Below are 71,626 nucleotides of genomic sequence, written 5' to 3'. Positions count from 1 at the left end.
AAAACAAACAAATAAATAAATAGTCAGAAAAGAGACACCTCTCAAACACATACCCGTGAGTGCTTGTTAACCGTCCGCCCGACTTTTGTTCCCGAAGAAGGAAAGAAAGAGGAAACTGAGCAGGCGTTTAATCCGTCCTAACGTGAGCTCCGACCAGCATCCTCTCCGTCCGTCCGGAGCGCGCCCCGCCACACCGGCGGAGCAGCGGGGAGGAAACGTCGGCGCGGTCGGTCTCGATGAAACTACTTTATCCTCCGAGGAATGTGCGCCCTTTTTTTTTTTTTTTGCGGTCGGTTAATCCAACAGAGGAGGAGGGGAACAAAAAGAAATATAGGCTACACAGATGTATAAACGTGCTCAGAAAAATCTGTCTTCCGACTCGAGCAGGCTGGAGATTCTTTAAAGGCGTAACATGGTACTCTCCACAATCTCGCGTTTCCCCCCCCCCCCCAGAGTTGTCCAGTTTAGCCCGGTTGCCACACACAGGCAGCGGGGCTGAACTGCCGTGAAAGCGCCTATCTGTCCAATCGGATTACTCGGAAGGACCACGGTCACATCTGCCTATCGGAGAGCGACAGACCCCACGTGGGGGTGCAGCGATACATGACATCATCCCGCGGATCCACAAGGCATCATCCGTCCGTCCCACCGACAACAACAGCGGCCGATGATCGGATCCACATTGAACACAAACAGCACAAAGTCCACATTCTCGCTTCATTACTCTGCCGCCCCCCCTTTTTTTGATGTTGTTGTTGTTGTTGTTGTTTCCGCAGAAATAAAGTTAATTTTTGGAGGGGTGAGACCACCGCCGGCGGGACTTTGGGAGGGAGGTGGTGGGGACAACAACCACAAAGACGGGAGGTGTAAGAAAATGTGAAAATGTGTTGTTGTGAAACATCTAGTGAGTCAACCAAGACTACAAATGTTGTGGGGGGGGGGGGGGGTTGATCCCCCACACACACATACACACAAACACACACACCTCCACCTCAGCACGCCGTGAAGGACACAATAATGACCAATCGATCGACGTACCGGTACCGGAGACACGGGGGCGACCCGACCAAGCTTTTTGTTTAGGGGGGGTTTATTTACTTATTTATTCTTTAAAGTTTCTCCTGATCCTTGCTCGACACGCCCGGGCCTGCCTGTCAGCGGCGGGGCGCCCGTTGCAGTGCGGGCAGAGAGGAGGTGGCTGCCTTTGTCTGATATGAGCATCAGCCATGTCTGAGCGCTGCACCTCTCCGCCTTGTTTTGAAGCTTTCGACTCTGCCCCACGTGGGAATCCGGCTGCGGCTTTAAGGCCCCTCGTCCAATGGCGGCGCGGTGCACTTACTCCGCGGCCTCCCATTGGCCCGCCGCCGTCGGCTCTGTCATTCACGGAGCGGCGTTGTCAATCAATACCACGCGGGGTCAAGCGCTGACAAATGCCGGTGCTCCTCGGTCCTCCGCCGGTGAATAGAGCCGGAATGGCTGCTTAATTAGCTCCGAATGGCTTTTCTCTCCCGTTCAAACAATCTGTTACCACCACGTGGTAATGAGAGCCCACATTAAACAAAGGAAGAAAGGAAGCATGCAAACAGTTGTAACATTACAACCTGTAGTTTTGCTGCACATATGGACCGATGCAACGAGCACACAAAAGGATCCTGTGTTCCTTTCTCTGCAAATCGACTTGTTTTGTTTTGTTTTAACATAAAACGCCGATCTAATGTTAATTGCGTGTGTGCGGATCTGAACGCATCCACCATTTCAAAAATTAACAGTCTTGTCTTGATGAAGGACACGAAAACCTTTTGAATTAGCTGCGTGTTGTGTGTCAGTTGAGACAGTAAGGCTGTGAAACGGGGAGAAAAGGAAAACGCCATATGCATGAAAAGTGCAGACCAATTATATTATTTTCAGTATTTTAATAAATAACACAGTCGAAGCTGATAAATGAACAGGACTTGTGGAGTCTACAAGTATGACACGCACTCTTACACGATGTTAAACCTAATTATATTCATGCCCTTAAAGCAAATTTAAATCAATGACAAGTCTTTATGTAAGAGTACAGCCTGTACGCCAACAACAAACAGCCTACACATATAGTTTGCTACAATAAGATGATTTGTTGTGTCATGAATGTCATAAAAACTGTGTATTAGAAAGCATTCATATGCTTGAACATTCATACGGTTAGCTGAGCTAACATCAGGTTTAGTCAAGACTCAGCTCAAAGTTGAAGACATTGTGTTTTTGGGACCAAATGTTTTCGGAGTATAGTCCAAAAATTTGAAACAATGTCACTTTAATGAAAAATACTTTATTTTGTTTGGTATTGTCTTTCTTTCTTTGTATATTTCATGTTCATGTTTTGCGTTATTCCTTTCTTTCCCCCCTTTTAAGTGTTGAGATTTTTTGATTATTTGCAGGTTGTCTTATAATAAAACAAAACTCAGGCAAGAAAGTAACTGAACAGGCCAGCCATGTTTTGCCCCGAGTATCACACTAGCTTTTTTTTTTTGAAAATGCTAAGGTTACTTTGCCATGTTAAGGTCTGAGCTTGCCCTGCAGTCGTCTTACCTGTCATTCTTGTCAACCACCTAAGGATGTGGGATAACTGTGTTATTTCCAAAAGTATTGAGGGAGTCTGTGAGAAACTCAAGCACACACAAGAGCTGGCAGGCTAATCTCAGCCAGGCACCCCCTCATGCTTTTCAATAGCGAGTGCTTGGATTAAAGGCAACAAAAGGCCAGGCCATACCCAAGGGAGAGGGGGCCCTCCACCCACTGAGACCCCAACACTGTTTATTTACACGGAAACCCCAGCCTCAGTGAAACTCCCACCCTCAGGCATTACACACAGGCCTGTTTGCAGAGGTGGCTCTAATTCTTCACAGAGCAGGGATTGTCCTCCTCCAGCCACTTTGAACGCAGTTGCAGCTCACTTCCCACATAGCTCTGATGCAGCTAGTGAGCCAATATTTTGCTTCTTCCACAGAACAATTAAGCTCATATTGTCCAAAGTTACCTATTACTCTGCCATACTCTGCATTTTTCTGTGGACAAATGGTGTTAGTCCACTGAGGTATAATGTTGCAGCCGGGAAATAAGGCAAAGATCAATGTTATGGTGGAACTATTTATCCTAAGCCCATATTGGATGTATTTGGAGATAACGCAGCGCTGGCTCATTAATGTGACTTCCAGTTAATAAATGACTTGGGTATTTTTCTCTCTCATGCAGCCTGAGTTTCCTGTCCATGAAGCAGAAAATGAGGGCTGTGTTACTGCAAAGGCTTGAGTTTGTGTTCCAATGACTTACACGTCATTGTGCCACTGTGATATATGGAGATGCATGCAGACTCACAAACTATCCATTCACAAACAAACACATACATGCTCAGCTATCGCAGGCACGTCATTGACAGGCAGGAGGCAGAAACACACACACACACACACACACACACACACACACACACACACACACACACACACACACACACACAAACACAAACACACACATTCCATACAACAAAGGCCCCAGTGTGTGGTGGAAAGATTACTGGTCCTGTATTATCAGGGTGACTCATCAGACAGTGATCAATGCAAACAGGATGAAAGTCCTTATCAAAGGAGAAAAAGTGTCTCAAAACAAAACAAGCAGACTTTTGGGAGGAACCTGGAGTTGTTCTAAGTTCTAAGAGGAGGTGGAGTCAGCTGCTTTATAACAATACACTGAGCTTTACCTGCTAGATGTTGTTTAAGGTGTTTGTGATTTTACTTGAAGAGTCAAGGACCTCAAGAAATTGTAAAACATCCATGCTACTCTTGAGAGTGTTAATTAAAACGATTTCCCAGAGAACTGTTGCTTTGTTCATTCTCACGCATTCTATTGTGGTTTTACATCTGCAGACAACGGGTGAGTGTAGCTCAACTAGCACACAACACAAACAAAAATTCTGAGAATTTAGGCATAACGTATGCTTTCATTCACAGTGTAAAGTGTTGTGGTGGATTGTTAATTTTAATTGTTCCTCTTTATTTGGTACTGGAAAATTTTTTCCCAAACAGTACGAAGGCATTACTGTTTTCCTGCAGGTTGAATTTCATACATATTTCTTGTCACATCAGAAAACTGTCTTGTGTCTCAAAAATAGGCAAAGTGTTCTATGACTTTCCTTTCCACAACATTTTTCCTATTCTTAGTACGAACCACAGTTAAAATTCACAGTTAATTGGATCATGACAGTTAAATTATAATAAACTAAAATTAGAAGCATTCGTCAGAATCATGAGAAATTCTCATGAAAATATATACATGTGCTCTTTTTAATACAATAATGATGTCTTTGCTCTTTCACTTTATATGAGGTGTAAATAATATCAGATTAAAATTCATTTACTGAAAAATAAAGAGCAAATAAAACAACTCACTCAGAGTGTCAACGTACTAATATAAGTAGTATTTATGAACTGTTCGAAAACTAGCTGATAAATGGTACATTTTTATTATCCAGAAAGGTCGCCGGGCAATAAAAAAAATAAGAGTAACAGCAAAACTTTAAACCATTTACTGGCTGTGTTTGTTAACCTTTCCATGCAACTGGAAACCTTGACATCATCGTCTTTCAATTAAAGTCTTAACATTTACTAACGTTTATCTTGACATTTTACTCCTTACATATTCATGCACGCTGCCTCTACACAAACATACAAAAACCTTCAAAATTCTATTTTGTATTCAGCCTGAGTTACACAGCAGATAGGGGAACATTTCCTCCTCATCTCGGCCTCAAACACGAAGTTTCTGTCTTGCTATGTTATTATTGTTCTGTGTCCACTGCACAAAGCTATTCTTATCCACTTCAATTCAACAGCAGCACCAGAGAGGTGATGGAGGCACACAAAAATCCCTCTGAACTTTTTATTATTATTATTTATTTATTTATTTATTTTTAACATAATCAAGAACCAGAGCTTGTTCATCATACCCTCAGCTCAGGAAAGACGTAGCGGCGACATCATTTTTATTTTGACAACAAACTGCAGATTACAGCTGGCTGCAGTCGAGAGGCTCACAGCTAGCCTGCATGCTGAATTATTTCCCACTGACAAGCTACTTCTGGAAGTGGGCCATAATTCAGGACGCTAGCACTATGAAAAGAGTCAACATTAGACTGATCAGTGGATCAAGTGGTCCACATTGAAAAAGCCTTGAGCTGCTCAACAAAGATTTCGTTACTTTAATCCAGTTTTCTAAATGGCTAATGTGATTAAAAAGATTCTTTGGACCTAAACTCAGTTATGGTTCATGATTACATTCACATGGCATGGGAATGACTTCACATGACTGCCTTGAAAGAAAATATGTTGTCAAGGTAACAGCCAATGCATGAAAAGTGCAATTGCTCCTGAGGTCAGAGTCTGGGAATTGTTTGGCTGAGTGTCTCATGAGGGTGACCATTACATTCACTTAAATCAAAGGGATGTCTCAGTGTATGGCAGGGTGAAACCTCAACTGTGAGAATTGGAATGAAGTAGATTAATAGAGGTGCTGAGCTGAATTTATCACGGAGTGTAACCAATGGTAAACACAGCCTTTTAACCAGTGGAAAGTGAGCTCTGTGGTATCTTAGCGATGTCCTTAAAGGACTGCAGACCTCAGTCTTCATATACTAAATTTCACCACTTCTGTCCCACTGAGAAGCATTTCATATTCCCTGGCACAGAGTAATATAGCTCTACTCCTCCATGCCAAATTGACTCCACAAGTACTCCCATACCTGCTGACTGAAACATGCTTGCTGAAAATGATTCCTTCACCAGCAGCCAGCATTTCTGCTTGCTCTGGAGGGGTACTTGATTCCATTATTAAGTTGAAAAAGAGACGGAGCGAGTGGCTGGTGTGGAGAAAGAAAGCTCGACTGGGTAGAGGAGAATAATGGAGAGCTGAGGAAGTTATCAGGGCAGGGGAGAGTAGGCCTGCCGTCTGACAGCAGATCACAGAGCTCCTCCAACTGGAACCCCTGCTCATGAGCCTGCCAGAGTAGAGCCCAGCAGTCGACCAGGATGATGAGCTCTGCTGTACAGGTCAGGTCAGAACAGACACCCCTATGTACTGCAGCATATATCAACTCCAAGTCTACACTACAGAACATCACTTCATCCTCAGCATTGCAGGGATAGAAGGATTCAAATGCTACTATTCAAGTACAATTTACTCCGCAATGTGTGTTAGTATCTTCACTTACTAACTTAATTTCTAGGCCCCTGTTTTACATAAAACCATGCTGATGAGCCCAATCAAGTACAACACATTAAGCCAGTTGTTCTCAAAAAGGGACATGCCCTTCATACATCTCAGATTGCTTAATGTGTTCTTCCCAAAATAAACCACTTTTATTGAAATTAGCTAACCAACTCCCCCTCATAGCCAATAGAGCCAAAATACTGGTTATGTATTAATGTGTCAGTTCTCATGCTATGTACTCTTCCTGCCCACAGGTTGGGTTAATTGAAAACTTGAAATGCAACAAGCACAGTGACACAGCAGTTAGCACTGTTGACCCACCATAAGAAAGTCGCAGATTCGGTTGCAGATTGTGAGCTGGGATTGTCTCCAGCACCCCCTACAACCTGGAAATGAATAAAAAGAGGAATGAAAAAAGATGGTAATGGTATATGAACATGTCAGACTGGTGAGCCCTCCCTGGTGTACCTCACCTCTGCCCAAGTTTGGCTAGGATTGGCTCCAGCTATGAAGAGAAGCAGTGTGGATAATGGATGGGAGTATTTGTATAAAGGATCTGAATACTTAATAACTGTATTTAGATAATTAAAATGTAAAATTATGAATCAAATCATTATCAATAAAATATACTTAGAGTATGAAATGTATTGCACAGTGCCATATAACATTAGAATTAGTGGTGCATTAAGCTGTCTGAGCTGGAGATAGCATTGGAGTAATTGCTATAACATTTCCCTCTGAAATGTTGAGGAATTGATATTTAAAATAGATACAAGTTAAGTCAAATAAATGTACTTACATTACATTCCTCCATTATTCACAGTTCACATGTTTTCATGTCATCAAGTCATTCCATTTAATAAGTAAAGTGATTGATTTCATAGGGTCTCCAGTATAATGCTACCATTGTTGTTGTTTTTTTTTTTGTCCCCTAAACAAGGAAACAGAAGGGTTAAAGAATTATGGAGACAGAAGCCCTATGAGAGAAAGCAAGACCAAATCAACAAATTAATGCTTGTCCTATGAGAGGCTAAGCCTCTTATTTTTATTTCAAATGAGGATAGAAAATTGACTTCCTTATTAAATCTAATTATTAGCCGGTGCCCTCCAAAAGTCTTCTGAAATTGCCTGGAGCGGCCAGGTTATTAGCATAAACACCACCACTGGCAAGCTTAAAACAAATGGTATATTTAGTCAGAGTTAATGGGATTAAAGTGTGCTAGATTCAGGAGCAGTTCTACTAACAGTGAGCATCACATCTTCATTATGGATGCCCTGACTTCTCCATTTCCACTCTTGTTTGCATTTCATTCCACTCTGCTGCCTCCCACTCCTCTCAGTTATTCAACAGATTGTGTTCAATCTTGATCCAAAAATCCCAGACAATCATAAATAATAAAGGATTACACCAATCTCTGAAAAGCTGGTGGCTTGCCAGTGGCAATGCACACACAGAGAAATAATTGTTGGCCATCTGTGCACCAGATTGGTAAGAGAAAGGGTAAACACAGAGCACAGTGTACCTGCTGAAGCCTTCTCCCCTTCCCTGCCTCTCCGCTTAGCCAGGGAACATGAAAGGCTTTGATGACACACACTCCAAAAGATTTTTTGATTAGGGAGGTTTCAGAACCACAGACTGACAAACCGTGCCTGTCAGGCGTCTAACAAGGCTTGGGGTTATCTCTCTATCAGGAGCCAAACAGTGCTGAAACCGCTGCGCAGTGCCAGCCAAATAGAGTTAGGACAGAGGATAATTGACCATGCAAATGATCGCATTTACATGTCACATACACAGCTCTCCAGAAAAGAAAGTAAAGTCACAAATACTTACCCTGTACAGCCTCATAAATCACTCCTCCGTGGGCTGAGATTGGATTTAGTGGCCTAGTTTTACTTCACTATTACACTGCCAGAACCACTGTTAGGGATACATATACTTACACAGAGCATCACGGATCCTTATTAGGGAAAATTGATCAGGTTTGTGGGGGTCAGTCAATGCATTTTGATGCGAGCTGTAAAGTTAATAGTGGTATGCTTTAGATTTATGGGTCAGAGAATGAATCGATATGAGATGGGCTTCACACGTGATGGATTTCCACTATCTATTCAACTGCCTGATTGACTCCAATTTGCTGTCTCATGATTAAGACTCCTCTGATATGAACCATCACATTTACTGTTTGTATAATAACTGCCAAATGCCGGGATTTCCACCTGGAACACACACCAGACCGCATCGCAGCTGTTTCCATGTTTTAATGGGAAACTAAAACAAAAGCCCGTGTTTTGCATGCTTCCCCCACTCCACAGTCTGTGCGGGGAGTGAAAAATGACCTTACGGCTGGCTATCCATCCCAACTGGAGGACCCTCATTATTGCATGAGATTTATATATGTATATGAGAGACAGATATATAGAGATAAATAGCACTGGATTCTGGAGCATGGAGGAGAAAAAAGAGGGCAGAGTCATAATGAGCTGTGTTTATGTGCAGCGTTGCCTGGCCTGTTGACAGCAGTTAATGAAGTTAGTGGGGGGATCTGCTGGCACTAATTAAACTCACTGTCATTAGCAGTGCTGGAAGGAGGAGGTGCTGCAGCAGGAATGGGAGGAGCAGAATCAAGCAGATCCATCAGAGCAGCACACAAACACAGGTTGTATGTGACAATGGAGGTTAGATATAACTCTGTAGCACACCGGGAACTCCTGACTTTGCATTTACGTTTCATACGATGAGATAAGCCCTCCTGGAAGGTGACTTAGTTAAAAACAGTGGCTACTTTTATTTAAAGTAAAAGAAGACAAACATTTCTACTGCGATATGAAGATATGAGGTCTAAAGTCAACAGCTTATATGAAACAGCAGATGCTGGAAATTTTACACCTAACTGAATCTACAGTGTGGACTGGCTCCTGTAGAAGCCACAGCTTTGACATCTGGAAATGCTGCAGTCACCACTGAACTGTTAGAAAGTGGGGGAGAGCTCGATTGACTGTCAGAGTCTGAGTGGAGCTCAGTGTGTGCCATCTCAACCACAGCTCCATCGTTGCCTGTAATCCAGCTCACCACCAAAGCCACCGCTGTTGGCTGCCTGCGCAGACCAAGCCTCACTGTTTGTTTATGCAGCATGTAGACCCGGCCATTAAAAGTGGGAAGCCTGTCAAAAATAAAAAGAGACTTTTCATGTTTGAGGGCTGCAATTGTGGCTCTTGTGTGATGTTTTTCCTCCACACTGACCCCTTGCTTTGAGGTCGGGAAGCTGCTTAACCCTGGGCAGTGGAGCCAGCCGATTGGCTCGGCTAAACACTGTATTTTTGAATGTGGTGGCGTAGTGGGTGCCTCCGGCAGAGGCACTGTGGTTGCGTGCAGTAGTATGGCTGTGTAACCAAGACAGCCAACATATCATTATAGTGACTCTTCAGGCAAAGAAGTCAAAGATCCTTCATAAATGTGCACATCATTTTCCTCATTATGTCCTAGTTACCTTCCCTCATGTTCCCAAAACCTCGCTACAAGGAACGTTAGCATGCAACAAACTGGGCAAAGAATATACATACTACTGAATTAAATGAAAGGTGTAACAAAATTATTGAGCCGAAAATACTCCAGTGTTAATAGATCTCAACCCCCCATATACAGAAGCTGCTTACAAATGATTCAAGCTGTTTAAAATAGCTATTCCCAGCTCACGGCAATTCAAATACTAAACCAGCACAGGGAGAATGTGGAAATTTGCTATGTAGTTAACTTGCGACAGCCACCAATTAGGTTTACGATTTGGGCGCCTTTGGGCCACTGTCGCCAGGCCTCAGTCTCGTTCTGATGTCATTACACAAATCTGCTACAGTCTGACAGAGAAACAGGGCTGTAGGACAGAGGGGGAGAAGGAGAAGCAAAGTTGTCCCGGCTCCTCTCCTCTGATAGTAGCAGATAAGCCAGCCTTGGGGCCTCTTATCTCATCTGTGGATCCTGTGTAAATGTAAGTTTTAGTCTGGCAGATTACATCAGAAGAGCCTGCTGGGGACAGAGGATGGCCGCCGGAGGACCGTGATGACTACTCTCATGTGACAAATGTATCCTCTCCACCCTTCGTGGACTAACAAAGTGGGGCCATGGTATGCTGTGGAAGACGGCTCCTCTCAGCCAGTTAAAGTGAGTCCCCAGAGGAAGTGGAATTAAAACTGTCAACTTCCATTTAGTCCAAAACATTCACCCCTTAGCATTTGTTTTTCCTGTCAGCTGCATACTGTGCGCGCTGATAGTGATATTAGTGGACACCATGCTTCACTTTGGATAAACAGCTGTGCGGAGGTGTGGCTTCTGATAGGAGAAGAACGGACCAGCTGACGTGGGACAGGCCCTCTGTGGTCCAGAGGTGCCACGGGACTGTGAGTGGTTCATTTTAGGATACATAAACACATCCTCCCTGTTTGTCTAAATGTCTATCGGTCTACTGTATGTACAGTACATTCCAGCTAGACAGATAGACAGGCCACATCTGGGGAGCAGCCAATAGAGGTCCATCCCCCCTCCCCCTTCTTCCCTCTCTGCTCCCTGTTTCTGTCATCCCACCCAGAGAGGGGAAGTGGTGAGGTTGGAGTGGTTGGCCAGACAGGGCCAGCTGTGTGACCACAGACCTCTGAGTGTGTGGAGAGAGGAAGGGAGGGAAGGAGGGAGGGATCCACAGGCCTTATTACAGACCCAACTACCACAGGGCCTCACAAACAGCTACTTTACAGCCAGCAGCAGTAACACTGCTGGATTTGTGCTGTGACAGCGTGAAAGTGAATGTCTGTGTGTTACTATCAATCACAGGTATAGCTAGTGTATAATATCTATCATGCACACTTAACTGCATGGCCGGGGTTAGGGTTCTACATGGAGAGAGAAAAATAAACTTCAACTTTGCTTCTCATAGACAAACAGAGTAAGTCGCTGAAATGACAAACATGCTGAAATGACGCAGATGTTAAATAAATGTGAACGTTTTGGGCGGAATGTGTTTTGCCAGAGTCTACTGCCAGCTCATATCAGCTGACGGCTACTGTTGCTGACTGCACAGTCAGCTGGATCACAGGACAGAAGGTCTCAAAGTGATGATGTCACCGTTTTGCCTTGGTCCCCAGGGCAGTGATTTATGAGCTAATCTGGGTCTGTCTCCCCAGATTCCAGGTCTTTGTCTCCCTGGGGAGTTGCTAATGGGACAGCGAGATGGAGCCACCATGCAGCAGAAATCTTCTCAGCTCACAGGACCTGACATCCATCTTCATGATCACAAACACAAAAGGGAAAAAAAAAAACAGTTTTAACTTCATTTTGCAGCATACACACATGTACACATACTCTTGCAGGCATGCACACTTGCTCAGAAGCAAATACAGAATAAATTGAGTATTGCATATATAACCTTGGCTATTTGCAATTTGTCATGCAGCCTATGAAAGATAATTGAGGCAACCTCCCAGTATGCAAATAGAATGATAATCAGCCAGGACCACTCTACCAAACACATATGCACTGAAAAAAAAAAAAAAAAACAGTTAGATTGTTAGCAATTTCTAATAGAGGACACCTATTGACCCATTTTCTCTTGGAAAGCAATTTGTCCCTCCAAAATAAAACTAATAGGTGGCAAGATGAATGGATTAGAGTGGGCTAGGCTGGGTGCACCATGCCACGAGGCACTAAATCACCAGATTATTAGTTTTATGAGCCAAGCCCATGAGAGAATAATTGCTAATGTTCCCAGAGTAACCAAGGGAAATAAAGGTAATGGAGCAATTTATAAATTCTGATTGGTATACATAGGGAACTTCCAGCCCATCTCCTTTGTTATTTTAATGCTCCCAATAAAATACGCCTCAAGCCACACAAACACAGGGCAAGCTATCAAAATCAATACAATCACAGAACTGCGAGTGCTGCTTCTGCTCCTTCGTTATTTTTAGTGCAATGCAGCTTGACTTGCAGTTATAAATCTAAATAATGTAGAAAGAAAAAAAGAAAAAAAGAATCCAACATCACCTTGCATTTCTTAACTTCATTCAGCCTGTCTGGGAGATGTGACGAGAATAACCTCCCCTCTACACGTGTACACACACACACACACACACACACACAGTTTCACAGATACAGTGGAAAGAGAAGCTGCCAACGTGGGCAGGTGCCCTGTTCAGATGAATGCCTGTCCCTCACTCATCCTGTTTCTGTAGCCACACAACTTTCCATCATGCAGGCCCAAATCCCTAATTTCCACCTCTTCACAGCTCTCTGATGTTTAAATTGTAAGTTGCACTTAGCCCAAACGTGGTCTGAAATGTTCTGCAGATGTAGAACCTTCTCATGTGGTTTATGAAAGCAGAGATTTATCTGGTTAGACAGGGCTCGTTGCTTTGCAGCCACAGTCTGACTCCCTCATATTCGGGCCGAGGTGGGTGGTCTCGGTGTCCTCTTGTGCTCACTTCTGGGGAGGATAAACAGCATGACTCCTGCAACAATCAACTCCTGTTATATTTTAAACAAACCACCCAATTATAATTTCATTACATTGGAAAAAAGCCAGTTTGCTGTTTAACTTAGACATGCAGCTATTGCCTCTATGGAAATGTGATCCACTGCTGGATTGGATTATACATCGGAGTGAAGGTGAGAAATGGTAAAACAGATTACATGGTGGAAACAATACAGCTATATGGAGGCACAGAGTCGTATCATCTCCCCATCCGGAGCTGCTTGTCTGTTGGTGCATCTGTGGTAGATTTGCTCTACTGGAGTGTTTGCAGCCGAGCACGGATGATGTCTTATCATATGCAGACACATTATAAATACAAACACACACACACACTCACACACCTCTACTTGACCTTTCATCAGTTTAGCAACAGCAGCTATGACAGCTCACAAACTCTTCTTGCAACTGAAAATCTCATTGTATACTTTCCACCCACTTCTCGTTTTCTTTTTTTTGTGGTGGAACTGTGCTGCTCACTTATGTTTTCACTTCCTTGTCTTACAGGTATGGAGAAACACTGAACTGCAACAAAACTTTCTGTTCAGACTTGTTGACTTAAGGTGAGCATCCTTTTTTTGGATTAAGCCTTCATTCCTAAGAGGGTGATTCAGTGGAGACAATTCGCAGCTGTCCTCGGGCCAATATGTATAAATTCTCGCACATATCTGCACTTTGTCATCCCATCTGTACTCCTGCAATCCCACAGAGAGGGTGTTTTTAGGTCATTTCGTTTGTTCATCATCACCTCACATTTCCTGTTATGAAATCGCATGACACTCAGCACAGCGTAAAACAGATCTTAAACTGTGGGAGTGGAAAATACATAGGAAGGAAGTTCATCTCAAAGTGTGAAGGCTCAAATGCAGCGTTTTTTTTCGAAAGCATTTTATTTCAGCTTCACAGTGTCATTTGAATTGGAGCAGGTTGTAAAGTAATTCACTATCAACCTCAAATGTCAATTTAATTCCACACACAGCTTTCAAGAACCACTGACAGCAGGACGCAACCTCAGACATGGAAATTGATTTTCCAAGGGATTGATTCCTCCCTGGATCTTGTGCCACAGAGAAAGAAACAGTAATGGCACATTCAGTGATCCCACAATTTCTATACGATGTGGTTAGGTTTTATCCAAATGCGACAAGGCCTGTAATAAATCTTGTCTTCTTTCCATCAGCTTGCCAGCAGCTGTGAGCCGTCAAGGGAAGCCACCCCAAGGAAAATGTTATTCGGGCTTGTTAGTGTTTGAAGTCCCAGCTAGCTGGTCTACAGAAGCTGCTGCCTGCGGTTTATGGCTTGTAGGTTTGCTGAAGATATGGAGTCTCACTTTCCAAGTCAGGATGTCTCGCAGCCATTGAAGCCACAACTGTAGCTGTGAGATAACGCAGGCACGTTGAGAAGAAAGAGCTTTAGAGCAGACGTGTGGTCTTGACTCAATGAGTGACAACACTACATTGTGTGTGTGTGTGTGTGTGTGTGTGTGTGCACGTGCATACATGGACCTTAGTTCATGTTGTTTTTCCACATCCGCCCACTGATGCAGTGCTGTAACCGCTGGCTGAAACATTATTGCTTCCTCTTCTTTCTACTCGCTTTCATTCAAAACATGCTGATTTTCGAGTTCATACACTTGCCAGGTACTTGTATTGCAAACATATTTTTTTTCTCCATTTCCCCATAACAAAATAATAATAATAATGATAATAATAACAAAGCAGTGCTGGCAAACGGGATATAGCTTTTTTACTTTCACAATGAATATAAAGAAGGATGAATGAGTAAATATTCATTTTCCACTACTAGACAACTAAGCTTCACATCTGCTTTTATTTCTGTAATTCAATAATGTCTCACAGTGTTTATATGTCAACCACGACAGGTCAAAGGTCAGACAGCCACACTGTGTACCAGGGTTGATATTATTTCTATGATCCCTCATTGTTGCACAGTTGGGACTAATCCCCTCACAGTCACAATGAGGGCCCTCAGAGGCTATGTATGATCAAACAAATGGCTAGCGCTTAACACTTTACAGGCCAAAGCACTTCAACTGCACAATACAATTGAAAAGAGGGCAGGAGGGAAGAGGAGGCAGGGCAGAGGCAGCTGGGAGAAAGTATGCACTGTGAGAGTGACAAGGGAGGATGTGAAAATGTCTCCCATGTACTACAATGAATAAACCATTAGAGCTTAAGTGAAGGACATGCAGATACTAATTTAATATGCTTGGTTGATTCTATTACACCATGAAGATAAGGTTAGGCAGAAAGGTCAAGAGGGCAATGCGATGCTTCATCTGATTCAATGGTTGTTTTCTCCCAAATCTGTCTCGCCCACCTTCACACTCAGACACACAAACAGACTGACACACACAGGCACATGACCTGGGGGTCAGCTGTCGTGGCTGCTGCTCCTGTTTGTCCCTTAGGGACAGCAGGCGGACAGGCTATTGATCAGCCAGACTATTATCAGAGCTGAAGCTGTTTATCATGCTGTCTGCCCTCAGGAGGGAGCCTCTGTCTCTAATGGACCTTGGTACGGCACTCCTCTGCACCTGTCCTTGTCACCCCCACACCTTAAGCACCATTGATCCCAGCGTCACCCGTCCTTGTCCCACTGGTGCCCTGCTCTCTGGGAGAGGCCGACTCCTCCCCTCTCTTCTCTGTCCTTTTAGAAATTACCCTGGTAACTTGGAAACAATGATGGACATGTCATCATACTCTGGCCTATGATATATTCATACCACTCATACTCAGACTCATAACTTTTCTTCTCCTATCTTAAAGGGCCTCTCCACCTCTGTCACTTTCATAAAGGGGATTGTGGAGAATCATTAAAAATGTAAGGATAGAAAATGAAGAAGCACAGGCAAAGCTATGTTTACTTTATGGCCCACGTAAGGATCAAGATTAAAAAACCAGCTGAGATTTTGCTCCAGATCATCATGTGAGAACAACACATGATGAGCAGGACTTTTCACGACCACTTAGTTGACGTGGATGTGTGAAATCTTTGGACTGTCCCTTTAATTTGGCCTGTTGACAAAGAAAGAGCATCTTTCTTCATGGTTTTTAATAAAGCTGGACTTGCATTTGTTATGGACAGTTGGGTCACCAACTCACAGTATGTGGTAACTTGATGGGTTAAAACCGTGTCGAGCCACATGCTTTGAGGCAGTGGTCAATATCAGTTATGCTTAGAGCAGAGCTGTTACACTGGCCTATTAAAAAAGAGGCTATAAATGTCTACTACCAAATGCTGGGGCCATAAACAAGCTAGTGGACAGTTGTTATTCAGAGGTCTCGCCGAGCCGCTCAGTCATGTGAGGCGGCTGGCCGAGGGAAACAAAGTGATGAGGATTTAATGATATCCAGCTTTGTGGCTATTGATAGCAGAGTCAATGGGCTGCTCTGTGGGTGTCTCTCTGATACACAGCAGATTAGCAGCTCTGTGCCAGATGAAAACGTTGGAGATCAATAGGACACAGGGGAGAATCAATAATCGTCCCACTGCTCTGTGACTTTCATTCTGTGGATTGCTCTGGTCCTCTATGGCCTGCCATGCTGTCACCGTGCCATTAACTGCATTCATAAAACATGCATCGCATATCTGTCGCAGGCATCATATGTTAATCTCTGCTGCTAATGAATATGAATGCTCTGTTCGGAAGTCGGGTCTCTCTCTCATTACTTCGCTTTACACTTCGCTGAGCCCAGAGAGCTTGCCTTGGATGCAATGTAAATCACTGCGTTATTGAAGTAAAATGCATGACTATCATACCAAAACACAGTGCAGGTGAGAACAAAACACGCTCACTTTGCAGTCGCTCAAAATGCTTTGACACCAATAGCCTTGTAAAAAAGGAATGAGTGGGCTAATTGCAGCATCATCACTGTGCCCAGGATGAGGAAATAACAGAGAATATTCAGTCATGTCCTAAATACTATAATCAGCGTTACCTGGCTTGTCGCGCTTCATTATAGTCCAGAGATCTTAGATTAATTAGTATTATTGTGCACAGTGAGTGAGAGAATTGGACAGTAATTACATTAACCTTCGGGATCACACCTTGTCTTTTTACAAGATGTGTCTGAGCTAAAAAAGATTGCTACTGCATAGATGATTACTCTTATCCTTGACAGTGTCTGCCTTCCAAATTGATCCAATTAGCCATTCAGGGCTAATTTAATTACTTGGAGCTGCTATAGCCTCTCTATCTTTCTGTCCTTGCCACTAGGATAATCATAACTCTGAACACTGGAACAGATTACCTTTAACATGCATGAAGAAAGCAAATTTAATCTGATATGCCAAAACATGAATTAATAGTGGCTCTTACGGCATCTGAATATGACCAAAAAACACCTGTCTTTGTCCTGAATTGTCATGTATTAACATGCTGTGTGGTGAATGCATTCTTCAGCCCTGACGGACTCAGGCAGGACCAGATAACCAGTCTAGCCATGTAACAGTAACCACTCTCACAAATGTCTGACTTGGTAAACTCAATCACGTAAAAAACGAAGTATGCTCCATTTTAGACGCTAATTAAGATGGGAGTTAGCTGGTATGAAAGACCTTTCCCTGCTCATATGATTAGCATGCATGAGGTAGACTTGTAGTTGATATAGGTGAAACCATCTCAATGCACACAGGGTAATGTCATCTGCTTCATTTTCAACACAGCAGGAGAACGCTGAGTACATACCAATCTTCTCTACTCCGGGGACAACATGAGGTTTGAGAAATGAGAGGTGGAAGCCACCGCGTTGCCAGCCACATCCATAATTGGCAGACTGAACAAGATGAGAATGAACTACTGGCTTGGCTCGTCTTTGTTGTAATTAAGATGAAATTCAGCAATCATTTAAACTCACAAATGGAGGTTTGACAGGGGGCCAAGAGCCCACTGAAAAGCCATTGGCTTGCAGTTTAGGTTTTTGTCTGTCTCTGCAGAATGGAGGAGCCAGTATTTACATTTCACCAATCAGCATTCAGGATTGGACAGAGTAAAGGTCAAGCTATAATATATGAGAGAAACCCGAAAACATGTTCGCTGTAATTGAATTTGAAATGAGATGCAGGAAAAGATAAGCATTTGCACAAATGTAAGACAAGAGCGATGGGCTCCATGCAGCGGGTTCCATCATCTGTTGAACAGTGTGCATTTAGTCTGAGAAAGGCGACATAAAGCTCCACAGGAACGAAAATCTGCTGAATATCTTGGAGAGAGTTTCATCCTAAATTTGCTGCCATTCCATCTCCTCATCTCTCTGAGGCTTCCATTCATAAGCATGACATATTAGATTCAGGCCAAGTTTGGGAGCTAATGAGTTGAAAAAGATCCAGAGACTTGGTGTTCACAATAGCCAGTGGGAGCTACATTAAAGACCGTGTGCTCGCTGCTCTGCTCATCCTGCAGGGGCTCTCTTCAATGCCTGTGTGTGAATCTCACTTGGTCGTGAGCGCAGTGTATGAACAGAGCTTAAATCGGGGAATTGTTCGGGGAGAGTTCTTTTAATCTGTGATTATAACACCAGATCAATGAGGATTCCTGCTTTGAGCCATGTCAATGATAAAAAGGAGGATTTACATTAAATATTCATAGCCCAGCTTTCCCAGCGGATTCACCACCACAGACAACCACAGACTTTTATTCTATATAGAGCAGATGGAAAACAAAAACCACCAAGTGAATTCTCTGTAAAGACCAAGCTGTTCTAAATTGGGTCTTATGTAAGGAAAGTTGCAAACTGCAGTAATTATCTACAAAGTGTTGCTTTATGTAACTTTAAACTGAAAAATGGTTTTCTCACCATGCTCCCCCTGCAACAAGCATTTGTACGGCAAGCCAACAACATGCTAAACATGGACACACAAAAGCATTATACAGTCAATGAAAGCAATCTCCTGAGACAGACTCAGCACTGTCATCACAAAATGTTTGGTCTCCCACAATTCCCTCCACAGAACTGAGCCGTAACTTAACAGTGGACACAGTCTTTTAAGTGCAACAGCAAAATGAATAATTCATCATCACAAAGTGAAACAATAAGAAAGGTTTAGCGATCCGAGCAGTAGATTTCTCCTGCTAGTCCATCATGTACTTTCAACAGATTGCTGAGGCATTTCAGCTAAACAAAAGATTATGTTTTTTGTTTTTTTTTTTAATGGATTTCTTTCATATTCACTATTTATTAAAAGACCAAACAACACCTTTGCAAATTATCTATACTCTTTTCCTGATACTCACACAAACAGACGTTACATGGAGTTGACTTAGGGACACATTCGGGTGCAAGCAGATCTTACACAGCAAGACTTAACGCGCACATTTATAACAAAATAGGACTCAAAGAGTCAATACAAACTCATAGCAAAACAAACCAGTTTAATCTTTTTTAATGTTTGATGGTATTTGCTTGAAAGCGAAGCCACAAGTATATCATTATCTGTCTAATTAAGCTGCCAAAAAACAAGCACTGTGCTAGAGCACCTCTGAAACAGTGAGTGCAGCATTCATTAGCATGTGCTATAAGCTTATTAATCATCTAACAGCCAATTAGCACACTGTTACCATTTGCAGTGGGTGTGTAAATAAATTCCTGGGTTAATTTCTTCCTCTGATAATAAAGGGAACATTATGAAAATGAGCCCTGTGACTATGTAAATGATCTATGTCGTTAATTGCATAGCAGCGATAGATGTTTGCCATGAACCGGGCTGGTGATGCAACAAATATTTCCCGGGCTGTTAGAGAAATTAAACGGGTAGCTACTGATTCCCTGGAGGAATCCACATGCTGCAATAATGACATTTACCCAGCCCTCTGGCACACTGATAATGACAATGTCGCTGCTTGGCAGAAGGCCAGTGGGAGGTGAGGGCGATCGTGTGGGGCTGGCAATCATCTCTGACAAAGACAGCATAGACACACACATACACACAAGTATGCACAAACGCACTGGGCATACTGGCAGTGAAACGTCGGGCTTTAAGGACTAAATCCGCTCTTGTATCGCCCACTGGTAATTAATAATAATTGCTTTCTAATAAAGGTCATGCCATTAGCAAATTACCTCTCTACTGAAATGCAACCACAGCACAACATGCTGTTATTGGAAATAGAATCTAATGGGATTCACTTGACCAAAGTAAACACACTCTCACACACACACACACACACACACACAGACACACACTGAATTCATTGAAAACAAGCGATGACCACTCACCGCAAATGGAATTAGATGCATAATGCATTATGGCTGTCAAAATAATGTCATCACTTCCAGAGAGGCCGAGCTGATGCTGAATTACCGTGTAGCTTTGACAGCATGAAGCAGAACTAAGGGGGGATTTCATTGTTGAGGTTTTACTGACAAGTAAGAGCAGTGAGAGATGTTTGGATTTTAGAGGTACAAAAACCAAGGTGGACTCTGATTCCTTTTGCTTTAACTCTCCCCCAATGTTCAGGTCTTGTGATAAATGTTTCAAGCTGGTCTTAATCATGCATGTGACAGAGGAGGAAATGGAGGCCAGTGCAGACAGACAGGATGAATGGAGCATTTACTTCGGTTGGCTTCCCTAAAACAGCCGTCCATGCAATACTGCCCCCATACTGCTGACAATGTCTGGCTACTGACTGTGCAGCGCAGACCCTTCAAATACACTCAGCATGGCTGACTGGAACTGGTTAGGCCACTCTAATGAACAACAAAGCAATATGAGATGATCCCCAATAAAAGTATGTCAACTTGTTGCCATCTTGTACTTTTGCTGCTATACAAAGATGAGACTGCTTGGTATTATCAAAGGACGTCATTTGTGCCATGGTTATTTTGTCATATTTTGTAAGTAAATGTTCTGAGTCAGCGTTTATTAATCAGCTACTTAGCCTTGAATTCCCAGTGCAGTCAATTCCTCCCTCCTTCTCCCGCCCAATCAATTAACACACGGGTAATACCAAGCCTATTACAGCCAGGCAAAACCTTCCCAGCCCTGTCATCCACAGTTGGAACAATTGCTTAATATAACACCAGACTCAAAGGAGCACTTACCGGGGCCCAGTCTTCTGGAATCAATAACAACAGGCAGGCTATATTGTTTCAAACAAGGAAACAGTGGGGGATGAGAGTGTGAGAGAGGAGAGGGATGGGAGGTGGGTCAATACAAGTGGTTGGGTTTAAGAGACGCTGGCTCAGCCATAAAAAACACACACACACACACACACAAAAAAAAAAAAAAAACAACCACACATTGTGCCCTAAAGTGCCGCTGTTCTCTGACATGGATATAAGCACCATTTCCTGGGCAGAGGGGAGGGCAGAGGCTCTCTGTGTTGTTGAGGTCTGAGAAAAGATGTGGCCTCTCACCAGGCCCCTCTGCGACTATGAGAAAAGTCATGAGGTTTAACCTCTGAGCAGCAGCACAACAGCTAAAGGGCAGCAGCCTGGAGGGAGAAACTGTGCGAACGTCTATAGCTTTTGTCATCAGCACAGTGGGACACCGCCAGGGAGTGGAAGCCACCGTGGCATTTAGGGTCAGGGAAGATTTCATTTTCTTGATGATAATTCTTCAGGAGCTGTCCATCAAAGCTGATGAAAATTCAAATTGCGCTACAAGCAGATGATTAGAAAGGCATTTGCCGTCCACATAACACAAATGTCACCGCCTCAATAGCATAACAATGACAGGGCAGAGCCACCCAGCCAAGCTAATCGAGAGCATTTTTCTAGTAAGTGAAGCTGTCGCCTCTCTAGGGGCTGTCAATGTCAGAGCTGCATGGATCGCATCATTTCCTGTGCCAGCAGGGTGAGCTGGCTGGGGACACCACAATCTATTGATCTGTCTGTAATCACACCAGCAGTTTGGGCCTCAGAAAAACTTCATCCTGAAGTACTTAGCTTTAAGGACAGGATCCAATTTCTTTGAACAGTGCAGGAGAGGACTGAAGGAAGGAAGGAGAGAGATAAGGTGTCAGTGATCTTTACTACAGGCCTGAAACAGAAGAGCAGACAGATATCGACAACGTGTTGTCTATGATCAGCACTGGAGGCCCGAATCTGCCCTGTATGACCCTGTGGAACTTTGTGAGACCTCATCACAACAGGTATCCGGTAACGTACCCTTACAGTTGGTACAGCCAGTGAAGCAAAGGACTCATTGCCTCATGCTAAAACGTGTGATTTAAAAAAAAAAAAAAAAAAAAAACATCTGGGGAATGTAACATCCCATTCCTGAAGTTCTGAGTCTGTGGTTTTCGTATAGAGAAGATTGGTGTTTTCTGAGTGTGGACTCTTAGATTTCAATTAGAAAGAAATAGACAAAGACCTTCTGATGATGGAAATTTGAATCACTGTCTATTTTGGGAGCAGAAGAGATGGATTTGACTAACCGTGAATGGGTGAATGATCACACCTGCATCTCTAGACGGAGACAGCAAACCTTGACAGAGAGAAAAAGGGTCAAGTGAGAAAACGGGTGAAGAGGAGGTGTGAACTGCAGCATCCCCCATGGAGGCGTGTGATGATTTCTGATCTTTATCTCACTTCCCTTTGAGCCAAACTCTTTTGCATTGACTGAAAAAAATGGATGTGCTACAGAGGATATTGTTTTACATTAACTATAAATTCACTTTTAATTTACAGCAAGAAATAATGCTTTAAAAGCAGCAGCGAAAAAAAAAAAAAAAAGTTATAGAGGTTGAATAGATAGAACATGCAATTTCTATAATAATACGTCTTTTCAGAAACCCACAAGATCCAACAGGATCTTTTGTGTTTAATTCAAGATGAATTTGACTGAATACTTAGCCAGCTGCTTCAACATATTGGCGTGGAAGCAATGTGCAGAGGGCTATTTGGCTGCTGACAGACGGAGCAGAGAAAGCTGTCTGCTGCTGTATGGCTTCTATCAAGCAGCACACCATGACTTCCTCCAGCTTACAGCACGCTACCTGCATACGTCCCCCCAGTTGCCATGGTAATAGAGGCTGGCGTAAGTAGTGACAGGCCAACCACAGACTTCAGAGCGGCTCTTAAGCAGGAACATCAGACGTCTGCTGGAGGAGGTTATTTATTAAGCCTGTGTTCAAAGTCCATCTGAACCATAACAAGCCTATAAGCATGCAGCAGATCAAATACATTAAACTGGTTGAGAAAGCCCTCTCCCTCTTCATTACGGTGTTCATATTACATTCCACCATGCATGAAAGGCTGAATGAAAGGACAAACAATAATCTGAATAAAAGACACTGGAGTGGGCTAAAAAATTAAGCTCACAATCTTACTTGGAGTATATCATGTTTACGCACAGAGTGAACCATAATTTGCTCCCAAATAAACGACTTCTCCAGTGTTAAGATCTCAGGAGACCCTTTTGGTTTATTCAGCGAATGGCATTTGCAGCATGCATGGCATATTAGCCTTTTACAAATGTCTTGTCAGACCTGCCACCAGGCTGTACATAGAGCCTCTTCTCCGCCGCGCCTTTCCCTGAATAATAACCTTCAACTAACCTTTAAACCACAGTGAATAATTTCAATCCTATTTTCATATCAATGGCTGAGTCAAGCCAGGCAATTATCTTTTATCCGTATACTTTGCTGTCAGTGGGGAGAGTAATAAAGTTTTCCCTTGTGAAGAGCTTGAGAACGAACAAAAAGGAAGGAGCCAAAAAAGCAGAGCAAGATACTGGAGATGATATCTAAAGACATTAATGCAGTGATGAATTATTCAGTAATGACAACAAGATCTGTCAAAAAAAAAAAAAAAAGCTCTGCTAACATCTGCACTGTGTTCTGAGGGGGCTGAGCAGAGCAGGGCATTGACGCCAGAACGCATCTGAAGATAAACATGACAAATTGGCAGATCATCTGTTCAATTAGGATAGCAGAGCAGGTGTGCCGGTGAGGCGCCTGTGCCACAGGATGACACAGTTACCAAGCCAAACCAGAGGCATGATGGGAAATACCTTGTTTGTGTGACAGTGATTTAGAGCGATGCACCAGAAGGATACCCCAAGAATAAAAAAAAAAAAAAAAAAAAAGGATATTCCCCCTGGTGCTCATTAAAATTCATCCGCAGACAGCAGCCTGCCCCACTCCCCTCCTCCGTTTCATCGCTTCATCCTTCTGTTTTGGCTCAACTGCCTGACTGGACCTTCCAGGATCATTTCTTATTAATCCATAAAACATAGTGCACTGGTGATTGGATTGAAGGGAGCACTGAAGCAGCAAAACATGAGATATGGGTGGGTGGGGGGGATCACACATTTCGGCAAGCAAGCAAGCAGGCAGGCAGGCAGGCAGTTTGTGGTGTGGGGGTGGAGGGGGTGGTGAGGGGTAGAAAGGGAATAAGTGGTGAACAGGGAATGGGCTGTGTGTGTGTGAGAGATGATGTTAGAGGGGGAGGAGAATCATCGGGGCAAAGGAGGGTGGGAAGGTATGCAGGGGGGCCATGTTTTGAAATATTAATCTGCGGTTCTGGCCATGGGCTAGTGCACAGAAATGAAAAAAAAAAGGGGGGGGGGGGGGCCTTTGAAGCGGGGGAATGTTCCCTGAATTCATCAAGAGCAGGGGCTGCAGAGACGGCCATGTTGGTGGAGAGCAACTGGGGCAGGTGCAATGTGCTTCTCCCTCACATCTGAGAGCCCTCCTCTACATTCTGCTCCTCACAGCTTATTGGTGCAGCCTGTATTTAGAGCGCTCCCTTTTCCCAGCTCTGACACAAATGAGATGAGTGTGGTACAGTCTCTTAATCCCTGGTGCCTTGTAAAGCCTTTGAAAGGAATACTTACTGCAGCATAAACTATCGTTCGCAGTCTTCAAGCAAGCACATGAGGCTCTTTGCTCTGAGTGAGAGACAGGGTTGTGTGTGCAGCGTCTGCCGGCTGTTGCATCATCAGATTTACGTGGAGGGGAAATGTGTATAACAAGATATCACAGGCTCTTATTGAACCTTAATGACCTGCTGAAACCCTGTTGAGGGACAAAAGGATTCAGCCCTCTGCAGTGACTGCACTCGTGTGCCCATTTTACCCACGGTCCACGTTACTTATGGCTCCACGTAGCTGAGCGGCCAGCCAGTCGCATCACCTCTCAGCCATCTCTCAGTGGTATCACACATGATCTCGCATCACGCACACCACTCCCCTATTCTCCACGCACAGCCGCACAAGCGCCATAAGCACAATACACACGGAGAAGCATGAAGGCATCTGCACAGAAAAAGTGGCAAAAAGTTAAGGCTCATTAAACATGAAAGAAAAAACTCATTTAGGTGGATAACTTAATATGCAGTCCTCGAATTTGCCACAGCAAACAGATCTGCTATGAAGACAATACATTAAAACACTTTGAAAAATCACATTGGGAAAAGTCATCATCATTAAAGCATACTCGGGCTAAGTATCTTAGATGAATTATGCTCCCTGCATCAAAAGACAGCAGGAATAACATTGAGACTGTGTCCTTTTCTCTTCTATTTTCTGGCAGCACCCTGCTGGGAAACTTGAAATTACCCTCTGTCTAGCTATTCTCCACTAATAATAATGATAAAGTTTTTTCTTCCTAATTATGCAAAGAACTCTCAATTAGCATAACTCGTCCTCTGTGTCAGTACAAACAGTAGAACACCCTGCGGGCCCATGATGGTTTCATTTTCAGCCTGTTGTTTGGGAGGTTTTTTTTTTTTTTTACTCCTCTCTCTCTTTTTTTCCCCGAGTCTCCTCTAGTGGGTTAATGAAGATATATGTTAATAAAGATTGCTGTGGTGGTGGTGCAGGTGTAAAAAAGCTGCTGCAGGAGGCGGTGCTGTGTTTAGTATGCTGCCCTCTGCAGGCCTCTCAGAGGGCTCGCAGGGCTGTGAGAGCCAGGCCTGGAGCCTCAGAGGAGAGGCAGTGACACACTCCCTCTCACACAGCCTGCAGCAAAGATTAAAGATGTATGTTTAGGGCAGATCAAATAGAATGCAGAATCTACAGGCCTACAGAGAGAAAACAACACATTAAAAAAGATTTTAAATAAAACCGTACATACTGTATGCCCGGGGCTTTGTCTGAGCCTGGAGTCTGGTGGCCGATAACGTCCATCAAAAGAAACGGGCATCGAGCAAACCAAAGCCAGTGGTTGTGATTGGTGCATTTTAAGGACAATGCCGACCCGAGGGGAAATCATGAAAGGAGCTACAAACAAATGATGGCTAGTGTTTGATTGTCCTCGTGTAAATGAGTGTATAATGAGAGTGCGCTGCAGAGCCACTCAGAGATCGCAATCAGTCTTTACAGACACGCAGTGTGACGCCCGGGACTCAAAGGTACTGTACATAGTTGGTGTTGTTGTAGTTGTTTTTTTGTTTTTTTTTTCAAGCACAGGCGTGTGAGAGAGAAATGCGGCATTAAAAGCTGGGGGAACACAGGCAGGGCAGTGTGTACTATGTACTACTGAGTGCTGATGAAAGTGCCTGTAAGTCCTTAAGGGTTTGGCAGTAAACACTACAAACAGACAATCCCTAGAGAGCCCCATCACCTCCCTCCTCCTCCTGTCTCTGAGGAAGTGCTCTCTGAGAGGGAACGCCATTAAGGCCACAGCGAGGGCAGAGACACGGCATTTCTTTGAAAAAGTTAAACCAGATGTCAGTAACCCTCGAATAGATCCACCAGGTCTGCTGACTTGTGCTCTATCAAGTATCCTCCACACTGGAAAAAGTCACAGCTGAAGGTGTGAAGTGGACATCCATCCACCACATGACACAGTGATATCCAATCAGCTAGCGGGGCTTTGACACATCAGCAGTACTCCTGAGGGCCTGTGTCGACTCAAGTGTCCACATTCCTGCACAGTGGGCGCTCAGCCGGACCAGGAACACACACACGCACACAAACTGACACAGGCATGTACAACGAGCAGGGTGGAGCACTGTTTCCTGTGAGAAGTGGAGATGAAAGGTCACATTATGGTGTCAGATTAGACATGGCTTTGAGTCTGGTCCTCTCGGTGCTCGGTCAGACACATTAGAAGGACATGTTTTCCCATCGCTTCATTTGACGTGTGCTTGTGAGCCTCATGAAATCCTCTCCCCTCCTTACATCCCACTTCCACCGCCTCAGGCGCTCACAGGAAAAGAGAGGCGAGAGTGAGAAAGAGAAAGCGTGAGTGTGTGTGTGTGTGTGTGTGTGTGTGTGTGTGCATGTGTGTAAGAGAAAGAGAGAGAGGATTTCACGAATGCCTTCATCATTTAAACGGCTGTGCTGTCGCTGGAGTGCAGCATGAATAATTCATTGAGACTGCTCCTTCTTCAAACAGACAAATAGAACAGGATTACGCCTCCACAAAGCAAACGGTAAACACCACAATCAAAACAACAGAATTAATTAGGTAATTAGGGAGACAAAATAAATGTGAAATAATGATAAACTCTTCTGAGACCGCAGCTGTAACTCTGTTACAGTATTGAAATATGCAGATACGAGAGTGCAAGAATACATTACAGGCTCAGAGGATTGTTTGGAATGAATGGCATTGGCAACCATTTTTAAAATGATGAGATTCAACACATAATCCACATCCAAGCACAGTGCTGAGGAGGAATTTCCAAAGTGTATTTGCAAGACAGCCTTGAATGAATCTATATGAAGCCAATCAATCAATACAGATAAATATTCAAAGCCTTTTTCAGGTGATCATCAGAGGAGAATGCTTTTCTTACTTAATGTTTGTACTGCTTAAGAAATCCATGTAAAAAAGGGACTCGCGCTCTTATTAAGGCTTGAATTTGAAATCGGAGAAAGATTATGAATGGTGTCTGAAGAATGTATTTGTATATACACACTGACACAGCTGAGTTTTTTTTTTTTTTTTTTAAAGGAAAAAAAGATGGAAGCTTACATAATTGAAGAATGAACAGCCATCCAGCTCAAGGATTTCTAGTTCATTTGCAGTCTGGAGCTAAGAGGGCATTTATCTCCTTCTCATTCCAGCTGGAGTATTTCGCAGCTCTATAGCCGATTAAAAGTGTAAGCAAAGAGAATCCTTCTAATCTCTGAGAACTCCAACCATGAAGAACAACTGACAAAAGCATGTGGAGATGCTGCAGACCTATGAAGAATTTTGTTTGCCTTGTGATCCGGAAAGGTCAGGGCTAAACCCTCTGCTGGCAGCAATTAATGTCTTCAACTCACAGCGCAGGAAGTACAGTGATCATCAGCCGACATCCTCGGCTTTCATCGCATGACAGGGCCTGGCATGGGGGGCTTAGGTGAATATGAGCTATCCATTTCAGGCAATATTTAAATCACATTTCCAATTTGCAGCCCTTGAACAGCAGTTTAGAGCGGGATGAGGAGGTTCAGGCATAATGACAGCTTCTCCAGGGTTTATTGAAAGCGATGAATGCTCAGAAGAGGGGATTGCTCAATGTGAATTCATGAATTTGAAAGAGATTATTTAAGCAGAGATCAGTTTGAAAGTCCTACAACTCAACATTGCTGCAATGTTTCAAGGGCAAGAAAAAAAAAAAAAGTGAGCATGGCCAAGTAAAAAAAGGAAAAAAAAAAAAAAAAAGAGACATCATTTCAACTGCCTGAAAAGCCCTTTTGCTACTGGAACAAATTAACTCTCTAAATCTGATAATGCATCTACCAAAACCAGTTTCATCAGCAATGTCAGGATGAGGGTTACACTACATGACACACTAGAGTGGAGAGATACTGTGAGATACTGTGAGACTGCCTAATCAGCCCGCCATGGATGCAGCAGCATGTAATGATGGATGAGTAAGAGGATGAGGAACATGCCTTGATGTGGACCAAAGCAGCGGGGGTCACAAAAATAAGTAACAGTCAGTAGCCGTTATGCCTCGGAGCGAGTACAAATTTACTGCCAAACTGCCTCTAAACTGCTGGGACTAACTATATTATCAATTGTTGGATACAAACCCCTGAAGACAACATTAAAGGCTCTACAAGACAGGCTGGAATAGAGTGCTACTATCAAAGGACCACAGAAACAGATCCCCTGTGTTGGAGGAAAGAAAAGAAAATACATCACTAATAAATGAACATGAGACGCGCATGCACGCACGCGCACACACGCACGCACACACACACACGGAAAATCTGGGACAAAAAGAATGAGACGCTCATATTTTTGCGTGAGTCAAATGGAATAGAGAATGTGGAGCTGCTGCCGCTGTCCTGCAGGGGCAGGGTGGCTGTTTTTCTACGGCAGCACATCCCCGTCTCTGCCAGCACTCATTTACTGATCTCATTAATATCCCTGCTCTGAGGAGAAGAGAGACAGCAGCCGTGAAACAGCCTCCCCCATCTCCTCCTCCCTCCATGTGCCTGTTCCACTGGGTCCCCCTCCCTTTCCTCTCATCTCCGCCTCTCTGTAGTTCAGTAATTGGGCTCAGCTCATTGTTATTCAAAACCCTGTAGAACCAATTAGCTGCAGACCTCCTGACCCTGGGTTGCTATGTAATGGTGCAAGCTAAAGACTCTAAGTGAGGAAGCCAAGAGCAAAGGTTTTAAATTCCTTTAGTTCCTGATTAATAATCCTGTCAGGGCGATCAGAGACATTAAAGAGAGACTCTGGTTCGGCTCCTGCTTTTATGGCTTCTCCCTCATTTCTAGGCTGTCCATTAAAGCTTAATGATGCCGGGGGTTGCTCTCTCTCCTCTGTCTTGTCAGATAAATGTACAGTTAACAGGATAATGAGGAATCCTGATTCTCCGGCAATCTGGGACAAAGCAGCCCTGTGACCCTGACGGGAAGAAGTAGGGCAGAAAGAGCAGACAGCAGAGAGGACAGCAGTGGTGGCGTGGATGGTGGAGACCGAGATGTCCAGCTGCCCCGGAGGATAGAGATGAAAGAGACGAGGGGCAGATAAAACCTGGGGGTGGAAGGCAAAGATGAGAGGGATGCAGAAAACATCTCATGCAACATTGATGAGAAGACTGAAGGTGAAAGAAGAGTAGTGGTGGAGGCTGCCTAGACAGCTTGGTGCTACAAGTGATTTGTTTAGCCGGGACATAGGGGTGCAGATGTTACAGGCCAATGTTGGATTGCCACTGGGGAAATAATCAGCTACCCAGAAAGACAATTTATTGAAACCGGTTCATGTGAGATCGTTATATGAACATATGTCTATTCAGTGATTAATTTTGCATGACAAATCACCCTGCCACATGCTGAGTCAACATTTAAATATCAAACAGCTCTCCAAGGCTTGAAGCGAAAAGTTCAACATTTTTGGAAATATTTGATTTTTTTTTTTTTCTCTCTCCTTGCAAAGAGTTAGATGATCGAATCGACACTATTGTGATATCTGTCCATCAAATATTAAGACAGGAAACTGTGCTTCTGGGAGAAATCAGGACATCAGTTGTTTCAGCAAATGCCGCAAAAGATTTGTATAACTCGCAACACTTGTGGTCTGTATGCTAACCTAACCGCACAATCAAACCAACTGCTGTTAGCTTATCTGTGCAAAGTAGACACAGTAAAAGAAAGTGAATAAAATGAATCACATCGATAATATTTTTTCCTGATGTCAAACTAGTCCTTGAAAGTACACACTTCACATATAATGTCAGATATATCCACCTTTAACTCCAGGTGGATCTATTACAAGCTTTTTAGTTAGTGAATAATTACATCATATCCTCCAGAGGCACAACAACTCCAGCATTTCCAAACGGTCCATATAAGGCCACTGACATGTTTAGTTTGTGAGTCATCTCTGCAGGCGATTACAATTTTTGAGCCAAGACGACACAGAGCTCACACCTGTTTTTCTGAGACCTGTTTAGGAACGTTGTGGTGTTTGCATTCCTAATGCTGAAGTGCTTATTTGGTGCTCTCCATCCTTGGCCGAGAGGTGTGGGAGGATTCACATGTGATGCTGTAAACACTGGCTGCCTCAAGCCCTCTGACACTGATGCATCACCTACCAAGCTGCTATAAATCCTTTTCCAACAAACTCCATAAAGCTCTTTGGTTCCTAAATATTTATGGTTGCCTGAGTTTCCCTTAGGGTTTGTTTTCTGTCAATGTACCAGCAGCACTAAGTCATATGGAGCAACTCCAGACATCTTATCTGGAAGTGACGGTAAAGGGCCTGGTGGTCTGGACATCTCTAAGCAGAAGAGGAACACACAGGGAGGAAGGGTCCCTAATGAGTTCCTCTCCCTCCACTGCTTCTCCTTGCCGACGTCCGGTGTTAGTGGACTCAACTGACCCAGCAAACGAGCACACCGCCCAGCGAACCTCCGCCGATCAGACAGACAAACAAACAAACTTTTCTGTCTCGAAACTGCCAGGCCCTCCTCTGTCTGTGCGCTCTGCGTAGGAGAAACATGTTGGAAATATCAATGGGCAGAAGGCGATAACATAGAGGGCGTGCTGTGACCTCACCTGGCTGCTGCGTGACTCAGATCTGGAGATCAAGTGGTGTTATCATCACAGTGCATGCCATCAGTGTGTGCATATGAGATGGTTGTAGGGTAAATACAGGTGCGATGATGGTAAATCTCATCGGTGCATGACTTCCTGAAACATCTCATTTTGCCCATCGCAGCGGTGCTGTCAGCTGTTAAACACGGTGGCTCCTTGAAACAAGTGTCTCTAAAAAAGCTGCAGCGGGCCTGATGAGTCCTCAAGCATCCTCCCAGTGCTGTGATTACTGACGTTTACCCTCTTTAATATGTGTAATTCCCATTTTCTCTGATTCATGAGTAAGAGCCCTCAGGGGGACCACACTTAGTGGCAGTCTGCCAAGCGCCCTCCTGTAGGAAAGGCTCTAAGTCAGTTCTCCCTCAGCAGTGAGATAGAGCATGACAGTTACAGGTTGTCTCACTCCACCTTTATTATTGTTATTTGCATCTTGGAGCCCTGATGATAGCTTGATTATACAATGCCTGTTGTTAAGTGCCACAAATGCAGGTGTGACACAATATTAGTTTATGACTGCAGACCTATAAAAAGGCATAGAAAAATAGTAATATTTCAAAAACATGGGCTGATGTTTCACAAATTGCACATTAGGGCCCATATAATGACCATGGCAGAGTAAAGCCAGCATCAATGAGCCCAGGGAGCCCAGACAGGTATTTTCTTCTTCCTTTTTCCAATAGTCACATATGGAGACTTTAGCTCATAAACACATGTGCTGTCTAATCCAACAGACGATCGCAGCCATGCATAAATATTACATTTGCAAGACGGTTGGAAAATATATCAGAGAAGTGTTGACTTAAGTGAACATTCAGTCATCACAAACCATTAAACTGCTGAAATTTTAGAACGACGGCAATTTAAGAAAAACAATGCACTCCAGTTCCCAGCTGGATTTGCCTACTCAGGTTTTAAACGCTGGTGATTTCTTAGGTTGTAGTTTATGGTACCTGGAGGGGGGATGTGGACAGCAAGCAGAAAATGCAGAGAGGCACTACGCTGAATTTACACAATTAGGAAAAATTCTGAGTTTTTAACGTTGTGCAGTGGTGAACTTTATTTCACGTCTTAATTTCAATATCTACTCCGTTCTATTAGTCTGTAATGGATAATGATTACGGCGTAGTGGTTGGTTTGAACTTTTGTCAGTGCCAGAAAGCTTGAAAACCTCTGCCATAATTGATAGCAAATTATATTAGCAGCTATTCATATTATTTTCTCCACAACCCTTTCCCTTACTGACTCCATGACCTGAAACAGTAGCATATCTGCTTGCAAAGATATACACAGAAGAACAGACAGACGGCCCTGTTGCCAAAATAATATTCCAAACTTCTGTTGAACAATGGAACAGAAAGAGCAGATATTCAGAGACAAGTCAATATAATATTGGATTTCTCCCACTTCTTGGCAGGAGCTACTCTTCATCTTAACCAGCAGAGAGGATGTGAGAGGTGGTGGTTTCATTTAATGTCTGGTTAGTATATTCTTTTCATCTCTGGGTTGCAAAGTGTGCTACAGGCCAAACACAGAAGGCCCACTGTTGGAGAACAGCAACATGATGACAGACCCACCAAGAATGCTGCCCTAACCACCATATGTAATACAGCACCAGAGTTCCCTTATTAAGGAGTGAAATAATTTCCACCAAAGTGGTCGGTCGTGCTGACAGCTTAGATTAATGCTCTCTGTATAACAGCCAGAATAACAACTGCTCCTGCACGCATCATGAAAACCAGTACGTTTGGCTGAGGGAAGCCTGCCAGCTCTACAAATTCATGCATATTTGGGTCTGTGAACATCTGCCAGCGCAAATAATTTATGCTGTTCTCTCAGCTAAGGGGCAGTGAATCCCCTCTGAAAAGTTTTCTCCAACTTCTACAGTAAGCCTGTGCACCCCCATCCCCTCAACCCCCACAAGCCCCCCCCCCCATCCCACACCCGCCCCCTCCCCCTCCCTGATCTGAAGTGGTGCAGACACACGCTCCAACCACAGACCAGGCTGAGGAGGAGGACCCTGGGGCGTGTGGGAAAGTCCCAGGCACCACTTCAGTCGACAGAGAGAGCCAACTGTTTCCTGTCCCTCTTCAGGCTTCAGGGTTGCAGCGCGCTGTCAAGGCCGCACCATAACATCCTCCACGCTGCAGCGTGAATGGAGTCTTGCCTTGGGTGGGATCTCCACAGCAGCCCCAGACGCTGAGCAGACATCTGTATGCGCGTCTCAGTCTTGGGACCCAGTGGACATGTTCCTCCACTGGAGCGCTGAATATCTTATGAGAATCGAAAGGTGGATCAAAACATTTGAGCTCACTGACACCACAGCGCTTCCAACAGCTCTGCTGTTGTGTTCCAACACAATGGTATCAGGTGATTAAACATCCAATGGGAGTCGTATTGATATTCAAAGTGCCACCCCCAACAGATGGCGTATTAATCATTAATTGATTCTCTGCAATTTCTGTTTGATCTGAGGCAGAAAATTCTGGGCTAATTTAGCTGCTCGGCAGTGATAGCTTGACTATTTATGAGCATAGAGAGAACCTATCATTTTCCTCTAAAATTATAATAATACACTGCTCTCTGCTCCTGTAGTCAACAAACCCTGTTGGACATGAAGCCAGCTCATGCTCCATTATATCAGCTTGCAAATTAAATAACAATCTTCAAAATATTTGTGTCGTTATACATCTGAGATCTAATTATAATGTATAAAAAAGTAGCAGGAAGTAAACAGTAAATAATAATTTGATAAATGAACACTTTGTCCTTTGACTCACTCAGTAGAAGTGTTTGGGAAGAAAGCCAACAAAACCCTCAGACTAACTCTGCCAAGTGTGTGTGTGCGTGTGTGTGCGTGTGTGTGTGTGTGTGTGTGTGAGGGTATCAGGCGAGGCAAAAGCTGTCAAGAAACTGTCCTCCCCTCCTCATTACTCCCCTCGTCTTCACCCTCTTCCCCAGTCCAGCCCATTCCCCTGCTCTCCTGCGGCCGACTGGCAGGAGGTCAGCATCAGGCCAGGGAGCCGCTGTCAACAAGCTACGTGGATAGTTTGAACGCTGAGGGCAAAGCTGTGGCACGCCGAGGTTAGGAGGAGTCACTCAAACTGCTCCTGACCAGCAGCACAGTTGGAGGAGATGCAACTGTCATGGTTCAAGACTCCTAATGAGATATCACATTCACCTTCCTATTAATGGAGAGCGTAGCGCTGCCTGCTCTATTCAGAAATTCATTCAGAAAAGAGGGAGTTTTGTGAAACTAGCATTACGCTGTCACTGCCTATTTGAATTGAATCCAGTTTGCAATAGGAAATTCTTGCCTTGTTACGTTATTGGCACCATCTACAAATGTCTCACACAACCAGTTGCCGGTTTATTAGGGACACAGAGGGAATGCAGTCGAATAAAACAGACCTCTCTTCATGAAGGCCGTAACATTTACTGTTGTTGTTGATGCTGTCTCGGAGGCTTTTTTGGATTATGTAGCACAAAGGTGTCTAAAATTTTTGTCTAGCGGAATATGAAACTGCAGATGACTCTCACAATTTGAATTAATGTCAGTTCATTGCAGGGCATTTGCACTAGATTGCCTTAGTTGTGTCCTGGTGTATCTAATAATCTGGGTTCTTCTCCCGCGCCCTGCTCTGAACTCAACATCTTATTTCACAGTTAAGTCTGCCCTCTGCAGGTCAAAATGTGAAAACTCTGGTCTATCACAGTAAAGAAGCTCTTTTTTTTTTTTTTTTTGGTAATATATATTTATATTCCATTATTTACTGAGTAATCTTAGAACACCGTGCTCCACCACAGTTACACCACTGTGCTGAAATTACAAGAAGCAGCACAATTTTACACATTTCGATTTTTCTTTCCCCATCAAACATCTTGAATTAATCTCATTAAATATAGCTTCATTCTAATATAAATTACGAGCTAAGCTTAGTGAAGACTCTAGATTTTATGATCATTAAAGCACAATATTTAAAGAAAGCGGAAAAAAAGAGTAGTATTGGTTAATTTTTGTCTTAATATTTATCCCTCTATTTCATATTGCATTAAACACACCTATTTTGAATATTTATAGCACAATGACAGACTATTTCTGTGTCAATGCGTGGCGTTTAGAAGCCACACATAAACATCTCATTACTGGTTTACAGCACACTAAACTGTGTCATAAGTAGAAGCTGTCGGATAAATAGATAACATAAAATGTGTTGACATCAGTAACTGCAGAGATGTAATAGACACATATCATGTCTTGCTACAAATGGTGCAGTAAAAAGGTTCTATCAATCTGATGTTGAGCTTAAAATAACTCAGCTTTTATGCTATATTTATTTTCCTGTAAAATTATGGGTAAAAAAAAAAAATAATAAATATATATATATAAATAGAGCTCCAAGTAAACTAAAAAAAAAAATTTGAAGACTTGAAGCTGAAGACACACTCATCTTGAGGGGCCAAAGTTTAGATGACCCCTCGGCCCTGCATCATTCTTTGAAGGGCAATAGTTTATCAGGAAAAGGAACACTGAGTCAGATCTACAGCACAGCGATGCCATCAGACCCAGACATTCAGGTGTGGATCAAAGCTGTGTGCAGATGAAAGCGGTACAACATTAAGATGTTTATTAAGGTGACATGAAAAGGTGTTTTAGCTGAGGATTCACCCTAATGAGGGAGAGCGAGAGACAGAGGGTAATGTTATTAGATGTTCAGAGTTGCCAGCTCGCGGCCTCTTGCATTCGGGCTCAACATCAAAAGAAAAACATCTCTGGCCAGGTGATGTCTAACAAAAGTGAGGTCCCTGCAGATTAAATTAACATTTAGCTATTTCATTAACAGGGCACATTTGCACTCTGCCAGTTTCTAGCCGAGGCGAGTTCTCAACACTTCCACACTTAGTAGTGTGTGTAGTAGTAACAAACAAAAAAAAAAGAAGCTCTGACTGTTTCATATCGTCAAAAATCTTATTAACGGGCTCAGAACATATCACAGGCGATGCCAAATCCTGTTTAGTTTCATTCATTGATTTCATTGTCAGCTCCTAAAAAATGAAAACAAACAAAAACCCATACATGTCTCTCATTATCCTCATGTACATATAAAAAAAAAGTAGAGGAATCAGAAATAAGACAACGGTGAAAATTCAGTTTTTGCACACTGAAAATATTTAGTGTAACTTTCATTCACATCATATTAAAAAAGGGGTTAATATAGAAGCAACTGGTTTTGAAGGGCCTCTTTCTTTATGACTTTATATCGTGGGAAATAGTTAATTCAAAGGTAACATCACAATGTTAGGAATATTTTTTTTTTAAGATATAAATGTGCTTTAGTGTTGTTATTGAGTAAATGACATTTGCACTGCGGAGAATCATGTTTCCACACACAGGGGGCTCATCACAGACAATAAACCCAGAGTGTAAATCAAGTGAAGGTCTCAATGCGCTCTGAAGCCTCCACAATTTCTCAAGTCTTCCACCGGGCTTGGATCCTCTGCACAAAACCTACTACGCTGCATTGAAAACAGATGGATCAAACAGTCTCTCTCTCTTTATTTGGATTGCTCTGTGTTATTGGAAGGAAATTCAGTAAGAATTACCAAATCTGGCAGCCTTTCAGAAAAACAAATGGACACAGATGTAGTTTTCCATTTTACAGGCTGTTTATGTCTTGCAAATTCCTTCTCCAGAAGAGCGGGGTATGTTCTTTCATGTTTTAATGGCTCTGAGTGACCACAGCCCTTTGTGGCAAATGCACTTTTCCAATACTAATGACATACAGTCACACAAGGCTCTTGGCAGCCGTGTGCTACTGCGGCTGCGTGCCCACTGTGTAATTAGTCTACCACTAACTCCTAGTCTGGGGAAACATTCGCAACCACATTAAACGCTGACGGTTTTTCACCTCAGAGAGCCCAAAGCAGATGGATACGCACTGGAGGAGTCTTATAGAGCACAAACGGCTTTCATCAGTCAGTTAAACCGATGACATTTGCTGTCTAATAGAACTGGGGTGGTGTTCTCAGTGGTCCCTGTAGGAGTTTGTCTTGAGTTTACAGTCGCAGAGAAGTTTAAAGATCAAGAAGGATTGGATGACAGTCTTTTTATTGGCATTGCATCTTCACAGAAACTTAATATTTTCTTGGAGGGACTGTCTCTTGTGTGCTTCTGTTAGAAGAAAAATTATTCTAGGGGGGAACAAAAAAAAAGGGTAAAGAGCCAAAAGTGTCAGTAACGGCTTCCCATCACCTCACAGAAATATCCCTGTTCTCTGTGAACCTCAGTGCTCATAAGTTAACTGCTGGTACTGTGTGCTTTGACTGCAATTCTGTCCAATCCTGCCATCTGATGGCTCTCACACAACACTACATGTGTTTTCACTGGTGGCTGTAGGGCGGTCCAAGAAAACGATTGAAAAGAGAAATGTACAGTCACAAAAAGTGGGAAGATTTGAGTCCCATGAATTTGCTCCTGACACAACTGATGTATTTCCAATCACTGACACACATAAAAGAGCGGCGGCCTTTTGCTGTAATCTATAAAACAGAACCATGTATAGATGCTAAAATATTGCAGAAAGCTATCACTTCTACTTGGCCTGGTCTCATTAGCAGGTGCTGTATGGTGTATATGTCTCTTTCATCCATAGGGTAACGACAGCACCGAGGCTCCAGGGTCGCATGAAAGTCATCACACCAGGTGACCCCGCCTCTATGGTGGAGAGTCAAGTGTCGATTGCAGCAGTAAATGGAGCCAAGAAAGGCACAGAGATGTCTCCCCAAACGAATCTGCAGAGATGTCCTGTGTGTCAGTCTTCCTGACGGGCTGTTAAAAGCTATTGGAGCGCTGTGATCTCAGAGCACACTCCAATGAAAACGCATATGGTCCTGGTTAAGGCAGGGGGAAATTGGATTAAAGAAATTCTTCTTGAAGCAGCCTGAATTGTTCTTGCCATAACAACTGTGAGGGGCTGACACAGATGAAGCCACAAATCAGGCTGAAACTAATATTTAGCTTCTCTTTTCCATGTAAAGTGAACCACAACAGTGAAAAGGTGCCAGCTGGAGGCGATTCTGCTGAACACATTGTAGCGCAGAGTAGTTACAGAAAGATGGTGCTCTGGCCTCATTTCAGCTGCCTATCATGTTTCTCTCTTCAACAAAATGCTGCACCACATGCTTTCCATCAACTAGATGTTATTCTCTCACTGGCCACTGTGTTCACCTCATTCAAATCCTCAGAGCAGGAAAATCATTCCAGCCAATTTGATGAGGGAAAAAAAAAAAAAAAGAGAGGACTTGCAGGTGTCTGTGTAACCCCAGAGACTGATCACATTCACCAATTTGCTTGAAATTATTTTTAAATGGAGTCATAAAATCTTTGAGGCAGAAACTACTGCACAGGCCCAAGATCGTGTCTCGTAAATGTTTAAATTATGACCATATGTCCAAGAACCGCAAGTAAGTCATAAGTTACAGTACATTTTTTTTTTCCACCCCAAAGATGGAACTTTGGCTGCAGTTGCTAGAGCACAATTAGCTGAAATAAAGCAGGCTTCAGTCTGCGTTACGATGCTGCTCAATACTCAGGTTTGCTAAACAAACCAGACAGATGGGGGACACAAGATGATCATCTGGACAAACTCAGCAGAACAATGAAGTGGATCAACTGATCAGCTGGACCGATTAACAGGAAACAGGTTTTAATTTGATGTTAATGCTTAAAGTTTCTGTTGGAACACGGGTGCTTTCCCTGACTGGACGACTTCTCAACACAGCATGCAGGGTTTCCCTCGGCGCCTCATCAGTGTATGTCAGCAAACACCACTCACATTTTCGTTGAATGTTTTAGCATTTAAGGGAAACAAATAACTAGCGCCAAGATGACCAGATTTCCAAAATGAAAACCAGCAACATTTGCAGACCAGCAGTCAACATATCAAAATATAGCCAACATTTTATCAGTTAAATAAAGAAGGGAGGTGTCGTGAGCAGGATGGTAGGGAACCTTTACAATGAGGCTCGGAAGAAGGTGCAGAAGCAAAAGCCCCTCAGACAGGGTTTCAATTTGTTTCAGAGGTCTGTTTTGTTTTGTTTTTTTTTTTCCCCCTTTTCTTAAGTTGTGTAAAAAAAGATTTAAAAAAGTATTGTCCAAACTTACATCCAGGCAGCAGGTGGACAACAGGTACACCTTCCATTAGAGCAGCAGCAACCCTCTGTCCACCATGGCTGCCATTTTCTCAGGGACATATACCTGACACCCTACCAGTCTAACCCGGGGGGACACCTGACCACTGCCACTACTTCAAACGCACCCTTTTACAATTAATCAATACAAATATCAACATACACTGGACTCTAGACTAATACAGGATGAGCTTTATGCACAAACAACTCATGAAACACTAAATAAATCCCATACTTGACCAAAACTCTCTACCCCCCACCCCCCCCCTCTAATCACTTGGTCCAGCCCGCAGCAACTGCAGGCTGATGTGTTTCAGTGCATGAACCACACCCCAGGAAGTAAACCCGACAGAGTTCACAATAAAAGCCCAATATAACAAAAAATGACCATAAGCCTAACATTTACTAGCATGGTGAGCAGGGTAGCAAGACACATTTAAACTATTTGATTTCAGTGTGGATGAATAGAACGACAAGAAATAGCTAATTGAGCAAATACCTCTCCTCAAAAAAGGCACACCAATAATAATAGAATGAAGTCTTTTATTAGAAAATGATGACAATACAACTTTAGCCCACTTCTAACAGAAAACAAACAAAACAAAGAAAATAACCATGATGAAATTCCTTTTCAAGAGATCTTGGAAAATACCAGACGAAACAAGTATCATAGAAACTAAAAGGTGGTACTGAAAAACATACCAATACAGGAAGAGCGTACTCAGCAGCTTTCCACATGAAAGAAAATTACATTTGTCCAGGGATTCGTGTGACATCTTGCTCTGGCTCTTCCTTGATAATAAGCGACAGATCTCACACAATCCGTTCTCCAAAGGCTTTTTGTGAAATCCCATCCTTTCGACAGGTAAAAATGTCACCTTCAAACTTCAGCAAAGGCTCTTAAAAATAATAATAATAATAATAATAAAAAAAAAAATCCTCAAACAGCCTTGCGGTGATATTCTGGGGGGGCAACTTCATAGTCACTGGCATTAAACAGTGAGGCAGAGTTCTTTACAAGATACCTAGAATGGAGGAAGATTTGACTCATTTTGGCTGCAGATGAATCAATACGTGTTTTAGTCACACCTTCTGTCAGGACTTGAATACTCACTTGAGGAAGTCTTGTAGATAACTGAGCAGCAGTGCAAGGCTCTTCTCATCCAGTGGAGTGTACGCCAGCATGGCTCCAATTCTCACTTTCAAAACAAAACAAAACAATAAATTCCTACACATGGCACAGCACTCACTCATCTTCATTAAGCTTGACTTGAATCGTACACTACTGATTTTTGTTTTAAAACAGAAATCTTATTTTATATATTATCAGATTATTTTATTTTTTAGGATTCTTGGGAAAAACTAAAGACGGAGACAGAATGCTCTGTTTGCAGTGCTGATACTTAAGAGAAGCTACAGTTCAGTGTTCAGTAAATGTTTTCTCTTTTGTGGATGAGAAGAATTGTTTGTGAGGCTGATACCAATACAGAATTTATTAATGCTGTCTTTAAAAATGTGACTCTATATTAGCATATATATTTTTTTGACATAAACAGAATTTAATATGCTTTATGTATAACAAATAATGTGACTGTGTGATGCTGTGTCAGCGTTTGTACCGAAGAGTCTGAGTAGATGAGGAGCGCCATAGATCTGAGACATCGACGTATCTGGGTGGTTGGCCAGGATGTCTGCATACTGTGGCCTCTCAAATTTGTAGAGAAGTTGTGTCCCCAGCATGACGTTGAAATATTCCCGGATACCAGCAACCACCTCATTCACAGCAAACTCCCTAAGTGATGAAGGGAAAAAAAAAAAAAGGTTACATGTTAAACCAGCATTTCAAGACAGGCTTTGGATGTCTGAGTGATGCGACAATATGTATTTTTACTTGCTGTCAGAGTTTCCTCTTGATTTCTTGTAGTTTGCATAATCTTCAAGGACCGCATCAACGTTCTTTTTGGCAGGTAAGTGGAAAAGCTGTACACAGCAAAAACAGGACATGTATATCAATACTATGACATATTGACAAAAGAAACTGTAAAAAAAAGTATCACTGGTGATTAACAACAACAAACTCCCTTTCATAAACTACAGGAGTGAATAATAGCCATTGAAGTTAAGCATTTGCCCAAGGATTTAATTCATCACTTCATTTAACATTTGCAGAGATCTGTGAAAAGTTGAAGATACAAAGCCTCTGGTCCTGATTGTCACCAGCATCATGTTACATTATCTGGAGCTTGAACCAAACAAGCACATTCCCATGTACAAAATTTAGAAATTGTATGTGGCTGCACGTTTTACCTTTCATCAAAGAATTGCAGCAGTTACTTTAATATTTAAATCCACTGTTACTCACCTGTTTTTGTCGTGTTATCAGGTCCCAGTCATCCACAAGCCATGGTTTCAACTCCTCTGGGATTTTTACCTTTACCTCCACTCGATTTATGAAGGTCTCCTCCTGAGAAGACAGCATCATATTTAAGCATAAATACATGCGAATAAGTTTGTTTTTTTTTTTGGTAACTATAGTTACACATCTTACTCAGTAAATTGGTGGCTCAGGATTATTTGACACTAATTAGAAAATGAAAGAAGCTACAGACAAGAACAATAATTACTCCAAGCAATTGAATACATTCATGAACTTACACTTTCAACTGTTGGGTCAACACGTGCCCTCTTCTTTCTGGGAGGGTGAGTCGGGTCTCCTCCTGAACTTGTCCCTTCGCCTGCTCCAGGAGCTGTGCAGATAGAAATATTCTTAATTCTTATTTGAATCATAGAAGTAATACAGTGATTAGTCTGACATTACTGCTACAATCTGCTAGGATTCTAGCAACGCTTTTATAGTCTTGATCAGTTACAACTTCTCTTGCGTACTTACGCTTCTGTTTGTTCTTTTTGGTTTTCCTACAAGGGAGAAACAAAAAACAGGTGTTATAAACACATAGGACATCTTAACATCTTAAAACTGATGAGATTCTGACTTCACAACCGCTGTCACTCACACATCATTTTTCTGCGATGCAGCAGGTATCTTCTTATTCGGCGCAGCACCCCTCATTCTTCCTTCTACATAATGGTCTCTGGATTTAAAATATAAAACAAATTCTATGATATAGAATACCTTGTTTATATCAAAGTTTGTGTTCAGAAGATTTCAGGTATTGGATGTAATTTGGTCTTTCATTAGTGCTGTCAATAATGCATTGTTCTATGTTGAAAAACATGTTTTTCAACATTCAACACCATTAAAAATAACACGTTCAACTGTGTTGTTTTCAACACAGTTTTCTTTCTTTCTGAACGTGTTATTTTTAATGGGCACTATAATAAGTTAAAGGGAAAAAAAACAAAACAAAACAAAACACAGACTTCACTTACTGATTTGCCCTCTGAAGCTCTTTCTGTTTCTGCAGATTACTGTCCACATACTTAAGCACTCTGCTTTCAGGAACCCATTCGTCCCAGCTGAAAGAAGACAGAATAAAATCAAGTCTTGATCAGAATTTTTCTGTCGAAATCGTAAAGTTTTAATGTATATGAAAAAAATTACTTACTTCTTATTCCATCCACTGTAATGAATAAAATATTTGATTTGTTTGTCCTTGATGTTTATTTTAACACACTGCAAAGAGAAACAGTTTTCACAAAATGATACAGCTTGAGAAGAGGATCAAAAGAGTGTGGTTAACTCTGGCAGCCTACCTTAGCTTCGTAGAGCAATGGCCCATGAAAACACAGCACTCTTTCACCTGAAGAGAGCAATAAAGTCAGCATGAATGAAATCCACAAATACAACAAAACTAAATAGCGAAACCAACTAAACTACCTGCACAGAGACATACTGATCGGTTAGAGTAGCCTGGCCTGAAAAGACGCATTTGGTGTGAATTCAATTTAAACAATGACTTGAAATCAGCAACTATCACAAACGTCTTTCAACTGAAGCGGATAAGAACAAGATGTAAATAGTTAAGTAAGACTAGAGACGAGACTCCACTTGTTGTATAGATGGTGGGCCTTTATGATTAATTCCATTATTATTGAATAATGTAATACTCAATTTAGACTCACTTTAAAGTTACTTTACTGGGTTGACTCCCAATTTTATTATAATACAGTCATTACTGATTTAAATTAAAACATTAAATCGAAGAGACTGAGATACTTCATTTTTAGAGACAAAAGCGGAGTCTCGGTCTTTATCGCAGTTAGATACTGATACGATGGGTCCGTGGTTTAATTTACTTTAATTTACTTTTTTACCCGTAAAAGGTTAATTGCCCTGAAATGCCACCAAAGGCCTTCCGGTGCAGTCGTTAGCAGGGATGAGGGCAGAGAGGCGGCGGTGTGTCGCTGAGGACCGGCCCCTGCATGAATGAGTCCGCTGCTCTCAGCTAGCTGCAGACAACATCGCTCAGACTCCCGGTCCGGCCGGAGCTCCTGCAGCGCCGGGCCTCGCCGTACAATGTGCCGTGGGGGCAGACTATGACCACGGAGATGTAGCGGTGCATTAACACTTTGCGGGTCTATTTTTTTGCCGTATTTTCGTGTGTCGGTAGCAACAACAATGAAAGCTAACGGCGCGAGCTGCTCGATGGCGGCGGTGACCGACAGCCAGCCAACGTTTCTAACGGCCGCGGCTTCGCCCGAGGCCGCAGACCAACCGGAGGAAACACGACGCTCGTTACCTTCTTGAAATTTGGGTTTCGGGTCCTGTTTCGGCGCCATTCACAGATTAAACTATCAAAATATGGGAAAAATCGCCAGCTCCCATTCCAGTCCGAAACGGCGCCGCTCTCTGTAAACGTCATGACCAACGCGGTGACGTATTAATCCCGCGACTAAAGACGCACCTCGGGGGGACTTGTGAGGCCGCCCAGCTCAGATCAGCCCTGATCAGTCTGGACCATCTGCACGGAGAGGAACGAGAAAATCCTCCAAGGCCTGTACAAATGTTGACACCTCGCACTCAGATACCTCTCTACTGTGTGTTTATTTATGATATTTATTATTTAGAATTATCTATTATCTATGGGATTTTATTCCATGTAAATGGCATATCTCAATGATTAAAATTAAACATCAATCTTGAAATAATGCTTTTGACCTAATTACTTAATTGTTCCTCCTGATAGGTACATTTTGGAGGGTCGGGGTTGGGGGGAGCTGAGTGGGGATCCAGGCATCCATGACACCGGGTTAGGGTGTCATGGATGCCTGCTGTCTAGTCTAGTCAGGTTTGACCCCAACTAGACAGCAGCCACCCTTACAGTTGGTGGTTATATAATCTTCAAAAATGTATGAGCCAAACACACAGGAGCACCTCCCTGTAGGGAAACACTTACTGATCAGTTTACCACTTCATGTAGCAGCACCCTATTCTTTGTAAATAGTGCGCATGTACCTCTGCTCATGCAGCGTAATCATCAGACCAAATCTTCAAAAATAGGTCAGTATTTCACAAAAGACAGATGACGGTAAATAAGTCAATATACTAATACATTCGCTATTACACTGAAATAACATTTACATGATTAATAAATTATATATAATAATTATTGACTGGCAATTAATGTTGTATTAGTTTATCTATAATTATAAATGGGACCACAAAATTAATTTGTAAAGCGCTTTTAAAGATTCCTCATTGCTATTTCATTCATGAGGATTGTCATACAGAGCAGCAGCAGGGAGCTTTTTCATGTCTGCAGAAGCTTTTTAAAAATTCTGTTAAACTTCATATTCTAAAGTGGAAACAAGAAAACACATTGGCTAATTATCTTCTGGAGAAAGAAGATGCAAAGCTTCTTTTTGGAAAGATAGGACTTTTTTCTTGTGATAATCCTGATACCTCCACTGAAACATGAGTCATATTGAAGTCTTTAAAAGAACAACTAACAATTAAAAATCTTTCTTTAGACCAACTACAAAGATACACTTTCTTAATATCTGTTTAATTCTTACAAATATCAAACAGCACAGTAGACCTTGTAGCGGTTCAAAGTGATCAAAGCCTCTATTGAGTTATTGACATCATCTGATAGTAAAACGGACAGAAAAACAAAAAAAAAAATGTTACAATGTATGTCAAGCAACAATGACATTTTTAAATAGCATTAATTATATAATTACAAAAGAAATATCACATACAATGACAGCAATGCATATTCACGAATCAAACAAATGCTGGAAATATATATGATAATAAATAATCCTAATTGTAAGAACAAATCGAGAGAAATAAAGGGAGGGGGAGGTATCTATAATAACTTCAATGGTTCTTACTTCTGGGCCAAAATGCATGTTGTGATACACTCAAGGACTAAGCTATCACAGTCATCTTAAAAGGCAGTTGCAAATACATTTACTGACAAAAAAAGGCTATGCGTCCAGTGAAGTCATTAGGGACCAACATAGCACTCAAACAGGTGAGCCTTCAGGTAAGTTCGCAGAGACATGCAAAGCTGAAAACTACTCTTGAGGTTTTTACTGCGAATGTGAATGCTTTACTGCTCCATGTAACTTTTATATAAAAATGCAAGTGCTAAAATCAAACAAAACGATATCATGAAATGTTACGAAGCCACACTCTCACTGAACACTTCTTAAGCCTTTCAATTAAATAAATGCTTCAAGTGGACTAGAAGCTAGCCTTGTCTTCAAAGTGGAGCAGAAATTTGTTGATGTCGACTGGCCACTTTACAGTAGTTTTCTGTCAGTCTGTATATTTTTTATGTTATATACAACATAACGTGTTCTTTAAAAGAAAAATTCACAATATCTTGCAAATCTTTGTTGTGAATAAAGACCCAATTGTGTTACATGACGGGAGGAAGGTTGCTTTCTGGACAAATGCCATTCAATCATAATGTAAAATCCTGATCTTGCAATACTGTCTTAATTACAAATTTTAAACATTTTAACTACATTCTGAACTCTTAAATGTTCACATGATTCCACTGAAAGGACAAGAGAAAGAGGGCAGTTATGACAACAGAGGGATGTAGCATCTGCTCCTGCAATTAATAGTGGCAATAGTTCCTAGAGGCATAGGGAATGCTTCTTAATATTAAAAAAAAAAAAAAAAACAGCTTACATCCAACATAACTTATCATAAATAATTCTTTAAAAACAATGACCACAGCATGAATGTCTTACAGAAAAATCTACAGTGATGGAAAAACCAGCCAGACATTTCTGCCATTCAGAAAATAAAGCAACTGTTACACATTTTCCGGTTTTGCTGTAACTTGCCTTTTGTACATTTATAACAATGCCCATTTTCTTTTATATTCTAAATATTATGTTCCATAAGGTGTCAACTCATTGGGTTCTGTGCAACACAACATACTGAAATAATGCCATCGACATGGAATATCGAAATAAAACTGTAAAAACCAGGTACAAAAGGTACAATATAATCAAAGGACCACATGAAGAGGTGTGAAAAAGTCTTCAGTATTCACAGAAAAATATCAACTGAAGTAACTCACCGGACAAGAAGCGTCCTAAGTTTATATACATATGATAAGTAAAATTGAAAATAGATTTTCCTCTCTGTACATAGGACTGTATTCTTTCATCTTCCACTTCCTTATTTACAAAGAACTCTTGTTCTTGAGGTCTCTCTTGTCTTTCAGTTCTGGGTGGATCTAGTCAAGAGAGATAACGTCAGATATGGAGCCATAAATGGCTGCTGCTGCTGCTTCCACCGAGGACCTTGACAATCCTGAGAGGGTGTGGCTGTCCCTGTCTCTGTCTCGCTCTCTGTCTTTGTCACGGTCCCGCAGACTGCTGGAAGATACCAAACTACTGGTGCTGCCACTGTTGCTACCTCCATTGGTGGCTGCTAGTGTGCTGCTCCCGGGGGTTCCCGGCTGCTCCCGTAACATCTGAGAGGAGCCATAGGGCAAGAAACGGTTGAGGAGTACATTGTGGTCTTCTGAGGCAGACGCCGATGCAGCAGCTGCAGCAGCCATCACCATGTTGTAATGCTAATGGAACAGAGAAGAGTGACACTTAAGCAAGAGCCAAGTTTATGCCGTAGTATGATGCTACCCACTTTGTTTCAGGGGTGTATTCACAAAACATCCTAAATACACACACAGAAAGGAGAGAAAAACCTTCATTTTAGATTATATCTTTGGTTTAGAGGTAATTCACCAAGCATTTAGCTATTTGTAAAATGTGTGAAGGGTCAAAGATATTGAAGTTCTGTGCATCTCAGTTATTTGTCAGTATTTATAAAATCATTCGTTGCATCACAAATGTCTTCTGTAGAGCATACTTCTGAGAAAGAGGGTATTATATGTGACAAAGGACCCAGACTGTATTTGACTCAGGACTACAAAAAAAAGGACAGCGCCTTAGTATTTGGTTTGTGCAACTGCAATAAATAGAAATATATCTAATTACATTGGAGTTAAATGTGTTTTATCACATAAAATAATAAAGGCTTGGATGGTTGGAAATGAATGCACTTCAATATGCAGATGGTGCATGATGCCAGACATTATCTGCTTGCTAAACTCACTCAGAAACCTTTTGACACAACTTATGAAATACATAAAATATTTGTCACTGAAATCTATTGTTTGTAAATCCAAGTAAACCTAGGCTTAAACCCCAGATTTCTCAGAGATTATACCTGATTGTCGCCTTGGAGGAAGGAGAAGAAATTTAGATCTAGAAAAGAAGGAAGGAGAGTCAGTCCATTTATTTCATCTTGTTATAACAACTAGGCTATTGACAAGTACCAAACACTTGCGTTGAAATCTGTCCAGAACTTTCATTTTATTGACACAGAGAATAATTATCACTCTCCACCTCATCTTCCACACCTGCCATAGAGTTGTAGAGTGTGATTCAGCTAAATCAGACTGAAAGAGTTTCACACATTTTTATACAAATTTTTTACAGTTTTGTCACCTAATCTTTACAGTGTACTTCACTTTTTACAATTACTTTTTAACATAATATGACCACGTCATGATTGTACTAATGTTTTAAGGCAGATGGCAGGTCTACCTGGAAGGTCACTAGCTGTGTGGTAATAGTGGCGGTAGTCCTGGATAAGAGGTGGAGGAGGAGGAATGTAGCTGGTCTCCATAGGGGGCATGCTGGGAGCTCTGGTCACAGGTGAGGCCTGGCTGTGTAAGTTCAGTACTCTGAGAAGAAAATAAGTATGCCAAGTTAGTGAAAAAAATTGTGACTCAGAAAAGCTAATCTGACTTCCTGATGGGGTGTGAATGCACAAGAGATGGCTTATACTGCTGTCAGTGTCAAGACACTATTTGATTGTTTTGACATTAATTCATTGATTTATTATTGCTAATAATACTGTTCCCATTAAAAAGTTTTCATTGGCATGTATGTACAAATGCCCACAAGCCAGATTGCATAGCCCTACTTCCTGTGTAGGATTTTTTGACTGACCCCTTGTTTGCAGGTGGAGAGACAGGCGACAGTGAAGGACAGGCCCTTTTAGGAGGTGGCTCATCGTCAAGTTCCTCCTCTGAAGAGCTATCCAGTGTCAGGTCTATCACATCAACCTTCTTGTTGTTGTCATTGTATGATCCGCGTTTGCTTTCATGCGCATCTGTCCGAGATGAATCTAACAACAAATAAATAAATAAATGTTACTCCGCCAACTGTTCATAATCTAGAGCAGAACAGAAAGACTGAAACCTGTATGCCACTTACCACTGTCTACACCATTGTAAGCAGAGGACACCTCCTGCACCTCTTTCTTTGATCTCATGGGTGACCAGCTTCCATCTTCTTTAAATTGGATTTCATCACAGTCAGAACAGCTATTCAAGATTTCCATGAATAACCTGTGAAAATAACGTTTCATCACAACTGTGAAAACCGTATACATCTTTACAACTTCAGAATTTTTCAGAACATTTCTTGTCATGATGTTCAGAACTAAAACAGCACTGTCTTAAAAAATGGGTAGAGCTCTTAGTTAGCAGGGACTACAATAGTCCACAAGGCAATTAAAATAATTCAGGAGGCCTAATGTTTGAATGTAGGCTCCATATTGCTTTACACATAGTAAAGGCGGATTCTACATCTCTAGAAAGTTTTTGTAGCATCGATGATTTTTATTTTTATTTTTCAGACTAACTGTATTATCTGCTTAGAACGTAACTGACCAGGAATGTGTCATATCAAATTGCATTGCCTCAGAATTTGAATGGTATTCGACTTGTTAAGGCACTGTATGTTTTTGCTGGATCCCTGACAATTGGCACAATCTCATAAAAAGCACACAAAAGAGAGAATCTCTGACTACACTCACGCACGCTCCATCCAAACACTAATTACAGATTTTTGCTTGAAATTACCCAAAACAAAACCATTTGATTCAGACTTTACATTCTAGTACATATTTCAGTCATACAATATCGAAGACAAATCATACAAAATATGAAGCAGTAATGTACTCACCCATCAATAATGAGGTGTTCATAGGGTGCCTTCTTGTCACAGACTGGGCAAACCCAGGTCGGCTTCTTCTCATTCATTTGGATATAAAGTGTAGCATCAAAGCATTGGAGGTGTGAGCATGTCATTGCTCTGCAAGGGATCGTCAGCCTCATCTTCCCCAGCTTTAAAGCAAAAACAAAGAACATACAAGGTAAATGTCACTTCTCATACTACAAAAAATACCACTAAAATGTAATGCACTACAAGATCAGTCCCCTGACAACTTTTTAATTTTCGCCCCTCTGCACATTAACATAGAGTTCTGGGCTATTACTGCAATAACAAAAGCTTTTTATTAAACAGTATAATGGAGAATAGTACTCACAGGACAAAGGAGTGACACTCGTAGACTGGTAGTGGCGATCTCACTCTCTGGATCAGCGGTCAGTTTCTCTTTGACTGTGAGAGGAAAAGCAAGATACAAATACTTTATATGGCATTAACACTACTTAAAAAAAAATAAATAAAAAAAAAAGTTAGCAATACGTTGATCTATTTAATAAGATCCCAAACTACCTCAGAACTGATTAACACACACAGGCCACAGCTTACTTACAAAGAAATAGAATTTCTAAATGTCAAAGCGTATATAAACAGGAGTAAAAAAAAAATATAAAGAAACTAATATAAGAAAAGAGTCACTTTATTATATTATTTATTTACCTAACCCATTTTTCCATTCCCTTCTACCCCCTCACAAATGCAACGTTAAAACAAATCACGATTTCACTACAAAAATCAAGTACTTACTCAGGGCTCTCGAATGGTCGGGGTTCCTGATTCCTTTGGCCCGTAGTCTTTGCAACAACACTGCAGAAGACTGTTGTCTTACCAAATAAACAGCCATGGAAAAACTCTGACAAGACAAATAAAAAAAGGGAAAGGTCCCGCTGAGGTCACGTGGATCAACCACTAGTGCTGTTCCAGAAAACCTTGGAAAAAGTCGATTAATTTGGATATCCTTACCCTCCCAATTTCTGAGGTCCACGACACCACAATTGTGTTGGGGACTGTGGTGGACAGTCGGACAAGAGAGGTTATGTTAATGGGACGGCTGGGCCTTTTTGGTTCAACTCCATTTTTGGTAGGAGGAAGATATCCCTGCAAACAAAACATCAAACATCAGTGGCTTTTATTGTCACTAACTGGTGTGATATACTAAAAATATGGAAAAATAGATTAACAGCAGGCTGTCTGGACTCACTGGGAGATTACAGGGTTTGCTGTTCACTTTAACACACAGATTAGGGGGGAAATGATCCTCCTGGGGACAGCTTGTCTCTGATAAACAAAATCTAAAAATGAAGAGAATAGATTTCATAAGGAGAAGAATGTCACAAGTAATTTGTTTCTGTTGCCACTTTCACAAAAAGGTTGGCTTGCTTGCTTATTTTACCATTTCAGTTGTGTCAAGTACAGCCATCTCCATCTATGATATATAGGAGAGCATTTCTTAAAGGATGGCATTCATCCAAACAGTGAATACTTAATACTGCAGAGACTAAAACCAGTTTTGGGTGTTACTCAGGTTAAAATAGTGCCAAAAAGTTAGATTTGCTCCATGTTAACTATCAGAGACTATAATCCTGGAATTTAACTCCAAATTTTTAACATTAAGATGATAAACCCACCACTGCTTTGAATAATATTTTAAGTCATTGTATAGTCAATAAGCCCACAGTGAAACACTTGTGTTTACTTAAAAAAAAAAGAAAAAAAGACTCAAGTTGAATGTGAGTTAAAACCTGTGCATGTGCATCCAGGAAACACTCGGTCCACAGCTCAAAACTCGTTTTGAGCTGTGGACCTGCCAATCACATTCATTTGTCATTTATCATTAAATGTATTCTGGGACATTTCTACAATGCACAAAGCACATGGATCCATGGATGACATGGATTTTGTAGTTGCTTCAAAACCAAGAGCAGCTGAAAACAGACACCCGATTTCTTCGCAACAAATGTACATCATCATTAAAATAGAAAGTTTTTATGCTTCAAAGTAAAATGTAGACATACCTTAACTGGACTTGAACTGTAAAGTCACATTTGTTTCCAGATATGTCCCTACAAAAAAAAAAAAAAAAAAAGTCAGATCAGACCGATCAGAATATCACATTTAATAACTTATAACATGGCCCATCTTGATTGCTTACTGTTTCAAACAACACCTGTTTCCTAAATCATGTAAAGTAAAAGGGTTTGGTAGCTAAAGATTCATCTCCTTTGACTGCAGAAGGCAGTTGACATCGGAGTTCTTTCTCACTTACATGGAGCTGCTGATCTGTTGAACTTGCTGTGGTGTTAATGCGAAGGCAAAACACGCCTCCTGAAACCGTTGACTGTTGTCTGAGGCTACGAAAAAGAGATCAGAAACAGAAAATTTAATTCAGAGACTTAACCTAAAAAAATTACTAGTCACTTGTGTCATCTCATATTGAATTTTTACTGGGGATGCTTTTCACAAGTCATGACCTCTGCACTGTAACACCAAAACATGTTTAAGTTTATACATACATAGCTGAGCAAGGATTGATGGACTCACCCAGGCTGGTTGGTTTAATGAGCTCATCCAACACATCATAGAATGGCAGTCTCTGCAGCTTCACATCAGGGTGTACAGGGTGGAGCCCAGAAGGAAGATGAGGCAGAGTCAGCTCATGCTTAGGCCCAAGTAAAGAAACAGGCAGCAGAGGCGATGGGGCACCGTGGCTGTCAAATCCCAGTTGGGCAAGGCCAGCGGGCAGACTGGAGGCAGAATGAACACTAGGCAGGGCAAGGTCCACTGGTGAAACCATTTTGGTTGGGAAACGCCGTCTGTAGAGCTCTTTGATCTTCATCTGCACTGCAGGACTGCAACCAGCTTTGAGTAGGTGGAGGGCTTTGGTCAAAAGTTCATGCTTGCGTCCGTGCTTATTTCGCCCAGCATACCCCAACAACACCTGGAGCTCAGAAACTCGAAGGCTCATTACCATTTGCTGGTGAAAAATGAAGAGCAGGAAAGATGGCCTATTACACCATAGAACATGCATTTTCTGACCCTAATGTTAACAAATTCTGAGAAACATTATTAATTTCTTAAAATTTCCAGTTTAGCTTGCCTGGTTCCTTCAAATCCTATTACTGTCTTGCAAATTGCCAAGGCCCATTGCATGGAATTTTTGTGATATGCTTGGAGAAGTTGTATTGTAACAGTTTCTTAGGCTTTTATGCCAGAACTACTCCGATTAAAGACCAACAGCATGAACTCCATCATCCAATATACTAATACAGCCACTCAAAGATAGTCCAGTGGCTAAAAGCAGAGACTTCAACTTTCAAACACTCCATACAGCTTTTGAAAGCCTGTATTTATAAAACACCATAACACTTTACTTAACCCTTATGTCAAATAAATGCAAATTCATACAGCAAGTGCAGTGCGATGCATTTCATCGCAATAAACTATAAAAGGATGTTTTCGTTTTGCAGCGTGAGCTTAAAAAAACTGAAACTTGTAAATGCAATTTAAACAATAACTAATAAATATCATTCAGTATAATGCAATAAGATCAAAGCAAAGCTACAAGCCTTGTATTACACATCTGCGTGTACCATAACACCAATGATAAATTCATGTTATAACAACTATCATGTCTCACAGTCCACCCAATATGTAATAATGGCATGGTCACCCAACTTTGAGTACCTGATAAAACGTGTAAAGAAACCACACACAAAAGAAACACTTGTTGGCACACAACGGCAAAAACACAACAACAAAATCTGAAATAATGAAACGTATTAGCATATATCAATGCCAAACGACTGATGGCTGCATACCAGACAAAAATAGCACATTTACATATAATTAATAGATGAGGTGAGAGCTTATATCTGTGTATGTAAATATGTTATAACTGTGGGACACTCACATTTGTTCTTTGTATTTTAAGGTCAAAAAGCAGCCTCGGTGTCAGTAGTGCAAATGAAAACGAAGAAATGACACGATCAAGCCTAAATTATTTTGTGTCTGTTTACTAATAAATAGTCGCCGATCGTAAGATAGCGAGTGAAAAGGAGGCAAGATAACGGCGCCAGAAAGCTGCTGGTGTGCTTTGACTCAGACACTTACTTTAACATTTCCCACTTTAGGCCATGTGTTAGGACAGTGGGCCCACGCACCCAGGCTGTGGACAATAACTATATTCCAGAGATTTTCATCAGAGTTGGTCACAAACATCGCTACCATTCATGAAAGCTAAACATGGCTTGCCATCCAGGGAATAGACAGAGCCCATTTTTTTTTTTTAACAGACGCCGCAGTTCGCCGGTGAACTCCCGGTACTGTCAGATGTTTCACGCTACAGCACCGCCGGGCTCAAAACGCTGCCGTGAGTGTGGCGTTCGTCTTTTCCCAAAAGAGATATGTGGCCTTATCTGCAGGTGAGCGGCTCAGCAGGGACAGCCTAACGCAGAGTCGGCAACAATAACAAAGCTAATGCTAACGAGCTAGCCAGCAGCTAACAATCTGTCTAGCCTCCTCCGCTTATCTGTTATCTTATTAAATGCCTTGATAACAATGCTTCTTGGGTATCTACTGTCAGGTATCGATGGTGGTATGCTTTGAAATTCAAATCTTGCTGTGTGAAACGTCTATTTGTCAAGCTAATGTAGGGGTTTGCTTTACCTTCAGTTCCGCACTCTCCGCCATCTTGTTCTACTGGCTGCGCAGGCGCAAAAGCCACCCTCAAGGGACGGAGCTGATTCAAAATAACCTGTCACTTCCGGGTGATGGACGACAGGGGGCGCTGCCACAACAAAAACAAATCCAACCGGACCGACCCGACTCAACGCTGACGTCCCATCATATCTGTTTCCCACTGGATTTTACTTTTCTCTTTTAAAATCACACAAAAAAAACTTGTTTTACATAAGGTAGCACCCGATTCTCAAATGTTTAATACGCAACAGGAAATATAACGATATAATATTAATCATGCACAAGGCTGCGAACTTTCTTATTTAGTATTTCAATTAAGTAGCCTATTTCAATTTCTATGCAACATGTCAACAGAAAGAGACTAATTAATGGTGTTTATCGGGTATTTATGGGATATTTATATATTATTTATCAGATAAGAGTAAACATAGGCCTATAACGTGTTTCTCCGAGTTCAAACCAGTGGCTGACAATCTTTCCAGCCTTAAAATTAAGTTATGGCCCCTTTCAGATTTCAGGCGTGAGAAGGGAGCAGCTCAACCCGACTCCAAAATTGCCAAGTTGTTTAAGAATGAAAGAAATACAAAATCCTTCAGTATTTCGGGAAAAAAACAGATGAATGCATCCAAAGAGCGAAAGGGATTGGCAAAAATTGAAAACAGACTTGTCTATTTAAAAAAAAAAACCCTGATACATAGAACTTCCATTTACAATCTCACGACCCATCAGCTTTATCTAGCGACCCTTTCCAGGGAGACCAAAGGTTGGGAACCACTGGACTATCTTTCTAAAGCTTTTATTAGGCCTACATCGATTAAATAGAGCACAATATAATGTAATTAAGACCAGCTGCAACGGTAAAATGCGTTTCACAATGATGTAGTATAAACAGTCTCTTTATGTAAAAGGCTATTGGGCAATATAGGCCTATGTTAGCCAAGGATGTAAGGATCCTTTAACAGCAAAATTAGTTTTACTCTGAACACTCTGGCTGTTTTACCTCGGTTTACTAACCCAAGTGAGATTTTGAACACAGGACGTTTGCTTGTAATGGACTATTTACATTCTGGCAGTGCTACTTTAATTTAAGTAAAGGATCTGTGCAATTCCTTGCAACTGTTGATGAGTAAACTGGCAGAAAATTAATGGCTAATCAAGCACAAACGGCAAATGTTTGTTGGTTCTATCATCATTAGTCGAATTTACCTCTCTTGGTGCCGCCTAGGAAAGTTTAAAGTTTTTTTTCTTTCTTTTCCATCTTCTTCATGCTGTGCCATTACCTTAGTGACCAAACTCTTAAGGATGAAATAGCCCGAATTCATGGGCTCATATTTTGCAATAAGATTAACGTATAATTTACACAACGTGCCTATAAATAAATGTATCGTTTTTCCCCACTCTCTTGTAGTTGCGCAGGGCAAGAAATCCACATTTCGTTTAATAAAATGATTTATTCATTAGCGATGAAAACCAATATTACATGACCAAATAAGCTACTCTTATAGAATATGTCGCTACTCATAAGGTCGCTGATGAACTAATTTAGCCTACTAACTGCTATATTTGTCAAGTAAAAAAAACAAAACAAAAAAAAAAAAAAACAAAACAAAACTATAAACTGGGATATGCTTTAACCGCTGCAAACAATTTTTTGAGGGTCGATTTCAATGCACAGGCTTTTTATTTATTCATAATTCCCATCACTGTTTAAAGTGCATAACATCCAAAGTAAGCTAATGGCCTGCAGAGAAGAACACAGCAAAAGTAGTAGGCTAATTCACTCTAATAAGGAGCAATGAATTAGTTAGTCAAAGCTGCTATTAGTGACAACAGAAAACCGAAATAACAACCTAGAACTATTACAACATACATACATTGTCATTGCACGTTGCCACAAATAATAAATATCAGCAATTGTATCATTTCAGGGAAAAACAAATTTCACCGTATGCAAGATGGTTACATAAACGCTGAGGGTGTAGATACACATTTTAAAATATGAAGTAATTACAAGTTTCCACATGATTCCTCGGAGTGTCTCTGGAGGTTTTCCGCGTTTTGCTGTCGGACAGAAGCTGTGGACGTCCATTGTCTCTGTGTCCTAGACGTGTGGTTTGTTGTGGTTCAGGGGGGCAGCAGGGGCGATTTGAAGGAGCAGGAGCCGGTGCAATGGCGAGGCGTCAGCATCTTACAGGAGAAATGGTGCAAGGCGTCGTGAGCTTCTATGAAGAAGGAGATAAAACCATCAACAGTGCACGCGTGTGAGGGTGAATGTGTCTTGCTGAGCATTACACCGAATACAGAGACAGAAAACCAACGAGTGGAACAAAGTAGGCTCTGTCTGCAACAAACGCACAGCGCGCAATAGCAGGATCCACTGGTCAACAGCCATGCGCCGAAAATGGCACGAAACAAGCTTGGATCGGGATGTGGAATTTAATCGTCTGTGCTGGTGTGTGGGCCGCTGGGTGCAGAAATGTGGTGGACACGTTCAGACCGACTCCGTGCTTCACAGCCCTCCAAACGTCTGTTAATCCCCATCAGGTTACAGGCGTGTGTCTGCCTAATGCACGCGGAGAAAGGACTACACTGATAGTAAACAGTGGAGGGAAACCAGTTTCAAGCGTTTCCCGTTCAGCAGCCTGCCTCGTGTATTAAAACACTTCATGGTTCCCTCCAGACTACCCGGAACAAACCCACCACATCCTGGTAGGCGCAGACCGGCTTTGAGCACATGAGGGCCGCCGGTAAACGTGTGAGTGCGCGATGGAAAGTGAAGGCATGGGCTGCATCAGCTCCCTCTGCTTTATTAGTCTCACCTCTGACGATGTGAAGCTGCTGAACCATCTCCTCCCTGTAGGAAAGTTCCCTTTTCATCTGATCCTGAAAATTGTCTGAGGAACAAATGGCAGGCACAGTGACAGTCAGTCATGTGGCAGCTGAGCCTCGATGAAAAACACAACTCGTCGTTTAGAACACATTCAACAAACACGGAGAAACTGCAGTGTGTAGGATGCCGCGGCTTTTACATCAGTCGTAAATATTCTGTGAGCCTTGAAATGACACGCGGCGCACTGAAGAGGTCGCAGACGCACTGGCCTCTGCATGGCGCTGTTCTCAAACGAAAGCAACAAACAAAGTGCAGACCTCACTGTGTCCCGCTGTGTGAGGGGAAAAAAACACCCATTTAAGCTTCACGTTGGATATTAAGGTTTGGCGTTTTTGAAAAATGATCCAGTGTAAATTACTAAATGAGACTTAATGTCATTTCCAGTCTCACAGAAAAATAAAAGTGAATGGAGCAGTGAGGGTTCCAATTAGCTATAAAAATGAATATGAAGAAGTGACATTTTTAACAGCCTTTTTTTTTTATTCAAGCAGGAACCCCCCCCCCAAAAAAAAAAAAAAAAAAAAAAAAACTAACAGAAAAAAACTAAAACATTTGGGGACATTGTTGATGTAAAAGGCCTCTGTCGCTAATTTCAGTATATCTTGTTTAAAGACTAAGATTAGACTTTTTCTTCTGACAACTCTCCTCGCTGGTTCTTGTCACTAGATTATACTTTGTGTTCATTAGTGATAGTATAGAGCAAACAACCTATTTGTCGACATTTAGATAGGTTTACTACACAACTTTCAATTTTACAGAGAAGCATCAGTGGGAGCTGAGGTTTGAGTTAATCAGAAGCGATGGCAGAATAATAATCAGATCCAAAAATAAAATGTGAAAGGCCCAATAAATACACACTAGGAAAAAAAAAACAGCTAGATTGGATTAAAAATTATCGAACAATTTGTAATTTTGCAATGATTTCATTGTTTCGAATTAATCTCTCTTACTTTAGCCAGTTTTTACCAGTTACTATTATAAAATTTCATGCTCTCTTTGGACAGAGGGTTGGGCTTTTTTTGATTGTTTGTTTGTTTTTTTATTTATTTTTACTATTGCTATTTCACCAGTATTCATCCACCATTTTAATAAGAAATACTTAAAAGGAAAAAAAAAATACTTTGTTGAAAAGGTGTTGAAAACTGAAAAACACTGGTGATTTATCCCAACAATGGTATGCTGCACCTAGTTGTTTCTTGATATGGATTCAAATTCATATTAAGAAATATCATCTGCGCATCACCCGGCAGGAGTTCTGAGTAGCATTAGATAGCCCATTTATATAACTCCAGATGTATGTAATACATCTGAATACATCACTCTGAATGTAATACAGATAGATATTTTCTGTAACTTTTTTACACTGTTTGCCTTCAAAACAGCACAATGTCAATTATGTATATTTTATTAGAACAAAAAATGGAGTGATTTGACAGAAAGATTTGACATTTTGAAATGTTTACATGTCCATATATATGGATATGCTCCTGTTGCTATTTCACCAGTATTCATCCATATATATATATATATATATATATATATATATATATATATATATAAACAAGATAATTTAAAAACAACCATTTCCTAAGAATGCATGGGTATTTTTGAACATATAACTTTAAAATAAAAATCATCATATTAAGTCAGTGTTAAAAGGGGCTCTGATTACACATATTATTCACAGGGGAGAGTGTCCTTGAACCACTTAGCATTTTTGGACGAATAGTGCTCTTTAACAGATGTTTTTGCTCTGCAGAAAGAGCTCAAGCATGCCAGTGTTGAGGTGGATTAGATCATGGCATGGTAAGGGTCACATTTTGGCCTTAAATCACAAAGGTGGCAGAAGAAAAGTTAACATGCACCAGAAAGACTTCTGAAGTGTCAGTGGTAAAAGCCAAATCTGTGGACAGAAGACCACAGCAGAACGTAGCTTACCTTTCAAGTTTTGAAATTCACGTTCCAGCTTTTTCCTCAGCTCAACTTGCTCTAACAGCTGCTTCTGTAGTTCCTCTAAAAGCAGACAAAAATAGGGAAGGGTTGAGTGGGAAAGGTACAGAATGTTTTTGTATCAGCTTTCTTCTAGGACACTTTTCTATTTTTAATGACACTGAGGACATTGTCAGCAACTGAATATTCAGAGCAGGTCTTCCTGGGCCTGCTGTAAAATCAACAAAAATCCCCTGTGTTTTTAAGTAACAGCATCTGCCTCAATGCAAAAACATTTTAAAGAAAAAGATACAAAATGTCTCATTTGTGGCGTTTTGCAAGTGACTCTTAATTAAAGGTAAAAGATCCAAGTCTGAAATACAGAGGGGTTTGGTTTGTTCTTGGCCCCAAGGCCTTCACAGTGGGAGCAGATCGAGATGAGTGAAGGGACCTGGGTACAATTAGTTCTGTATGTGAAATTACACTATGCTGAAGCCTAAACCTGCAGACATTACCCGTCCTTATATACATTTGCTTATTATATCAAACTAAAGAGGTGATGTGTAAAGATGATGATGGTGATGGTAATAATAATAATAACGATAATAACAATAATAATAATGATGATAATAATAATAAGAAGAAGAATTGTAATTTTAATAATAATAATGAAATGAGGAAGAACCTTTTTATTCTTTCATCTAACACCTATCTATCTTACCTTTTGCCAGACTTTCTATGTCTCTTTGTGACGGCAGAACTCTGGCTGGCGCATCTTCGCCTAAATACACAGAAAATGTAAAAATATTCCGATGCGGAGTTAAAAAGGAGCAGACTCTCCCCACCCCGGGTCTTAAAATTGATCTTATAACAACAAAGAAATCCTCCTGGCTGACCTCGGTGTGACTTACCGTCGTCCGGCTCTCTCTGGTTCTCCTCGCTGCTTTGTTCATTAAAAGATTTCGTTTCGATCTCCTCCACTGTGGAAGACGGCTCCTCTTTACTCGCGCTCTCATCTTAAGAGAAAATAAATCGATGTGATTGCGCCGCTTTTCGATCTTTTCCCTCCTTTTTTTTTTTTTTTTTTAAAGAAAAAGTTAAATGTTTTAATAAAAACAGAAAAAAAGTCTAACCATTTGCTGTGAGTACTCCAGTCTGGTAATTCGCAGGTCTGAACTGATAGGGACTGCTCCTTTGTTGCATCTCAGCCCTCTCCGATGTGTAAACCTAAAGAAGAAAGAATCACCACTGCTCTTAAAATTACAGGAGGCTTGGTTAAATGATTCAAATAAAAAGAATAATTAGTAATTAAAAATATACTCTACGTTTAAGTGTGTATATTTTTATTTAAAAAGATCATATATTATTAGTATTTCTTTTTTCTAAAATGTTGTGAACATGCTGTTTGTTACTGCTGTTACACTGTTGGAACATAAGAGACAGTTTTCACCCAGAAGGACACAAAGAATTGTGTGATTTAAAAAAAATAATAATAACACACACAGGGCAAGGAAAAAAACAAACCCACTTGCAGAAAACTTTAGTGAAATATTACAGATGGTACTGTCGCCAGTGTTTCTCAGTTAAGAGTCACTCACTTCAGTGAAGGGGGCGGATATGTGCGGCTCTGATAACTGCTTGCTGTGCAGTTCTCTGTCCGAGGACTGGGCCAAGTGTAGGCTCATTTTCTGGGACTCAACCACACTGCTGTCCTGCATGCCCTTAGAGTCCGAGTGGTTTGGTGAGACACTGTGTGCCAGGCCGGGAGGAGTCCGCGGGCACACTGACGACAGAGGCCTGGAGTCCTCCTCCTCCTCGTCCTCGTCTGGCGTCTTATTCGTCTCCACGTCCACGTCCGGCTCGCCCTCGCTGTCCACGCAGGGGGACACGGAACGGTAACTCGAGCTCTCGCTTAAAAAGTCGGGCGATAAATAGCCGGTGCGACACCCGTTGTAAGCGCCCCGGTTGCCGTACAGCTTGGCGATGCAGTCGGCGTCTTTGATGACGGGCCTGAACGCGGAGACGTAGCTGACTTTCCGCGGCGCCAGCGTCATCCCCTCCGGCGGCCTTGCCTCGTCCCCGGACTTGTCGTCGTCGTTGCGCACGGACTGCGTGCTGGAGCATCGGTCGTTCTCGACCACGCTGTCTTTGGACGTGTTTGTGCTCCGGTCGCTGTGCTCGGATATGTCCATGTCGGTCTGTCTCGGGGGGCACAGCAGCTCTGGTGCGGGTTTGTGCTGCGTCTGCGGGTACGGGGCCATGGGCAGCGCGCCCGCCGTGGGCCAGAACATGGGGAAGGAGTGGTAGGTGCTGTCCTTGGTGCCGGGCCACAGGACGCCCGGGAGGCCCGCCTTGCTCTGCTCTCCCATTAGGCTGTCTTCTTTCTTTTGGCACAGGCCGAAGGCTGGGAACCCGTAAGGATGAGGGAAAAGCGGCGGGGGGATCTTTTGCAGCATCCCGAAGCCTTTACTTGGCACCGGGATGACCGGGTAGCTGCGTGTGCTCGTCATGCCGCCGCGGTTGTCCTCGCAGTTGAGGATTTTTGCGGGTATCTCGGGCGAGTCCCGCGAACGGGTCGGTCCCTGTGATTTCAACGGAGAGCTGGACTCGGACCCGCTGCCTGGCAGCGTCCTCTTTCGGCTGCCCCCGTTGAACATGGCCTTCACGTCTTCCCACGCGTGCAGAATCTCAGTCGGGCTGTTTTTATCTGTTAATTTAAGATGCCGCCTCCAAGAATTGAAATTTGCTGCGTCTGGCTGCGTGTACTTAGACTCCGGGGTGCGGTGCGAGTGAAATATGAATTTATTTGGAGAAAAATACATGTTGCAATAGGAGCACTTGATGCATTTGGCCCTGGAGCTGTTGTATCTGGCCGGGATGAAGCTGCCTCGACTCCCCCAGGCGCACTCATGGGACACGTCAAAGGCAAAATTTTCTGGAAGTTTAGGAGGCGAGTGGGCTCCTAGAAACGACTTACAGAGTCTCTCGGCCTCGCGTTTAGTGATCATCCCGCAGCGCCTGGAGGAGATCGGCATGGCCCCGGCCCTCCGCAGGATCTCCAGCTGGACTGGCGTGCACTGGACGCAGGTGATACCCAGCGCGACGCGCCGGTTGTGGATCTCGTTGTAGCTGTAATTCTTCAGCAGGGTGTTGGATATCTGGGCAAGACAAAGTCTCTCCAGGCCATCTATCACCAACGACACGATGGGTATTCCGTACAGCACCGTCTCTCCGACCTGGTTGGGCTTCAGATTGTTGCTGCTCGGGTAGGAAAGTTCTTGTTTGGAGCTTGGCGAGGAGCTGGAGTCTCGCCCCGCAGGTATGGAGTCCATCCTCGGAGGCCTGGAGGCTGCAGAGACCACGTTTGACGCGAAGATGTCAGTGATTGTCAATAACAAGTTCATGCAAAACTTTATCATTTGTATGTCATAGCCATGCTGTTTAAAACCCGTTCGTTCAAAGGACAAGGCAGGCACAGGCCTGTATTTAACGAAGTTGTTGAAACTCGTTGGTGTATTTTTAGAGACAGTATGTGTCCGACACCATGCAGACAGCGGTCATGCACCTACAACTCCACTTTACTCTATTTGCCTTCAGTTTTGGTTGAAACTGTTAAATCACTTCTGTTCTATCGGCAGGTTTTTACTTCTGAATCCCGTCGGCTGTCTAACAGATTGTAGCCTACACTGAAAAGAAAAAAGAAAAAGCTGCAGCCTAATAGACCATAAGCACACAGCGTTAAGTGCTCTTTGGGTCGGTTTCTGCGTCTCACCTTTAACGTCGCGCAGCTCCCTCCGCCGTGAACGACAAAGCTGCGATCTGCGCGATAAGACGTCTGTGTTGGAGGATGTAAAGATGTTTGCTTTACGAGTGGGACGCAGTTGGCCGTGCAGCGCCGCCTCTTTGCTGTTCACTGTCTCTCTCCTCCTCCTCCTCCTCCTCCTCTCTCTCTCTCTCTCTCTCTCTCTCTCCGCTCTCAGTGTGTGCTGGGGGTTTGTGTTGCACCAGTAGCAGCAGCATCAGCGGCCACATGGCCTGCAGACCAGACTGTAGCACGGCCCCCTCGTCCACAGCAAAACTTACAGTGAGGCACTCCCACTACTCATACAGGCGGTCTGCATTAACTACGGATTCATGACCGATGCAGATGGTTCGGGTGTCTTACGGTAGCCTGCAGGCCCGCACATGTGGAGGAGGTGCTGTCTGCAAAAGGAGAAAGTGAAATTAAAATAATAATAATAATAATAATAATAATAATAACAACCGAACATTTAATCCCATGCAGCCTATGGATGCCAGGTTTAAATAAATTCTAATTTACAAAGAGAAAACATCGGCATTAATCTTTCATTACTCTGTAGCCTATGGTGCAGACCATTATGCGTTTTAATTAATTCTTTTGCACTTTCCTATTTAAGAGGAGGAAAAAAAAAACATTATGAATGGAGGAGGCTGCAGTGGGATTTGGCTTTCCTTTAAAAACAGCAGGGACCCATGGACACATTGTCGTGTTATGGAGTCGGGACGTGCAGGCCTGCATCATGTGCGGGGTTCCCACGGATCCACCGTGTACGATTTACACTTACGCCTACACGCGTTTTGACAATAACCAGCTGCTCCAAAGGTCAGTCTGTGTGATCTGAGTGTGAGTCGGCCGCCTCCCACCCCCGAAATTTCCCCCAGTTTTTCTCCGTCACAGACGAGCATTCCACTTTTTAAAGTCAGCAAAGGTTTGGGTTAATCATTTACGTGTGGCACGCGCACGGCGCCGAGCACTGATGTAATATTGATGAAGGTAACAGGAGCCGCTACTGTTGGTCCTGTTGACTCCAGGGACAGACCAACTGCGCTTCAAGAACTATTTGTCCATAATTATTGCAACTCCAAATATGGGTAAAGCATCATTAATTGGATATAACAACAACAACAACAACAACAACAACAACAATAATAATAATAATAATATCCTTAGAAGAGCTACCCAGTACAAAACGATAAATATTAATTTTACGGATTTTTTGCGCTTGTTTTTGCTATATTTGATAATAAAAATGAAAAAATATTTATATTGGACTTATAATAATATGACTTTGGACCAAATTCATTCGTATTTTTTTTTTTTTTTAACTCAAGCCTGTCCAGTAATTGCCCTCATTTTACAGTCGCTCTGCGATTAAAGACATCGGATCAGAAATAACTGAGATCCATGCAGCATAAGTGCTCAATGAAAAGGCCGTGTCAGTCCGGGTCAGTGAACACACACCGGTCCCACTTGAGGCGTCTCGTCCTCGTCACCACATTTAAACGAAGCAGCATTATCACCACCCATCGGTCTTTCTATTGATTATTGAACGGGTATGGCCTGTTAAACTTCGTCAGCAACACAAATCTCTTCATTACACGTCTGTTACTTTCAGATCAAATTCATGTTTGAGGGAGCTGCAGCCAGAAGGAAACGAATTAAAACATTTGCATACATGGAGAGATCTTACACATAAGCGCTTACCAATACTAGCCACATCCTGTCAGCACATATGGAATCTGTATTTTCAGATTAAATGGAATATCCACAGACTCATTCACTGCAAGAAATGGTGTGTAATGACTCTAGTTCAAACAAACCTGGGGAAGGAAATGGGAAAAGTACCTAAAAAGTCAGTGAGGTCATTATCAGGCTCATACACACTCTACCTTTTTGTGCAAGAGAGAACAGCTCATTTAAAAGTGTGTCTGCATTAATCACAGTGCTGCATCAAAGTATGATAATCACCTGAACACTCTATTAAAATAAAAGTGCCAACCCAGGGGAAATCTTACCTTACTCTTTAATTGTTTTGAGGCTTTGATAGGCTTTTTAATCTAAGATTAATTTATGCATTCTTAAATAACTCTACATATGATTAATAAGCTTGAAAATTAAAAGGAGACTGAAGCAATTATAACAAGTGGTTGGTCATCACCTCATTAGATGGATGAGAAAGATGCAGTTTGTGTGTGTGTGTGTGTGTGTGTGTGTGTTTGGATGTCACAAAAATTAACAGTAGATGGGTAAGACTGTTTGATGACAATCAGAGGTGAAAAAAAGAGCTGCTGGCTAATTACTCTGAATGTTTCTGGTGTTTGCTATCTGTTAGTGGGCGAGTCACAGTCAGATCTTGGAAACCTGACTTAATGCATGCATGATTCAAAGCTTGTCCCACTGCACAGATCCCAATCCAGATGAATTTAGACTGTTCAGATCACTCACCATTGACCACAGAGTCGGTCCTGGAGGGATCCTCAGCTGAAAGGACAACAAAAGAGAAAGATCAGCTGCTTGAAGGGCTACAGGAGAGGCACGGTGAAAAAGAAGTGATACTTGCTAAATGCTTGCTAATGTAAACAAGACATCACTCCTCTCCTGCGCTGATGTTTATTTGTCTCTTTAAAGCTCACCCCTGGGTCCTGACCCCCACATCTTACACCACTAAACAGAACATTTCTTCTCACAGGAGGTGGTGTGCAATGTGTGTTTGTGAGAGTGAGTGAGTGTGAGCGACGGGGGGAGAGTTGGGGGAGTTCATCACTGCATCAAATGAGGCTGAGTGCAGGGACCCTTTTGTCACAGAGAGGGACTCATCTGCCAGTGGTGAGCTGTGAGGTCCTAAGGGAAAGGAGGAACAAAGGTGCTAAAAGGCTGTGTGACAATGAGGGTGCTCCGAGGAGAGCCTTCAAGTGTGGGGATGCAGGCTGCACAGGACAAGCTGTGCCAATCACTCAGCAATTACTTTTTTGTGCAATCCAGGGGCCTTGTGAGGGCATTCATGGGAAGACACAAGGACGCGAGAGGCCACGGTGAGGTCCGTGTTTCCGTGTGCTTTCCTTCTTATATCGAGCTGACCCAAAGCTCATCATGGCAGAAATGTATAGTAAATCACCTGCTCCTCTGTTGATTCCACTGTTGAAAACCTGACCGGAAAACCCACGGGCAAAGTTCCCCCATTTCCCCACTGTGAAGCCATCAGCAGAGATGAAGAGGATAAAATTTTGGACCAAGGATTCAATGGTGACGCAAATAACAAGTGTAGTCAAATGCAATCTGGCCAATTTATAGAAGAAAGGTGGAAAACGTACTCACGTACGAGTATGATTGGAAAAAAAGAAATGGAATTTTTCAGCATTCTATATATATATATATGTGTGTGTGTGTTCCACGACGAGGTAAATACAGAGGACAGAGGTCAGAGGACCCTGATGGCCTGAGGAAAGATTGCCTTTCGTCCTTGTTTGAACCAAAGCAGTGATGAACTATGCGAATGCAGTCGGATCAAAACAACACAGTGACAATAATAGTGTCATCATATCATTACACCACAAGTACGTATATGACAATATTGACTTATTATTTAGTCTGATCTACAATAAATAAGATCGGCACACAGGCTTCTGCTAGTTCATGATGACAACTCCTACACTTAATTGTCATTACGACTGACTCACTATGTTTACAGAGTATTTAGAGAGTTTTATTTTGTGTATCAACACTGTGTATGCTACAGTGTAATAAAGAAAGATGCAGGAATTTGTCTATATCCAACCCTGAGCAGTTTCAATGGTGTAATGAGGAGTCAAGTGAGAATGGGAATTATCGTAATGATAACAAAGGTCTATGCACCATAGCTTGGGGCTGTATTGTCGGGCATTACCATAAAGATGCAATGTGCTTGTATTGCAGGGTTTTTGTGAGGGAGCAGGCCGAAGAGATAATAACTATTAGTAGATGACAGTGCTTTGTCGGATTCCAGCTGTGGAGCCCAAATTTCCATACAGATAGAATGGCTCTGGGTGGATGATATGTGTACATGGGGGAAGGGCTGGGTGACTCTGTGGACTCATCTGCACGTGCACACACACACACACACACACACACCCTGGTCTGAAAGTGGGAAATCTCAGTGTTGGACTGTGTTGGTGCCCCCAGTCAGACGGTGGGTGAGAACTGTCCAGAGTACTGAAACAGCTCACTGTTGCTCTGCTGACAGCTTTCAAAGTCAGGAAGTGCAAATAGCAAGAGCTCCAGCTCTGTGTGTGTGTGTGACCAGAGATTTCCATCAAAATCCCATGCAGGTGTGAGACAAGTGCTACACACTTGTCAGCACCACAAATTGTGGGAAACCTCTCAACAAACAAATGAAACGCCCCACCCATAAACACACACAAAAGCGGACAAAACACCTGCACTTTCAAGGTTACAATCTTTTACAAGAGCACACATCGCAGGAATTCAAGGTCTATCTAACATTTATCTTGCATTTGTAAGATCTACTCAATGTACTGACAGTCCTATCGCTGTCATACCTTAAACTGGAGACACCTCCAAAAACAAGGGGCACTTCGCTGATCCATCACTGCTGATGAGCTACTTCGTTGTGGAGTAGCATGTGCATGTTTAGCTACTGTAGAAAAAAAACAACTTTAATAAAATATGAAACCATATGTTTCTTATTTTATGTAGAGCTTTCTGACTGCAACAATGTCTTTTTTATGTCTTTCGTAGTGTTACAGTGGATGTACTTCAGTAGGAATTCATATCAGAAAGAGTTCAGTAGCTTTGCAGTTTTCTCTCTTTGTTATCTGGTGTGAAACATTTTAAATAGAGTTCAAGGAAGTTTTCTACTGGGCTACAAATCCACACACTAAAGCATTCAAGTGAATAATTTTGTTATAAATGAACTGTAATACAGTAAAGCAAACGGCTCATTCAAACATAATCATATAAATATTCCAGATTGTGCCTTTGCAGTATGGTTATTAAATTGTACAGCAAACGGGCAGTTTTGTTCTTTCACTGATAACTTAATCATAAGCAGACAGGCTAGCAAAGCATAGAGTGCAAGGCTATCTTCATGTGACTTTGGTTGTGCAGTTTGTGGTGGTCTGTTGAGCACTTAGTTCCTCGCAAAAACCAGAGTGTAAACATGATGCATGCTGATTTTTATGAGGGCAAAGACACCGTGCCCAGCAGAGATCTATTTGGCACGTTAACGCAACGTAAAACCACAGATGGTTTAGGTAGATTTTTTTTTTTTTTATCACCTTTGGACAGAGCTATGCTATCCAGTTTTTTCTTTTTATGTCAAAATCACCAACTGCTATTTGCAGATTTATATTTCAAGGACAAATGTGAGAGTGGCATCACTCCTCGAAGGAGTATGTCAGAAAGAAAGTGGGCATTTCTTAAAATGCCAAATTATACCTTTAAGGGTCAAAACTGGAACTACTTTTACGTATAATTAATTCAACTGGTGTTCCCTCCATGTGAACTTGAACGGCAGCTTGTGAGAGTGTTTCATTATGACCCAGAAAGGACATGCAGATGTGAGGATTCAAGGCGGCGTGGGAGATTGGAAGGCAAATGTGATGAATTATCTATGGGAGGAGGTTAAGTTAATAATAGCAAAAGCTGTTGGTGGAGCTTTGAAGTCTGCTGTTTCCTGTGTTTCACTCAATCCGCTGGTGTAAATAAGTCCACAAACATCTGTAAACAATGGTGCGCACCTTTGCTATCAAGCAAACACAGCTGTTTAAAACGGGGCCCCGGAGATCAAGCAGGTATGAGGGCCAGGATCCAGGGACTGAGCCGCTTATTTTGGAGGACTTCCCGTGCGAGACATGCTGTGTGCATTTATGTGAGGGTGAGGCTAACAGAGAGGAGACAAAGATACTGAGAGCAGAGAGCGTGCGGACACCAATCATCCTGTAATTATCCCCCCGGTGTGTGAACTGTCCAACTCTCCGTCCTTGATAGATTCACCTGACCCAATAACACAACGCACAGCCACACAATGGACTCGAGGCAGGATAAAGACAACAACCATAGATCAGCCAGGGATCAGCAATGAGACAAAGACCTAACATCTGGGAACTGCAGTGAAATTAAAGAACCGAAAGACTGAACCAATCCTGTTACAGCTTTCCATTAATAGCCTGGGAGCTGCTTGAGAAACGGCACAAGTGAGGTAATGCAGGATTCAATTTCATTTGATATTAAAGAAACACCCCTTGGCATCGCTCTCCCGCTCTCTCCCATTCTTCTCCACTGCTGTTCACCTCCCTCTCTTACCTTAGAGTGATGTATTAAGCCATTTAAATTAACAATGGAATGACTTATTCTAATACGCCCGTCCTGAGTACAGCCTGAGATGATGCTTGCTGAAGTGGGACATCAACACCACACAGCACCTCTGAACCTCAGGCCGGGCAGCGATGCATGTCGCTCTTTTCCAGATAGCCCAAACAAACGGGCCAGTGCTCCATTCAAAGGCAGGCACATGATCATAATGATGTGGAGAGGGTGAATAACACCACTAAGCCTGTCATTACCGGACACAAAAACTACATCTCCCAGGGATGGCTATATGCGTGTCCTTCCTGAGAAGGAACGGGGAGAACAAGAGTCAGTAAATACAGCAAAATCTTGTTAAGGAGATGACCCTTTTTTTTTTTTTTTTTTTTTTTCTTTTTTTTGAGAAGGCAACACAGAAGCTGTAGTCTTCATGAACTTCAGCAGCAGCTTGTAAAATCTCATTACTTCCTCTCATCTAGCCTATGTCTGATACAGACTTCTAAATCATTCATGCCAAGGCCTTGGTCAGCTGAATACAAATGAGGATACAGTGGGTGCTCCATCTGTCCCTGAGGGGTGTGCAAAAATAGATCTGAGAAAAGCACAGTTTGATTGATGCTGCTACACTCTGAATAATGATCGGTTCAGAGGTCAAACTACTTCAGTGACATGCATTATATCATTAATTACAGACATCAATAAACAATAGGACACTGTCCATATGTTTTAAGTGTGCTTATGCCTCCTTCTTTCCCTGCTGGATCATTTCTCAATTAGTAACCGTTACACAGTGACCTCAAAAATATAGAAAAAAAGAGGAAAAGAAGAGACAATGCTCGGCTATTGATTGCATTCTCAGAACAGCACACTAGAAAAATGTGGCATAGTAATTACAAGTGATGAGAGAAGCACATTTCGATCTCACAGTTACATATGCAATTAAAATATTATTCATTACCTCTTAAATAAAAGCCTGGTTCTGAAATCCCATTAAATTTGGGATAATTGTGTGTGTTTAATTATAATCCCTGGCAGGATGGAAGGAAGGGAGGAAGCAAGTTTCGGAGAAAGTAACAGAATGTGCTCTGACCTAGATAGCGGAGGAGACATTTTGTTTTAAAAGTGACCTTGCTGTGAAACCTCAGCTCAGAATAGCTCAGCTAGCTTTCCATGGACTCTCAGTGCACGCACTTATTACTTCAGTTCTGGTTAAACAGAGCTTTTAGCGAAGAACGGGGCCATCAAATCCAAATTTTTTTTGCTGATTAAAAGCTTATCATTGCAGTCAGAGTATGATACATTAATGGTGTGATGTAGGTGGACTGGTCACAGCAACAAATACAGACAGAAGTCAAACTACGGATGATGATGATGATGATGACTCTTTCCATCTGAGTGTAACCAAGTACTGTAACGCACGTAATGCACTTAAGAGCAGTTCAGAGATAACTGTAATTTACTGGAGTGCTTCCATTAAAGCTGGAGCCACCGGTTACTGTGCAGATAGCACTAGCTCAACATTTTGGAAAATATGCTTACACATTTTCTTCCCGAGAAGAGGATGAGAAGGTTGAAGTCACCACAGTTTCATAATAAGGTTAAATTGTTGTGATGGCTTATTCATCATCTCAGCTAGTCTGTATATAGTTTTTTTTTTTTTTTTTTTATCCTTGTGTGCATGACTTGAAGTGATTTTTTTATTGGTGATTTTAATGCTGATGGTGTTAGATTTGTAGATTGTCTGTAGATTTGATAGTATCCTCTCATATGATTCAGATAAATAAATAACTGTCTAGACTACTGCATCAATGCAGTTTTTTTTTTTTTTTTTTTTTTTTTTTTACTTGGAGCAGTGATGGAATGAAAGGCAGGCTTGGACTTCATTGTGACATGCTTGACATTTTGTAAAGGCATCTGCTCACTTCCACTGAACTACACGAACTAAAGAAACATAAGGACTGAAAAACAAACTGTGGCTCATGACCTCCTGTGAAACTGCTACTTTATCGTGTATGATTGGCACACTAATGAACTTAAGACGTGTTGCTTGGCAGTTTTTCTTACCTTTTGACACCACTAAGGAAGCCATACTCCATATTT

General features: G+C 42.1%; 4 protein-coding genes across 8 annotated transcripts in view; all 4 read right to left on the bottom strand.

The window, feature by feature from the left end:
- tle3a (TLE family member 3, transcriptional corepressor a) overlaps positions 1–467 on the bottom strand; it is a 17,950-nt gene extending 17,483 nt beyond the window's left edge. For both annotated transcript variants that reach the window (XM_029522120.1, XM_029522121.1), the window contains exon 1: positions 54–467. The gene's annotated coding sequence lies outside the window, so the exon portion shown is untranslated. The remainder of the gene's footprint in view (positions 1–53) is intronic.
- Positions 468–39,930: 39,463 nt separating this feature from the next.
- Positions 39,931–44,219, bottom strand: morf4l1 (mortality factor 4 like 1). 2 transcript variants are annotated; one of them, XM_029523066.1, is made up of 12 exons: positions 44,096–44,219; positions 43,110–43,156; positions 42,962–43,029; positions 42,786–42,872; positions 42,410–42,487; positions 42,286–42,311; positions 42,051–42,142; positions 41,758–41,859; positions 41,287–41,375; positions 41,015–41,187; positions 40,510–40,594; positions 39,931–40,420 (listed from the first exon to the last, which is right to left on the bottom strand). In XM_029523066.1, exons 1-12 carry the CDS (start codon positions 44,133–44,135, stop codon positions 40,336–40,338), a joined length of 972 nt encoding a protein of 323 aa, XP_029378926.1. In that variant the 5' UTR covers positions 44,136–44,219; the 3' UTR covers positions 39,931–40,335. The 2 variants fall into 2 exon arrangements, with proteins under 2 accessions (XP_029378926.1, XP_029378927.1); XM_029523067.1 differs by lacking the exon at positions 44,096–44,219 and adding an exon at positions 43,671–44,061.
- A 1,114-nt stretch (positions 44,220–45,333) lies between these two features.
- pias1b (protein inhibitor of activated STAT, 1b) lies at positions 45,334–54,612 on the bottom strand. 3 transcript variants are annotated; one of them, XM_029522378.1, is made up of 15 exons: positions 54,570–54,612; positions 52,446–52,878; positions 52,171–52,255; positions 51,920–51,967; positions 51,106–51,196; positions 50,868–51,002; positions 50,652–50,757; positions 50,227–50,300; positions 49,863–50,023; positions 49,113–49,243; positions 48,843–49,020; positions 48,435–48,574; positions 48,055–48,092; positions 47,196–47,401; positions 45,334–47,126 (listed from the first exon to the last, which is right to left on the bottom strand). In XM_029522378.1, the coding sequence occupies exons 1-15, from the start codon at positions 54,591–54,593 to the stop codon at positions 47,060–47,062; spliced, it is 1,917 nt and encodes a 638-aa protein (XP_029378238.1). In that variant the 5' UTR covers positions 54,594–54,612; the 3' UTR covers positions 45,334–47,059. The 3 variants fall into 3 exon arrangements, with proteins under 3 accessions (XP_029378238.1, XP_029378236.1, XP_029378237.1); XM_029522376.1 differs by having other exon boundaries at positions 45,335–47,401; positions 49,110–49,243; XM_029522377.1 differs by having other exon boundaries at positions 45,335–47,401.
- A 2,114-nt stretch (positions 54,613–56,726) lies between these two features.
- Positions 56,727–62,753, bottom strand: skor1b (SKI family transcriptional corepressor 1b). The gene is made up of 7 exons (XM_029522463.1): positions 61,020–62,753; positions 60,555–60,648; positions 60,333–60,437; positions 60,143–60,202; positions 59,404–59,505; positions 57,422–57,496; positions 56,727–56,821 (listed from the first exon to the last, which is right to left on the bottom strand). The coding sequence occupies exons 1-7, from the start codon at positions 62,751–62,753 to the stop codon at positions 56,727–56,729; spliced, it is 2,265 nt and encodes a 754-aa protein (XP_029378323.1).
- Between the last annotated feature and the right edge of the window lie 8,873 nt (positions 62,754–71,626).

This window comes from Echeneis naucrates, chromosome 16 (genome assembly GCF_900963305.1).
Source record: "Echeneis naucrates chromosome 16, fEcheNa1.1, whole genome shotgun sequence".
In the NCBI taxonomy this organism is placed as follows: Eukaryota; Metazoa; Chordata; class Actinopteri; order Carangiformes; family Echeneidae; genus Echeneis; species Echeneis naucrates.
The sequence above is the reverse complement of the archived record's forward strand: the minus strand, read 5'-3'. Positions and strand labels throughout refer to the sequence as shown.

What these genes read in the sequence shown, in the direction of transcription:
- morf4l1 (XM_029523066.1), bottom strand. Translation starts at nt 44,135, where the DNA reads ATGGCGCCGAAACAGGACCCGAAACCCAAATTTCAAGAAG. An exon ending in GAAACCCAAATTTCAAGAAG is followed by an intron (nt 43,157 to 44,095) that starts GTAACGAGCGTC and finishes TGCTCTCTTCAG; the next exon opens with GTGAAAGAGTGCTGTGTTTT. An exon ending in GCATCGCAGAAAAATGATGT is followed by an intron (nt 42,312 to 42,409) that starts GTGAGTGACAGC and finishes TCTCCCTTGTAG; the next exon opens with GAAAACCAAAAAGAACAAAC.
- pias1b (XM_029522376.1), bottom strand. Translation starts at nt 54,593, where the DNA reads ATGGCGGAGAGTGCGGAACTGAAG. An exon ending in CAACAGATCAGCAGCTCCAT is followed by an intron (nt 51,968 to 52,170) that starts GTAAGTGAGAAA and finishes TTTTTTTTGTAG; the next exon opens with GGACATATCTGGAAACAAAT. An exon ending in TCCTCCAAGGCGACAATCAG is followed by an intron (nt 47,402 to 48,054) that starts GTATAATCTCTG and finishes CTGTTCCATTAG; the next exon opens with CATTACAACATGGTGATGGC.
- skor1b (XM_029522463.1), bottom strand. Translation starts at nt 62,753, where the DNA reads ATGGACTCCATACCTGCGGGGCGAGACTCCAGCTCCTCGCCAAGCTCC. An exon ending in TGGAGTACTCACAGCAAATG is followed by an intron (nt 60,438 to 60,554) that starts GTTAGACTTTTT and finishes TTTTCTCTTAAG; the next exon opens with ATGAGAGCGCGAGTAAAGAG. An exon ending in CATAGAAAGTCTGGCAAAAG is followed by an intron (nt 59,506 to 60,142) that starts GTAAGATAGATA and finishes GTCTGCTTTTAG; the next exon opens with AGGAACTACAGAAGCAGCTG.